General features: G+C 37.7%; 1 protein-coding gene across 9 annotated transcripts; it reads left to right on the forward strand.

The window, feature by feature from the left end:
- Window positions 1–2,445: 2,445 nt before the first annotated feature.
- Window positions 2,446–57,027, forward strand: EXOC1 (exocyst complex component 1). Of its 9 annotated transcripts, none has more exons than XM_027544540.1 (21): window positions 2,446–2,616; window positions 7,842–7,975; window positions 11,444–11,574; window positions 15,488–15,647; window positions 18,708–18,728; window positions 20,254–20,441; window positions 22,381–22,608; window positions 22,821–22,953; window positions 23,559–23,668; window positions 24,446–24,499; window positions 28,376–28,525; window positions 34,725–34,830; window positions 35,862–35,888; window positions 40,495–40,658; window positions 41,222–41,329; window positions 42,701–42,777; window positions 43,296–43,524; window positions 47,353–47,536; window positions 49,853–50,052; window positions 52,426–52,620; window positions 54,934–57,027. In XM_027544540.1, exons 2-21 carry the CDS (start codon window positions 7,852–7,854, stop codon window positions 55,084–55,086), a joined length of 2,742 nt encoding a protein of 913 aa, XP_027400341.1. In that variant the 5' UTR covers window positions 2,446–2,616; window positions 7,842–7,851; the 3' UTR covers window positions 55,087–57,027. The 9 variants fall into 9 exon arrangements, with proteins under 9 accessions (XP_027400341.1, XP_027400340.1, XP_027400344.1 ...); XM_027544539.1 differs by lacking the exon at window positions 35,862–35,888 and adding an exon at window positions 39,171–39,215; XM_027544543.1 differs by lacking the exon at window positions 35,862–35,888.
- The last annotated feature ends 15,062 nt before the right edge of the window (window positions 57,028–72,089 follow it).

Raw genomic sequence — 72,089 nt, forward strand, 5'->3', positions numbered from 1 at the left:
GCATTGGAGAAGGAAATGGCAACCCACTCCAGTGTTCTTGCCTGGAGAATCCCAGGGACGGGGGAGCCTGCTGCGCTGCCGTCTCTGGGGTCGCACAGAGTCGGACACGACTGAAGTGATTTAGCAGCAGCAGCATACGTATATCTTATTTGGCCCTACCATACCATGAACTTCTTCAGGGTAAGAGTCATATCAAGTCACCTCCACACCTCCATCAAAGTATCTGGCATAAAACAGGTGCTAAGAATATGGACTTAATAAATCACTTGCCTTGCAACCAACAACACTGGCATTATCTGTGCTTCCTAAATTTACACCTGCATAGGTGTCATCCTGTTAAGACATAGATCACCATTCAGTAGCTCTGAAGTAAGCCTGAGAGCTGCATTTTCTAAAGAACTTTCAGATGATCCTCAAGAAGCTGCTCTACAGAACAATTTTTAAACGTCAGTGTCACTACATCAGTGGACCTCTACAGCATATGAGACTCTTCCTGCTGCTGCTGCTGCTGCTAAGTTGCTTCAGTCGTGTCTGACTCTGTGTGACCCCATAGACGGCAGCCCATCAGGCTCCCCCATCCCTGGGATTCTCCAGGCAAGAACACTGGAGTGGGTTGCCATTTCCTTCTCCAATGCATGAAAGTGAAAAGTGAAAAGGAAGTCACTCAGTTGTGTCCGACTCTTAGTGACCCCATGGACTACAGCCTACCGGGCTCCTCCATCCATGGGATTTTCCAGGCAAGAGTACTGGAGTGGGGTGCCATTGCCTTCTCCGGAGACTCTTCCTGGAAGATATTAAATGTGCTGGTGGGGACTTCCCTGGTGATCCAGTGGTTAAGACTCCATGCTTCCACTCCAGGGGGTACAGGTTTCTTCCCTGATTGGAGAAGGAAGATTCTTCATACTGTGGGGCCTAAAAAAATTAAGAAAGAAAGAAGAAGAAAAAAGTGCTGTTATCTTGGCCCCAGCAAGATACCTCCTGCCCCCTCCCCCATTCTGATTTAACTCATTTAAACTCTCCATGCTACAACCTGTAAGTATCTAGATTTAGATTTAAAGCAAGAGAGTTTGAGAAAAATATCTACTTCTGCTTTATTGACTACAACAACACCTTTGACTGTGTGGATCACAAAAAACTGTGGAAAATTCTTTGAGAGATGTGAGTACCAGACCATGTTACCTGACTCCTGAGAAATCTGTATACAGGTCAAGAAGCAATAGTTAGAACCGGAAGTAGAACAACAGACTGTTTCCAAATTGGAAAAGGAGTATGTCAAGGCTGTATATTGTCACCCTGCTTGTTTAACTTATATGCAGAGTATATCATGTGAAATGCTGCGCTGGATGAAGCACAAGGTGGAATCAAGAGTGCCGGGAGAAATATCAATAACCTCAGACACGCAGATGACACCACCCTTATAACAGAAAGCGAAGAGGAACTAAAGAGCCTCTTGATGAATGTGAAAGAGGAGAATGAAAAAGCTGGCTTAAAGTTCAACACTCAGAAAACTAAGATCATGGCATCCGGTCCCATCACTTGATGGCAAATAGATGGGGAAACAGTGGAAACAGTGGCTGATTTTATTTTGGGGAGGCTCCAAAATCACTGCAGATGGTGATTGCAGCCATGAGATTAAAAGATGGTTACTCCTTGGAAGAAAAGTTATGACCAACCTAGATAGCATATTCAAAAGCAGAGACATTACTTTGCCAACAAAGGTTCATCTAGTCAAGGCTATGGTTTTTTCAGTGGTCTTGTATGGATGTGAGAGCTGGACTATAAATAAAACTGAGTGCCCAAGAATTGATGCTTTTGAACTGCGCTGTTGGAGAAGACTCTTGAGAGTACCTTGGACTACAAGGAGATCGCACCAGTCAATCCTAAAGGAAACCAGTGCTGAATGTTCAGTGGAAGGACTGATGTTGAAGCTGAAACTCCAGTACTTTGGCACCTGATACAAAGAACTGACTCACTGGAAAAGACCCTGATGCTGGGAAAGATTGAAGGTAGGAGGAGAAGGGGATGAGAGAGGATTAGATGGTTGGATGACATCACCGACTCGAAGTACATATGTTTGAGCAAGCTCATGGGGGTTGGTGATGGACAGGGAAGCCTGGCGAGCTGCAGTCCATGGGGTCGCCAAGTCCATAGGGACACGACTGAGCGACTGAACTGAACTGATCTAGATTTAACTGAACTTTAGGCGTGCAAAAAAGAAAACATTTGATCAGATCTCTTCGTAAGTGAACTGTTGAAAACAGCTGAATAAATAAGTCTTCTAGAGAAAGGAATACGCACACCAAATCCCCCAGGTCCGCAGTCAGTCTCCAGCGACAGGGGCCGCTCCTGCAAGTCCTAGACACGCCCCCTCCGGAGAGACCTGACCCCACCCCCTCACCAAGGCCAAAGCCGCGACTGCTTCCTTCTCAACCCAACAGACTTCCGGCGAGGAGGTGTGTCACGTGCCCGGATATAGGAAGTTGTGGCCGGACGGCTGCTTCCAGTTCACTGCTTAATTGAGCGGTTCATCCTAGTAACGGTGGCCGCCCCCAGGCCTGTCCGGTCTCCGTGTTGGAGGACCCGCCTCGGCACAGCCGGGCTCGGTCCGGCCTTGCGGTAAGCCTTCGGCCGCGGCTGCCGGGCGGTCCTGGCGGCAGCGGACAAATGAACGGAGGGGTGGACGCCAAGGTCTCAGGCGGCTCCTCAGTCCTGGTGCTGGTCCAGCGCCGGGGGTTGGGTACTGCTCCCTCCGCCGTCAAAGCCCCCTTCTCTTCCCAGCCTTTCTGGGTAAGGCGGAGAGGCCGGTGGGAGGATCCCGTTACCCCTTGTTATCCTGGGGGACTGGGAGGGCAGCCCAGACATCCTTTTCCGGTTCCGCCCATGAAAATCAGATTTCATCGTAAAAAACGGTCTTGAACAGTTTCTTCTTTGGCTTGGACCAGGAGGGGAGGGCGTGGCAGTACCTTTCCCTTCTTTGTCCAAATCCTCATTTTCTTCTAAATCTCATAAGTGCATTTCCCTGTTGCCATGCATGGCGTGTTCTCTTCAGTGCTGCATGCACTAAGGTGTCTGGATAGCAGACAGGGTACTTACCCACACGCACTCACTCTCATGACAGTACTGCTTACAAGTTATCTGTCACATCCTGTAGATCTGGCTGAATTTAAGGAAACAACGACCAACATAGAGTATTGTGGCTGACTGCCTCTGGAACGTGGTCAGACATGGGTTCTTATACCTGGAAAATAGTTTTAAAGAACCTCTAATGACTTATTCACTGATTTACCAAAAGAGTATTACAAACACTGGAGAGTTTCTCACGCCATGTTCATAAAGTAGATGCCGTTGGAGGCAAGAGTCTTCGTGGATATGTCTGTCATATTCACCATGATAACCTAAAATTTTGCCTGGCACTTAGTGGGCATCCGGAGAAGGCAGTGGCACCCCACTCCAGTACTCTTGCCTGGAAAATCCCATGGACGGAGGAGCCTGGTGGGCTGCAGTCCATGGAGTCGCTAAGAGTTGGACACGACTGAGCGACTTCACTTTCACTTTTCACTTTCATGCATTGGAGAAGGAAATGGCAACCCACTCAGTGTTCTTGCCTGGAGAATCCCAGGGACGGGGGAGCCTGTGGGCTGCCGCCTATGGGGTCACAGACTGAAGCGACTTAGTAACAGCAGCAGCAGCAGCAGTAGTAGGCATCAGTGTTTGCTGAATGTGTAGTGCTTTTCAAGCAAACTCCTTTATCAACTGTGCCTATTTCCTCTCTTGTTTTTACCACTTACCATATTGTCAGTCCGTGCTTTTGACCAAAGAGGGATTGGGTGAACCAGTTTTTATAATTCAGCTTAGATTTCCTCAAGAGGTATTTGTTTAGTACCTACAAAGACAGAATATGAAACTGCTAAAACACCTCCTCCCCCAGCCATCCCCCCTGCCCCTTGAAGAGAGTTCTTGAGATCCAGGAACTTGTGACTTAATGAACCAGTTGGATAGCAAGTACTGGATGTTTAACAAATACAGTAAGTGGTATAGCAGTTGAGAGGAGAAATCAATTTGGATTAAGGTCTGTATTGAATCAGTTCATTTTATTTGCTCAGTCATGTCCGACTCTGTGACCCCCATGGACTGCAGCATGCCAGGATTCCATGTCCATCACCAACTCCCAGAGCTTGCTCAAACTTATCTCCATCAAGTCAGTGATGCCATCTAACCATCTCATCCTCTGTCATCCGCTTCTCCCTTCAACCTTTCCCAGCATCAGGGTCTTTTTCAAGGAGTCAGTTCCTTGCATCAGATGGCCAAAGTATTGGAGTTTCAGCTTCAGCATCAGCCCTTGCACTGAACATTCAGGACTGATTTCCTTTAGGATTGACTGATGAATCAAGTTCATGTAAATTATGGAATGTAGTTAGGATTTGGGTAGATAATACCCTCTGCATGGAAAATCTCCTGAGCAAAGATTTAAAGGCTAGAATGATCAGAGGGCTTGGAGTGAAAGGTTTGTCTTTGGGAGCATTAGAAAAGTGTTGAGCAAGGGCATATTATGATGAAAGATATGTTTTAATATTATTTGTTGAGAGTTTTGGGGTTATGGAAGCTTGCAAAGAGGTAACCAGATGCTATGGTGTTAAATAGATGTAGTTGGTGTAAACCTGGATTGTACCTTGGCAGTAGGACCAGAAAGGATAAATTATGTGTAGATGAAGGAAAATTAGCAAAATGCTTTAGCTGTCAGGTTATTTGGTACCTTCATTTTGGTGAATTTATTAACTGTCTGCTATGTCTTTGCCAAGTTCTGGGAATATAAGGATGAATAAGACACAGGCCTTGCCTGCAAGGAAATACTCTTACTGGGAAAAGAATACAACTAGCTGGACAATATGGTTTGTAAGTGCTGTGTTAGCAGAATAGAGGGGAAATGTTAGAGAAGTAGGAAAGGAGTTTTGGGGTTTTTTTGGGTGTGTGACTATTTCACAAAAGAGGTCTTATTTTAGCAGATTGAATTGGAATTTCCCAGGGAGAAAAGAATTTGAGAAAAAAGAAATTACACGAACAAGAGCCTGGAGATAGAAAAGCAAACTGGCCAGTATCCAGGGTGGCTTCAGCAAAGGATAGAGTTGAGCTTTTAGCATAGTGTAGGATCTAGAACATATGAAGAGATAGTAACATAGACATTTTATAATGGGTGGAATGGAGGTTAAAATGGAATGTAGAAGGATGAAGAAAGCAGTTGGGGAAACTTGCTCTTCATGATTTTATATTCTTTCCAGGGTAGATGGTGAAGTCATTTGCAGAGAGGGAGTAGACAGAATTGGGGGTTGAAGGAGAGAAATAAGGATTTGCAACACCGATGGAGTAGGACGAGGGAATCAAAGAAGTGTTAAGGAATGGCTGAGCAACATTGAAAGTTTAGCATTGATTGGATTTAAAAGTTGTAATGAGTACAATGGACATGGATATGAGACCTTCTTAAGTGCCATATGGTAGCCCAGGAGAAGGAGAGAAAAAAAGACAGTTTATAGAGATTGATGAGCAGGGTGAACTGGTCTACACGTGGAACATATCATTGAAAGGAATGGTGTGGGTGTATGGAAATAAACACTGCCTCCAGGCTAGACTGGGAAAGAAATTAAGCTTGGAGAGGCCAGATGTTCTAAGAGAACAGGATGGAAGGGGAGGTCAGAAGACCGGAGGCTGAGATGAGGGGGAATAGGGATGGAAATGGGAAGATGTGGTTTTTCTGAGAAAAGCAATTTTTTTGAGTTGGAGCAGAGATAAAAATGTTACAGATTGAGTAAAATTGAGGAGTTTTCAAAAGAGTCATAGTTTTATAATACAATGTTGTATTATTGACTCTTTTGAAAACTCCTCAATTTTACTCAAAAGAGTCATTGTATTATAAAAATACATTAAAAGTCATTTATTTAAAACTCATAATTCCTTCATTTTCCCATAGAAACAGTATTAGGAGTATAAATTAATTTCCTAAACCAGCTCACATGTATTAAATACTATACACCTGCATTGGAAATAGTAATACACACACATACACACACACACAAATATGTATTCGGTATATTTAACAAATAAAATTGAAAAGAGATGTTTAAAAAATATTTAAGTTGATATTTGAAAAAAGACGTTGAATTAGATGAGAAAAGGAAGACGAGTGGAAAACTATTTTCTAATAACAGCTTTTTTGAGATATAATTAATATACCATAAAATTCACCCTTTTCAAATATATAATTCAGTGCTTTTCAATATATTCACAGGGTTATACACCCATCAATACTGTCTCATTGAAGGACATATTCATCATCCCCAGAAGAAGCCCCATACACATTAGCAGTCACTCCTCACACCTGCTTGCCCCCCACCCCTGGCAACCAGAAATCAGTCTGTCTGTGTGGATTTGTCTGCTCTGGACATTTCATATAAACGGAATCATGAAATATGTGGCCCATGGCAACTGACTTCTTTCACTTAACATAATGTCTTTAGGATTCATGTGTGTGTCAGTAGTATGTATCAGTACTTTGCTCCTTTTTATGGCCAAATAATATGCCACTGTATGGGTACATTTCATTTTGTTGTTCCCCAGGACATTTGAGATGTTTCCACTTTTGGCTATTGTGAATAATGCTGCAGTGGACGTTTATGGGCATGTTTTTGTGTGGACATACATTTTCAGTTTTCTTAAGTATATACCTAGGAATGGAATTGCTGGATCATGTGGTAAATTCACATTTAACTGTTTGAAACCACCAAATTATTTTCCAGAGCAGCCGCAGTATTTTACAATCATCAGGAGTATATGAGACTTCCCTTACCAACACTTGTCTTTCTAATTTTAGCCATCCTAGCAGGTGTAAAGTGGTGGGTATCTCATTATTTTAATTTATGATTCCCTAATGGCTAATGATGTTGAGCATCTTTCCATGTCATTTTTAACCATTCATATGTCTTCCTTGGAGAGATGTCTCCCAAATCCTTTTCTCAATTTTTAATTGGGTTATTTGTTTTTTTGTTGTTGAGTTGTAAAAGTTATTTATATAGAGATTTATATTTAAATATTGGTAATGGGCCTTTTAATTTTTCTTAAATCTTTTAAAAATATTTAGTATTTGGTGAGCACTTCAAAAGATCTTCAGTTCAGTTCAGTCAATCAGTCGTGTCCAACTCTTTGTGACCCCATGAATCGCAGTACGCCAGGCCTCCCTATCCATCGCCAACTCCCGGAGTTCACTTAGACTCACGTCCATCAAGTCAGTGATGCCATCCAGCCATCTCATCCTCTGTCGTCCCCTTCTCCTCCTGTCCCCAATCCCTCCCAGCAACAGAATCTTTTCCAATGAGTCAACTCTTTGCATGAGGTGGCCAAAGTACTGGAGTTTCAGCTTTAGCATCATTCCTTCCAAAGAACACCCAGGGCTGATCTCCTTTAGAATGGACTGGTTGGATCTCCTTGCAGTCCAAGGGACTCTCAAGAGTCTTCTCCAACACCACAGTTCAAAAGCATCAATTCTTTGGTGCTCAGCTTTCTTCACGGTCCAACTTTCACATCCATACATGACCACAGGAAAAACCATAGCCTTGACTAGACAGACCTTTGTTGGCAAAGTAACGTCTCTGATCTTAGAGTTTGATAATACTGGTTCTCTAATTTCTTTTCCAAACACACAGCTTTTTATCTTTATGATGTAGGTGTACAAATGTATGAAATTATTTCCCCATGCTTATTAACCATAAATAAGGTCTTTTCCTAATCCTAAATGGAACAATATAAGAAGAATGATTTTGACAAATGTAATATCTATACTCTGAATTTTTCAGCTGAGTAAAGATGACAGCAATCAAGCATGCATTACAAAGAGACATTTTTACTCCAAATGACGAACGCCTGCTGAGTATTGTCAATGTCTGCAAGGCAGGAAAAAAGAAAAAGAACTGTTTTTTGTGTGCCACAGGTGAGTATTTAATAAGGAAAGATTTCTTTTATTCCTTGGAGACATTTCCTGGTTGTTTATAAAATATTCTCATTGTCTCTATGATTGGAAAAACTGTTGGGCCAGCACATTCATTTTTTTCAGTTGTCTTTAATTAAATCTTAAAAAGATACAAAAGCACTTCCATAATATATAAAGGTATGAACACTTGTGTAGCCACCACCCAGGATAAAAGGAATATTACCATTACCTTTGAAGTCTCTTGTGTGCCCTGCCCTGCTCCCATTCCCTTCCCTCCCTCATTAAGAGGTAATGAGTATCCTGAGTTTTGATTTACTATTTCCTTGCTTTTCTTTATCATTTTGCCATATATGTTTGTAATCTCAAATAATGTATTGTTAGATTTGCTTTAAACTGAGCATAAATTGGATTGTAACACATGTATTCATTTGTGACTTCCACTCATCAGTAGGTTCATGTTAGTGAGTGTTACGTCTGTGTTTCTCCCATGCCTATTGAGTCTTTTATTTCCACTGCTCTGTAGTGTTCTGTTCTGAGAGTACAACTGTTTACTTACCCATCCTACTAGTGATGACCAGGAGATTTGTCTCCAGATTTTGCTATTCAGGCAACAAAACATGCTTGTCCTTGTCTGCCAGTGTATAGGCAAGAATTTTCTGGGGTAGATAGTTAAGTATGAGATTGCTGGGTCACAGGCATATGAATGATCAACACTATAATAACAAATTATTTTCAAAAGTAGTTGTATTGATTGCACTCCCACAGGCAGTGTGTATTTTGGGTTCTCCACATCTTAGTCTAAACTTGGTTTTGACGCTGGGTTTTGACAGACTATCAGTTGTTTCCAATCTGGCGAGTGTGAAATAGAATCTCATTGTGGTTTTAAACTGTATTTCCCTAAATAAAAATGAGACTAAGTCTCTGTTCATGATTTTATTAGCCATTTATTGCCTAAAGTTGCCTGTTTAAGCCTTCTATTCATTTTTCTACTGTGTTGCTCGTCCTTTTTGGTTGGTTGATTCTTTGAGGTCTTTATATAATGTGGGTGCTAATTTGTTGGTTATATGCATCCTGGTTTGTGGCTTGTGGTTTCACTTGTTATGATGCCTTTTGATGACATTTATGATTTAAATGAAATCAGATTAATCAGTCTGATCGTTTATCTGACCATTTATGGCCTTTTGTCTCTTGTTTAAGATGTCCTTCCCTACCCTGTCATGTGTCATGTCGTGTGTTAGTTGCTCAGTCGTGTCTCACTCTTTGTGACCCCATGCGTTGTAGCTCACTAGGCTCCTCTGTCCATGGAATTCTCCAGGCAAGAATACTAGAGTGGGTTGCCACTCCCTTCTCCAGTGGATCTTCCCTACTGAGGGATGAAACCCAGGTCACCTGCATTGCAGGCGGATTCTTTACTGTCTTAGCCACCAGGAAAGCCCTTAAAAGTATTCTCCTGTATTACCTTCTACAAGTTTTATAATTTTACCTTTCATATTTCAGTCTTTGATTTACCTGTATCTATGTTTGTAGTGATAAGTGTTTGTTTTTTTCTGGTCACTTTCTTATATCTGGTTTTTATGTTGTTTTGTGGGTATTTTGTTGTTTTATCTAAATTTTGTAATCAACCTGTCATGTTCCAAATTTTGTCAGGATTTTTATTGGAGTTGTTTTAAATCTATAGTTCACTTTGGAGAGAACGTGCATTTTTATATAAAATCTTGTTCATGCATATGGTGTGGTTTTCTTGGTCGTCTTTAATGCCTTTCAACAAGGATTATAGTTTTAAAGACTTTCAGTAAGTTTTATAATTTTAAAGGCTTTTGCACATGTGTTGTATTTACTCCTAGGTATTTATTTATTCCTAGATTTTTTATACCATCATAAATGATAATTCTTATTAGCATTAATACATTTTAAGACTTTATTATTTTTTAGAGCAGTTTTAGGTTTACAAGAATATTGAGAGGAAAGTACAGAGAATTCCCATATATATCTTTACCCTTACATGCATAGCCTTTCTCTACCACTCACCACAATGATACATTTGTTACCAAGAATAAATCTACATTAACAAATTGTAATCACCCCAAATCCATAGTTTACCTTAGGGTTCAATCTTGGTGTTGGTTTGGACAAATGGATAATGACATATATCTGTCATTATAATGTCATACAGTATTGTCACTGCCCTAAAAATTCTCTCTGCTCTGCATGTTCATCTCTTCCCCAATTCCTGGTGACCACTCATTTTTTTACTGTCCCCATAGTTTTGCCTTTTCCAGAAGACCAAATAGTAATTGGAATCAAATAGTATGTAGCCTTCTCAGATTGGTTTCTTTCATTTAGTAATATGCATTTAAGTTACCTCCAGTGGTTTTCATGGCTTACAGCTTACTTGTTTTTAGCATTACATAACATTCCATTGTCCAGATACACCACAATTTATTTATCCATTCACCTACTGAAGGACATCTTGGTTGCTTCCAAGTTGTCAGTTTTGAGTAAAGCAGCTATAAACATCTGTGTGCAGGTTTTTGTGTGGACATGTTTTCAGATTCTTTTAGTAAATACTGTGAGAACATGATTGCTAGACTGTATGGTATGAGTATATTTAGTTTTGTTAGGAAATTGCCAGACTGTCTTCCAAAGTGACTATACCATTTTTAGTTCCCACCATCAGTGAATGACAGTACATGTTGCTGTACATCCTCACATGTGTTTGGTATTGTCAGTGCTCTGGATTTTGGCCATTAAGAAGGAAATGACCACCCACTCCAGTATTCTTGCCTGGGAAATCCCATGGACAGAGGAGCCTGGCGGGCTACGGGCTGTGGGGTCACAAAAGAGTCAGACACGACTTAGTGACTAAGCAACAGTAGGTGTGTAGTGGCATCTCACTTGTTTTCATTTGCATTTTCCCCATGAGAAATGATGTGGAGCACTTTTCATATGTTTATGTACCATCTGTGTATTTTCTTTGGTTGGATGTCTGTCAAGGTCTTTGGCCCATTTTTTAATCAGAATATTTTGTCTTATTGTTGAGTTTTAAGAGTTTTACTTATTAAGGAATCTGCCTCTGACCCTCTAGTCTGATTTAGATTCTTCTTTTAGTAATCTGTGTATTCCTCAGTCATAGCATTTGTTATGAAATACTATTCCTGCTTTAGTATCGTGTGGTGGCAGTGAAGAATCTGCCTGCCAATGCAGGAGACACGCATTCAATCCCTGCATCAGGAAGATCCCCTGGAGAAAGAAATGGCAACCCACTCAAGTATTCTTGCCTAGGACATCCCATGGACAGAGGAGCCTGGCAGGCTACAGTCCATGAGAGTCAGAAACCGCTAAAAGGGTCAGAGACCACTTAGCAACTAAACAACAATAGGCATCTGACAGCTGTTTGCAGTGAATGAATGAATGAAGAATGAAGAAATGAATAATGTCTCTAATGAAAGTGTATGTTTTATTCAACAGTGACAACTGAACGCCCTGTACAGGTGAAGGTGGTCAAAGTCAAGAAATCTGATAAAGGAGATTTCTACAAAAGGCAGATTGCTTGGGCCCTTCGAGACCTGGCTGTGGTAGATGCCAAGGATGCTATTAAAGTATGTTTTTCTTTTTTTCTTTGACGTGTCTTTCATTTTATAACATAGTATGTTGACTTCTAAGATGATCTAAATTTATTTTGTGACCCAGTGGTTCACCACCTAACCTTGAATTAGTCTACAGTGTATTGTCCAGCCTTCCATTCTCCCACTTCTCAGTCTTAGGCTACTAAAAATAAGTAAATATGTAAGCTTGTTTCATTGTTGGTGGGTTTTTTTGAGCTGCAATTACGTTTGTTCACAAGCTACATAATTAGAGCAAAATAACCTTGACTGTACATTTCTTGTTTAGATTAGGTATACTTAGTATAGAATCCATGAATTAGTATGGATTTTAAGGTGGTTTGTAGTGTGAGTTTTTAAAAAAATCATTGTTTTGGTAAAACCTCATTCAAAATCACATAAAATATAATAAAAGTGAATCTTCCTCAGGTAGCCCTCACAAATTAATGCAGAATCATCAGCTGAGGCAGCTGAGCTGGCCCTGTGAAGCCATGGTTTGAATATTGTGGCTCAAGTGATGGCACTGAGTTACACCCCTTATTCTAAGGACTTTAAAGAATACGATTGTTGTTGTTAAGTCACTAAGTCGTGCCCAACTCTTCTGCGACCCCACGGACTGTAGCCCACCAGGCTCCTCTGTCCATGGGATTTTCCAGGCAACAATACTGAAGTGGGCTGCCATTTCCTTCTCCAGAAAGAATAAAATATAAGATATTAAAGAATAAGATATCACACCTTCTGCTTAAGTCACTCTCAAATTCCAAGAAGGTTGAATAATATGATAATCGTGATAAAGGGGCACCTTTATTCCTGACAGTTCAAGGCTTTTCACAGCAGTACCCCTTAAATAAAAAAAAGGAAATCAAGTAGAGCTCTTCAGGTTAAAGCATGTGCCTCCTCCTCCTCAGCCTCTCTAACCCTGCCCTCATCTTCCTTCATAGCCCAGGGGCCCTTCCAGAGCTCTCGGGGGTGCTTTGCAGCATATCCTCTATACTGTGGATGGGGCTGTAAGCAAGGCTTATAGTACTGTAACTGCAGGTGCCCTATGAGTGAGCTCTTCAAGTCTTTACACTGATTCAAAAGGCACAGAGAAGTGAAAATTACCTTTGTAGAGCAGTCTGATAAAATAAAAGTCTGGTTTTAGGCTGACCCTGATTCAGACCTCTGAGGATCTAAAAGCTGTTCAGAATGACAAGCAGTTGAGTCAGGTGCAAACAGAAATTTTTTAAAGAAACAAAAACAAGTTTAGGAGAGTTCTGCGTATCTGTAGAGTTGTGATTTCTTTCAAAGTGGAGAGAATGCCTTTTCTGTAAGTATTTTAGGGAAAACTGGGCCTTTGTTGATTTCTACAAAGCACCCAATTTTTAGAAAAATGTGGAATGTGGAAAACGGGGTCTAACAGGTGCTTTGAGTGTGGGTGCATGTGTATGTATTTGAAAAGAACACAAAAATGAGATTTTAAAAAACACTTTGCATTATATAATAATTTCTGTTATTCTGGGAAGGATCAAGAGGAAAGATTTTCTGTTTAAGACAAAATACTTTAAGGCCTTTTTAGAAACTCGCCTTTATTAAAAAGCTTTCTTCTCTTCAGTAGTTTTACATTTCATAAGCCCATTGACTTGTGTAATTCACTAACATTGCTAAATGCTTATTTGAATGCATTCCTCAGCTGACACCTCATTGCTGACTTGCTTAATGGATTTTTTTTTCATTTTATGCAAGCACCTTGGTGTGTGTATGCTATATATGGATATAAAACATAAAATTTTTATACATAGTCTAACAGCCATTTAGCATCACACATTGATTTGTGTGAGTGTTGCTGCTGGAGCACTCAGCTTCTTTTATGGCATTATGGGAAATATTCCCAAGGAAGAGATCATTTCCCATCAAGTTTCATGTTGGTTGCCAAGACTGTTAGATTTCTTTATAGATACTAATGCAATTACCTTTTTTTTAAGTGTATTTTACTGAAGTACAGTTGATTTACAATGTTGTGTTAATTTCTGCTGTACAGCAAAGGGATTCAGTTAGACATATATATACATTCTTTTTCATTTTCTTTTCCACTATAGTTAAGCACAGGATATTGAATATAGCTCCCTGTGCATACAGTTGGACCTTGTTTATTCATTCTCTCTCTCTATATATATAGTTTGCATCTGCTAGTCCCAGACTCCCAACATATCCCTCCTCCCCTTTTCCTCCCCCTTGGCAGCCCCAAGTTTGTTCTCTGCGTCTGTGAGTCTGTTTCTCTTTTGCAGATAAGTTCATTTGTGTCATGTTTTATAGTCCATATATAAGTGCTATACGGTATTTGTCCTTCTCTTTCTTCACTTAGTGTGATAATCTCTAGTTGCATCCGTTTGTTGTAAATAGCATTATTTCATTCTTTTTATGGCTGAGTAGTATTTCAATCAGAGAAGGCAGTGGCACCCCACTCCAGTACTCTTGCCTGGAAAATCCCACGGACAGAGGAGCCTGGAAGGCTGCAGTCCATGGGGTCGCTGAGGGTCAGACACAACTGGGCGACTTCACTTTCACTTTTCACTTTCATGCATTGGAGAAGGAAATGGCAACCCACTCCAGTGTTCTTGCCTGGAGAATCCCAGGGACGGGGGAGCCTGGTGGGCTGCAGTCTATGGGGTCACACAGAGTCAGACATGACTGAAGTGACTTAGCAGTATTTCAGTGTATATATGTACCGTATCATCTTTATCCATTCATTTGTTGGTGGACGTTTAGGTTGTTTCTATGTCTTGACTATTGAAATAGTGCTGCAGTGAACATCGGGGTGCATGTATCTTTTCATACTATAGTTTTGTCCAGTACATGCCCAGGAATGAGATTGCTAGATCATATAGCAACTCTGTTTTTAGTCTTTTGAGGAACCTCCTTACTGTTTTTCATAGTGACTGCAGCAATTTAATGCAACTACTTTTTCATTGTAAATGAAAGTTTTTAATCGCTTGTCATTTTAGTTCTGTTTATTGAGCTATAAATTAATTAATACAACCATCCTAGTGTAATATGTCAAGTCTTAATCCTTAAATTATCTCAGATCTTCATAATAAAAGTCTGGTATCACTTTTCTTCCATGTTTGTGGTCTTTATTTACATTTTATCCCCCTAAACAACACTTTAAACTAATTGAATGTATGATTAGCCTTCTATAGAACATTAAAAACATTTGAGACTATTTTTTAATTCCTTAGATGTAAAGAAAAGTGTACATCTATATGTTTTCATTTTTTATATAGTAATCAAGTAGTTCTGCATTCAAGGGAGAATATCAAGGCATGAAATTATTGCTGTAATTTGACTTAAGAGACATGTAGAGAGCATACTGCAGTTCTCTCACATCAGTTGAACTTCTTTTTCATTAAAATAAGGCCACCAGTATTTTCTACTTTTGAAACACTCTTAATTATTCTGTGTTTTCAGAATTGAAAACAGGAGCAGTCCCTGCTTTCCACCTCATGTATTCTTAGAAACCACACTCGGGTATAGGTTGTATTTTTTCTCATATGTTATAAGGAATTAGTGTCAAATCACAGTTATGAATAACAGCACATTATTAAAGAAAAAGTGTAACTCTGAAACCCCCAAAGGCAATTTAAAAAGAAAAATCAAAACTCAAGACCACTGTCATCTTACAAAGTAGGAAGCTGAAACACATGCCGTTAAGTAGACATCCTGTACTTTCACGTATAGACCTAACGGATATAGAAGGGAAATTGCCAACTATGTTGTTTTTAATCCAGCTTCTTTTGGGAAGCAAATAAATTTTTGCTATAAATTGAATTTTCTGAACCATTTTCTACAAGTCACTTAGTTGATTTTTAATGGTGATTTTAGCTTTTTGTTTTATTGAAATATAGATATCTATTATGTGTTTTTATTGCAGGAAAATCCTGAATTTGATTTACATTTTGAAAAAATATATAAATGGGTTGCCAGCAGCACTGCTGAAAAGAATGCATTTATTTCATGCATTTGGAAATTGAATCAGCGATATCTTCGGAAGAAAATTGATTTTGTCAATGTCAGCTCACAACTTTTGGAAGGTAAAGTTAAATAAAAGTGTATATGTAAAATAAAATATATCTGTAAGTGAATATATAATTTGGCATTCTTCAAAGTAATTAAAACTCTGAAAGATCTTTTTTAAAAAATAATTTTCCTTATTGCAGCAGTGATGCTTATTTGTTATAGAAAATTGATTCAGTCACTTAATAAACTTAATCCTGAAATATAACTACTGTTAACATTTTGTTAGATGTTCTTCTGGTCTTTTTTTCTATGCATATTTAAATACTTGTTTTTAAATAAATTTATGTTGTTACCTCCCATTCTTTTTCATATAATGTATCGTGAACATTTTCCTTATTAAACATTTACTCAATAGTATTTTTAATGGCACCATAGTATTCCATTGTATTAGATATTTTTTAAGTAGTCACTTTTTAAAAGTTTTCCAGTCTTTGCTTGTTTTAAACAACTCTGAGATGAATATCTTTATAGCTGTATTTTTGTGTAGTGTATTGGTATAGTATTTAAGAATACAAGTCTGGAGTCAGACTGCCTGGATTCAAATCTTGGTTTTGTCCCTTACTATAGTTTTGTGACCTTGGTTTACTCTTTGTTTCAATTTCTCTTATCTCAGAAACAGAGATAATAGTATCAACTCCATAAGATTATTGTAAGGATTAAATATATGAACATGATGAGAACAATGCCAAAGCTGTAGTAAGTACTGTTGTATATTAGCGATTATTATTCTTTTATCCAGGGTAAAGTCCTTAGACATGAAGTAAATTAAGGTATTTTAGATCATACATCTTCAGGAATATTACTAGGGATTATTTTCTGTTATAAGACAAAAAATCTACTGTTATTGAAAATGTACAATGAGGTTTTTTTTAACTTGAAAATTTCTTTTATAAGGGCACACATGTTGTGAGAAGATGGTTCTGTGTGCCTTGCAGATAGAATTTGTTGTATTCCTCATCTCAAAGAAAGTAATTGAAGTGGCAGCAGATGGACAGAGTTGTAGCCCCTCTTTACTAAGGGGAAAAAAAATAAGTAGATTTGTCCTAAGTTGTATATTAGCATTTAAAAATAGAATCTTCTGTTCTGTCAAGTTGAAATATCTGAAATTGCCAATATTCAACCGTTTTGACCTATAAAAATGTCAACTTCAGGTGCTTCAGACTGTTCTTTGGCTTAGCTACTGGCCTCTGTCCTTTCTCCATTTTGTTTTACTTAATTCCTTTGCTGTTCGGCCGCCTGTCTTTCTCTCCTTAAATGTAGTGTTCTTGTCCATCACTTATTAATTAGTGAGCCCGTTACTGGTTTCAGGCTTGATGCTTGGAACTGGCAGGGGCATCTCTCAGGCCCTGTGCTCCTCCCTACAGTGGGGCTGGCCTTGTGTCTGAGGCCTCAGGGCTTCCATCTCGCCAACATTCACCTCCGATGACCGTTAAGAAATTTATGGTAATTTTCCGTGCCTTGAATATTAGCTTAATGTGCTCTGACTGAAAGTGAAAGTCATTTAGTTGTGTCCAACTCTTTGCAACCCCATGGACTATACAGTCCAGAATTCTCCAGGCCAGAATACTGAAGTGGTTAGCCGTTCACTTCTCCAGGGGATCTTGCCAACCCAGGGATTGAACCCAGGTCTCCCGCATTGCAGGTAGATTTTTTACTAGCTGAGCCACCAAGAAAGCCCAAGAATACTTAAGTGGGTAGCCTATCCCTTCTCCAGTGGATCTTGCTGACCCAGGAATCAAACTGGGGTCTCTGGCATTGCAGGCAGATTCTTTACCAGCTGAGCTATTTAATTTTTTTTTTTTTCAGCATTTCAGGATTGAACATTCTGGTCAGTGAATGATTAATAAGCTTTCTGTTCCGTTTTCAAATATTATATATATTTCAAGATGTTATTTATTGCCTAAAATATATTTTAAACCAGTATATTTTGTTCAGTCAACAATATGGGAAAATACATACCCTACCTGTATTTCTCTCATTGAGGAATAGCACCAAAATCAATAAGAGTATTGCTGTTTTTTGAGAATAAGGTGACTAGCTTTAAAAAAAGAAAAGACATTTAATTTTTTAGAGCCTTAAGCAAAGGTGTAGACATTTTTATAAACATTAACCTAATTGAGATCAATTTTAAGAATACTAAGATCCTTAAGGATCTCATTTTGAAAATCACTTTCTATAAATCAGTAACTATTGCTTTGATTTAATGGAGTTTATATAGTAGCTTTATTAATAATTATAAACTAGTTTAATGTCTTACTGGACTTTAAAATCATGGCCACTAATTGGTTTTTTTTTTTAAGTCTCTAAGCTTTGGGTTATGTTAGAAAACAAATGCGAAATTATCACCATTTCCTTTTAAGAGCTAAATAATCATTCAAGTAAGACTGTTCATTGCAGTAACAGCTTTAGTAGTTTTCGTTGGTGACAACTGAATGTTCATGCTAGTAACTGGGGCTTCTTGGTAGAATAATATTTTTAAAAGAGCTTTGTTAACAGGTTAAGTCAGAAAATTTTGTTTGGCCTTTTCTTTTTCATTCTTACAGCCTGATTTTTTTTTTTTTTTAATCTTTGACTTGAATTCTTAAAAGCCAACTTGAACTGATATCTTGTGTGTGTTTTAAATTGGTTCCATCTTGTCCTTTCTAACAATTTTTATGACTAATCCATTGTGAGGGAGTGTCTGGGTAAAAGTTTTGGGTCTTGAGAGAAAATAACTAGACTAAATGCATGAGTCACAACTGACCTAAAAATAATCCCCAGGAAGTAATCTGTTTTCCAGTTTTCTCCTCCAAGGTCTCAGCAGTACTGTATGTTACTAAGAGAAAATAGAAAGATAAATGTATTTTTAGTCACTGTCAGAAAATGAATAAGAAAAATGAACTCTGGAAATTTAGCTTCTTATGAATATTTCCAGTTGGTAGTTGTATTTGCCATTGTCTTTTAAGCTTTAATTTAGCATGAAGTTCAAATGAGATGTGGGTAGTATTTTTAATATTTAAACCTGTGTACATTTCTACCCAGCTAATATTCTTTGCTTACTTTCCTCTGCTTTTTTCATACCTTTTACTCTCCAGAACTGCCTAAAGTTACAGAAGGTGCGTAACACCTTTTCTTCTTATTCTATTCCATATATTATATTCCATAATATTTTATTACTTGCCATTGTTCTTTACTATTGGTTGCATATTTTATGAAATTGTGTGCAGGGAAAGATGTATTACAACAAAATCCATATGGTAATAAAAATTAATGATAGTATTCATTATTGACTTCCAAAGAACTGTTTATGGAAGAGAAAATACTTCTGAAATAATTACGATCGTTTAAAATATTTATTTATTTAAAATATTTACTTGTGTAAGGAGTGTATAGAATGATTTGGGCGTTCCCTGCCCCTAGTGGCTAAAAGGCTGCACACAGGACACTAACATTTCCAGAGGGACTGTTTCGAAGGGCCAGGAGCTTGGTGATGCTATCTAAGGAGCTTGTATTTGTGTACTGCAATCTGTAATTTCCTGTACCAAAAGTTTCAGCCCCTCCTTTTTTTTCTGGTACGTTATCTAAACCTGCCTAATTAACATTCTTAAGAGTAAATCATTTTTACTTTGAATTAGGTGTATTTTGTTCAAGGACAAGTTAACATATGTCAAGTCATGCTGAATGAAGATTCTCATTTTCATACAAAATAATGAATATTTAAAACACTTGGAATTTGTGTTTTAAATGGTGTCCCATGAATTATTGAAAATCAGTAACTTTGTTTCGAGGTTTATTTAAGGGTAAAATTATTTTTTTCATTTTATGTCTCTTAACCTCAAGATTTATATAAAATCCCGTATGCTGAGTGTTCTTTCCAGAAAATGAACTGAGACATTTATCTAGAAAACATCTCAGTTCTGACCTCATGGTCTTTTGTTTTGAAGCAGGAAGACAGTTGAAATTTTTGTAGTCTTACATGGCCATGTTGTTGTTCTTACTATAGAGATATTGAGAAAGTTTCTATTAGCTGATCCTTAGAAATTTTATAAATGCATGTGAAAATTTTTTAAAGAAAGAAATGGAAAGTTCAGTTAATATTTTCATTGCCCAAAATAAATTATGAATTGTAGATACATTTTTAAAATTTCAATTGAAAGTTATTTGGAGGAAAACACAAAACATAACAAAGACAAAAAGAACAAAAATAACGGAAGAAGATGTTACCTGGGAAAAAAAGGAAAGCAAATTGTTTCTCATGTGTCCTGAATTCATAAGCATTATTGTATTAGAGCAACAGTTACCTCAGGTAGGAAAAAAAAAAGCTAGGTTTGTGCATGTGTTTCGTTTCTGGTTTTATATTTGTTTTATAGTTTAATTATGTTTTGGGAAAGTGTGACTAAGGCCTGTTTTAACACAAGTCAATAAATTAGACTGCATGCTTTTGTTATACTAGACATTATGTTAACGTAAGCAGTTCTTCATAAAAATAAGTCTTTTTTTCATATACTTTGAATCATTTTTTTCCTATTTTTCAGCCACTAAATGTGACCTGTGCTTATAACTGACCTTATGTAGAAGTACAATGCTGTTACCCTTCCTAGTTTTTTACTACTTTATTTTTAATTTTTACCCTCTTTTAAGAATCTGTTCCAAGTGGAGAAAATCAGAGTGTGACAGGAGGTGATGAAGAGGCAGTCGATGAATACCAAGAGTTAAATGCAAGAGAAGAGCAGGATATTGAAATAATGATGGAAGGCTGTGAATATGCAATTTCCAATGCCGAGGCCTTTGCAGAAAGGTTGTCCAGAGAGCTGCAGGTGCTAGATGGGGTAAGCCTCTGTTGTAACGTGTGACTAGTGATGTGTGGTGAACTGAGACTGGTGATGTTCATATTCTACGGCCTCTGCGCTTAAGCCTGGATAGTGTGATTACTGCTGTCTTTCCCTAGAAGCGCATTACCAGCTGCCCTCCCTCCATCTTTCATTGTTCTTGTTCCAAAGACAGAACCATTTCTATTAGGCCAGTGAAGGCAGTTGGCTGAGGTTCTGAATTTGGGGAGGTTCTTGATATGAAGTGATGGAAATAGAAAGTAGCCAACCTGAAACCACCCTGGGGGTTGAATCCCCTGCCTCTGAAACACTTCAGAATAGTTCAGGACAAGAGAAAAGCATTTTTGTGGTTTGGGGGGAAAAAATAGGTAAAAGTTAGAAAGAGAGAGAGTGAGCTGAAAGAAGTGAATCCTTTACCCAAAGAGAGCAAAATAGTGTAGTGAAAACAGGAGAACCAGGGCAAGAGGATGTTTGACTCCTCTGAACTACTTTGGAATAGATCCTGTTCATTTGTGTGCAGGTATATGAGCTTGTATCTAAATGTACATCTTTAGGAAGTAAAAAGCTACAAGTGGCACCTCTCCTGAGAAAAATCTAAAATGAGAATGTTTTGGTGGGGGGTGGAGTGTGGTTTTGTTAGGCAAAGTATGCATTTAAGAAGAACTCTCAGAAAATAAGGAATGTTTTAAAGACTTTAAAGAGTGTTGGCATTTTATACAAGAAAGGTACAGAAGTTGTAAGGTTGAACTGAGGTCCAGAGATTACAATAGTCCAAGCTTACAAATTTGTAAAACTCTCAGGAAGTAAAGCCTAGAAGAGACTTCAAGATGTTGAAGTGAAAATTGTCCTGAATCAGTTCAAGTTCCAGCTCTGCTGCTTAAGATGTCAGTGGGTCTGAGCTCTGCTGCCTTTACAGTTGGGCTGCACCTACAAGTGAGTTATTATGAATAGTATATAAAATAACATGTGACATTTTAGCATCACTCATACAATGACATTATTTTAATTCTTTATCCAAATTTTTTCCCCATATCATGTTATATGCCTTCTTAATGTGGCTTTGTGGTTTGTGTTTTCTAGTTAATGTTGCATCTGTGTTCCAAGTCATCATATTACTTTGCAGTTTAATTTTGGATTTGAAAGCTTCCATATTTCAGGGAATTCAGAATCAATAGTCAGAATCTTTAGAAAATATTAATAAGGGGTTGGTGGTTTGTTGCTGCTTTGGGGAAAGAAAGTAGTTGCAAATGAAAGAGAAAAGAAAGAATACTGTAAAAGGATCTATCTTATGGCAATAGGCTCTTCCACATCCTATTAGTACAAATCATGCTACAGTTATAAATTAGTTCTATGTATCCATTAAAGACTGGCATGCTTCTGCTACCCTCTTAACTAAGGTAGTAAGACAGATGATTATTATGCTTTTGTTTACCCACTCCAGTGTTCTTGCCTGGAGAATCCCAGGGACGGAAGCCTGGTGGGCTGCCGTCTATGGGATCGCACAGAGTCGGACACAACTGAAGCGACTTAGCAGCAACAGCAGCAGCATGCTTTTGTTTAGGGTTTTACGTAAATAGTGCAGATTATAGAAAATGTTTATAGTTGATAGAGCTAAAAGAAGTGTCAGAGATGGTATAACCTAATGCCAGTTAGTTTACAGAAATGAGAGTACACCATTACTGATGATACATCATGGGGCATACCCTAAATAGGCAGTATTGAGGTCTGGTCCCTAACCTCCATGTAAGGGAAAGTGTGCTTCCCTGAAATACTATGTACAAAAGTGGAATGCAAACACAAAGTAGCAAATTAAAGTAGAGGTGTAGGTGTGTATGTCAACCTTTGTGGCTGCTGCTGCTAAATCACTCTGCTGTCAAAGAGATTAATGGATATTTCATTTAAAGCATATGAAGTATTACTTCTCTTTTTAACTTTGTAGGCCAACATCCAGTCAATCATGGCCTCCGAAAAGCAAGTCAACATCTTAATGAAGTTACTGGATGAGGCTCTCAAGGAGGTGGATCAGATTGAATTGAAACTGAGCAGTTATGAGGAAATGCTCCAAAGTGTAAAAGAACAAATGGATCAGATCTCGGAAAGCAACCACCTAATTCATCTTAGTAACACTAATAATGTAAAACTCCTATCTGAGATAGAGTTCCTTGTGGTAAGCATGATTATAAACTATTAACAACAATTAAAAAAAAAAAAACAACTAATGATCTCTAAAGCCCATTTGTAAATATTTTCTAATTTCCTTAGGAGAGCAAGATTTAAGAATACTGAAGTTTCAAAGACCCAGTAATAGGATTGAGTAGCATCTTACCTGTAAACTTCCTAAGAGTAAACAGACAAATGGTGTGTTTATTTACATTCCAGAACCACATGGACCTGGCCAAAGGTCATATAAAGGCACTTCAGGAAGGAGATCTTTCTTCTTCCAGGGGCATTGAGGCCTGCACCAACGCCGCAGATGCCCTACTGCAGTGCATGAATGTGGCTCTTCGACCAGGTATGACCATAAAATCTGCCCAAGAACCTGGAACTAAGCTTCTGCCTTAGTGTAAAGCTGTTGACAAGAAGTCCACAAGGCAAGTGGTTTAGGGTTAGATTGTTAGCTATTGAAACAAGTTTCACTTACTATCAAACATAATTTATATTGGCATGAAGAACTTTTTAGTTTCAGTACCTTCTGATTGACCATCAGTGACTAAGTTAACACCAGGATTTTTCTTCAGTGCTGTTCACAGGACCTAGGACAAGGTAGATGCCATAAGGCTTTGCTAGACCAGTGGTTCCTAAACTTGAGCTTGCATCAGGATCACCTAGAGGGCTTTTTAAAACACAAATTGCCAGGTGCCACCACAGAATCAGTAGGTCTGGTCTGAGGCCTTAGAATCTATGTTTCTGACCGTTCCCAAGTGATACTGAGGCAAGACCACAGTGTGAGGATCGCTGAGTTATACTGTTTTTCCCCCTTACTTTTCTTTTATAAACACATGAATAAACCAGTAAAACTTTGAGTTCTTCAAAACTGAAATATGGCTTCTGTTATAAATGTACTCATTAGACATCCAGGAGCTCTTTAACCCATTAAATAAGTTGTTACAATTTCAGGCCATGACATGCTTCTGGCAGTTGAACAGCAGCAGCAGCGTTTCAGTGATTTGCGAGAGAATTTTGCCCGGAGACTGGCCAGTCACCTCAACAATGTTTTTGTTCAACAGGTAATTTTATTTTATTATATTACTGTCATGTTCCTGTAGCTTAAAATGAAATTGTCACAGAAAAAATTTTAATGTATTTAATTGGGAGCACAGTATGTTCCTTTATATATTTATTTGATTTTAATATTTTTAGATATATATGTATTTGCTCACAGATGTATTTGGAGCCTCAGTGGTCTCCTATGAAGACAGTTCCTTTTAGCTAAAATTCCCTAAGTTTTAAATAATTATGCTTACATATTACATATACCCCATTTAGACAATCTTGTTTACAAAAATAAGTCCAAACTTGTTATGTGTTTAATGTTTGGCCTGTTTTATTTTTCAATATTTTCAAGTGAGAACAGGGACTTGATTCCATGTTTTAAGTGTTTCATTGGCTTCATGTACTTATAAATATGAAAAAATGACTAACTCAATTATAAATTCTAGTTGATTTAATCTTATATAAAACCTTTGTCTCTATTTTTATGTGGAAAGGGTGTTATAATTAAGGTTGTGGCAATGCTATAAATGTTACTATTAAGTATACCTTAGAGGGATTTGAATAGAAGGTGTTTTATTTAATAAATAATAAATTATACAATATTTATCAAATAAATTAGGTGTAATAAATTAGATTTTGTGTATTTATCATCTCTTTAATAGGGATTTGGGGCAAAAAAAAAAGTTGAGTGAAATTTTGTTCATCAGAAATTCTGTCTGAAATTCTAGGTTCTTATTTGTTTTCACTTTGTAGTATTCTGAAACAATTGTGTTTATTTTATCTCTGACTAGTTTACTCAGGCCCTCCTTCAGCTCTATAACAGGTCCTACTTTCTTTCGGTGCCTGTGAGTACATCAACTTTGGCTCCAGCTTCTCTGATTCTTTTTTTTTTTTTTCCTGTAAAGTTTACTAAGCTTAATAGCAGCAGAATCTTTATAGTTATAATTTACTGATTTAAGCTACCTGTTAACCATATTTGTGGCAGTTTTTTTAATGTCCCATAACAGAAAGTTTATTTAGATCCAAAAGGCATTTAATCTCATTCTGCTTGCCTTTCTTTCTGTCGTTCTTTTATTCACTCTCTCATTCCTTTATTTGGAAGTCATTTGCCCAGTGATTAAAAATGCATTCCAGACATTTCACTGGAACAGATGAGAGGCTGATTCTTCCCTCTAGTTGCTCACGGTCTAGAGAAGGGACACAAACAGACTGAGGGAGGGTATATGTTATGGTGGTACCATGGGAGCATAAAGGAAGATCAGCTAACTAAGCATGCAAGGGGGAAACGGGAAGACTCTCTTAACATTCCACTTGACTTAAAAAGCATGAGGAAAAAAGTAAAGCTAGGAATCACATAGGAAATACTAACGCACATTTTTATTACACTATTATTTCAATAATATCTATTTCTACACAACTCCCTAGTTTTTAAAAATAATCCTGTTGGCAGGGGTGTAGTCCACATTTGTAGATGGTACTGAAAATACCAGTCAGCAAGTGATAATCTTTTCTCCACCCTTAATTGTTATAACATGCTATTATTTGTGATTTTGCTTCCTTGCCTTATAAACTAATGGCTTTGTTTAAAATGAATGCTTCCCAGTTCTGAAAATCTAATATGCATTGTTACATGTGAGTAATGCATGTTAAAAACCAGAATGTTGCAACAATTTGGAATGTGCTGAAGAAGATGAAAGATGATGTCCCAAGTACAGAAAAGAGATTTTGTTTGTGTTAAATTTAATACTTTGTGTCACCTAGCAAAGAGTTGGGAAACAAGGGTATTTCTATTCCTGGTTGTGGGGCACACTGTCCGGGAAGATTTGATTACCTCATTGTGTCACATGTCTTTGTCTGTCATCAAATTCTGATTGTGTGTCTGACTTGTGTGGCACATTGTGTGACAGTACTCACTGTCCTCCATATGTAATAATAAGAAATGGCTCCTACCCTCAAGATGCTTGTGTGGATGTGTTAAAAGGAAGGTACTTAAAACTCTACAGCAGTGTGTACGGGATACCTTGGAGACACCACAGTAAAGCGAATATGTCAGTAAAGCAAGTCACCAAAATTTGTTGGTTTCCCAGTGTGTAGAAGAGTTATGTTTACACAGTATTGTAGCCTGTTGTGTGCAATATCATTATGTCTAACAAAAGAATGTACACACTTATTTAAAAAATACTTTATACTAAAAATTGCTAACCACCATCTGAGTCATAATCTTTTTGCTGGTGTAGGGTCTTTCCTCAATGTTGATGGTGCTGGGGGACCAAGGGAGTAATTACTGAAGATTGGGGTGGCTATGGCAATTTTTAAAAATAAGACAACAGTGAAGTTTGCTGTAATGATCAACTTTTCCTTTCTCAGACAGTTTCTCTGTAGTATGCAATGCTGTTTGATAGCATTTTACCCACAGTAGAACTTCTTTCAGAATTGGCGTCAGTCTTCTCAAATCCTGCCACTTGCTTTATCAACTAAGTTTATATATTACTTACAGACTAAATCCTTTGTTGTCATTTCAGTAGCCTTCACAGCATCTTCACCAGGAGTAGATTCTATTTCAAGAGACCAGTTTCTTTGTTCATCCATAAGAAGCTACTTCTCATCCATTAAAAAATCTGTTAAATGAGATTATAACAGTTCAGTCACATCTTTAGACTCCACTTCTAATTGGAGTCTCCAATTAGAGAACTCCACTGGTTCTCCTGCTTTCTACCACATCTATAGTTACTTCCTGTACTGAAGTCTTAAACCTCAAAGTCATTCATGAGGGTTGGAATCAGCTTCTTCCAAAACTCCTGTTAATGTTCATATTTTGACCTCTTCTCATGAATCACAGTGTTCTTAATGGCATCTAGAATGGCCAGTCCTTTTCAAAAGGTTTTCAGTTATCGTTACTAATTTATTTATCTATAATAAGAAATTTTAAACAATGTCTTAATTTTTAAAGTATATAAAGAGTCAAATTCTTAGCACAACTGAGTTCTAGATATGATAGTTATCTATATTATTGATTGAATTAAGCAATTTATGTATTTGATTTTCCTTCTTCCTATATATATTTTGGAACCAGTTTCTCTAAAATCTTTCTGTTAACACTATTTAATATATCTTAATAGTCTGAAGGTAATGATGTTCTTTATATCAGTGAATTTTCAGATGATGGTGATCTGAAAATGCTACTTGAAGTAGAAAGCTTCGAATAATAATATATGTAAAAGAGCTTTGTTAAACTGTAAAATTCTTTATAAATGTTGATTCTTCCATTTTGCAGAAGAGGTGAAGGTTTTTAATTGAAGAGCTTTCCTGACATTAAATAATATAACTTAACATGCAGTGACCTGAGTAAACAACTATTGAAGAACATAAACCATGATTTTGAGTCTTGAATCATTGAAAAAATTAATGAGGAAGAGTGGGATAATGGAAATATATCTAATATTATTATTAATAAGGGCAAAATATTTGAAAAACATTTATCAGCAATAATAAGTTTGTCAAATACTCCTTCCTTTTAGTCAGTGTAACTTAGTTAAGACACAATTTGGAGACATTAGCAGACTTAAAACTAATCTCTATCTGTGTACAGTATCTAATATCTGTGATTCAATGGAATCTCAGTCATCCTGATGTGGCAAACATTTCTGAAATGTAATGTTTGTATTGACCTTCAGCAATTTTTGAGTCTGGTTAAAATGATTTTGTTTGGCATGTTTTTAAAAGAAAACAAGTGAGACTCACATGACTAAGGTTCAGATTCTAGCCTTCCTCCTGTGTGACCTGTGTAAATCACTTAACTCTTTGAATTTCAGTTTGTTCTATTGGATAAACTGATCTACTGGATCCATATACTCTAAAACAAAGTCAGGATGCATCGTCTGTCTCAGGCTGTTTGAAAACTTACTAATTTATATAAGTCATGTCAAGGATTAAAAACAAAATTATATAGTTGCTTGTTTAGCAAATTAATGGAAAAATTAAAATTACATTAATATTAGGGATTATCCTGGAAAGGGCTTCCCAGGTGGCTCAGTGGTAAAGAGTCCACCTGCAGTGCAGAAGACATAGGTTCAGTCCCTGGGTGGGGAAGATCCCCTGGAGGAGGAAATGGCAACCTACACCAGTATTCTTGCTGGGAAATCCCATGGACAGAGGAGCCTGGCAGGCTTACAGTCTATAGGGTTCTCAAAGAATAGGACATGACCCAGCAACTGAGCACCAAGTGCTATCCTGGAAGGCCCAGGAAACAGTCATCTATAGTCCTTCCTAGTTCTGAAATTCTGTATCCTGTGTATTTTCATCTGCTGTTTTAAATATTGTAGACTCTAATGAAAATATCATAGATGTAGACAATTTGTTCTGAATGACTTCCCCTGTTTGGTGTGTGTTTCTTAGTAACAGTTTATATCATGATATTTATTTGCTTAGTAAATTGTAAAATGATAGGGGAGAGGTAAACTTAATTAAAACATTCATTCTCAGCTACTTTAAAAGATAAAATGAGTCGATTTATCAGAGAGTCATTCTTGTGTGTTTATGACTGTTTTATGGTGGTGATGTTCAGTTTGTATACACACATGATAAAGACAAGTAAGTACTCAGTTCTTATATTTCTATGTTGTTTTTGCTTGGCCATGCTTGATGATTATTAAGGATGTTTAGTTACAACAATGTTTCTTTATACTGTCAGTGATATTTATGTACTTATTTATTCACTCTAGGGTCATGATCAGAGTTCAACTCTTGCTCAGCACTCTGTTGAACTGACTTTACCTAATCATCATCCATTTCATAGAGACTTACTGCGATATGCCAAGCTGATGGAGTGGCTAAAGAGTACCGATTATCGAAAATATGAGGGACTAACAAAGGTATGGATTTGACGTCAGTTACTCACTGAGTATAGAGCATTATCTTTTAGAATCGAGGGGTCATGTGTTCAGTTCCGCAAGTGACATGAAACACTGTTGTATATTCTTAGAAAAGCAGCAAGTAGTTGAATTTCTGAGTGCTCATTAGCTAGGGAGAACATTTATTTTATTTACTTGGATGGAGAATAGCTATATTTTGAACTTCAGTATAGTATTAGGCCATACTGCAGCTTGAAGCATCATTCAGTTTAAATAATTATTTCCTGAGTTTCTTTATGTGCAATATAAAAACTAGAGAGTATGAAGATATTTTCAGTGAGGCATTTGCTTTCTAAGAATCTGTAATTTATTCTTTTAAGCACATGCAGTATGCCTCTTTATTAAACAAACACTCCACTGTTCCAGGCACATAGAAACATAGGTATTTCTGTTCCTGACTGTGGAACACACTAGCTGGAAAAATTGGATTATCATATTATGGTACATCTCTTTGTCAGTCACCAGATTTTCACTGTGTGCCTCTTTTGTACTCACTGTAATCCATATGTAAGAATAAGAAGTGGCTCCCACATATGCTCCTACTTCCAGAGAGCATCAGGTCTGCCAGGGAAGAACAATTATACTTAAAACAGCTGGCCATAGTTAAGTGCTAAACTGGAAATGAGTTTAAATGTATGGCAGTTTAGAGAAAGGAAATTCATGACCTGAAGCCACAGGAGAAAACTTCATAGAAAACATTGGATTTGACCCTTTTCCCAGGACTTTAAGAAGGCCAGGCTGACTGAAGCTGAAATTCCATATTCTAGAAGAATGAGAAGTTAGGTTAAAAAATCTGAGCTGTGAGTCCTAATAGCATTCTTCACACATAGGAAAAGACTTGATAGGGGAAACTAATTAAGAACCTAATATAATAATGAACTGAAATGAAATCTTGAATGAGGAAGATGATAATAGGAATAGAGATTATAAATCACAAGAGAGAATCCAAAAACAAGGGACAGGACGGTGCCAGACTTGTGAGACGTAGAGGTTAGAACAGTGATAAATACCACTTGGGCTTCCCAGGTGGCGCAATGATTAAAAAAAATCCACCTGTCAATGTAGGAGATGCAGGTTTGATCCCTGGGTTGGAAAGATCCCCTGGAGAAGGAAATGGCAACCGACTCCAGTATTCTTCCCTGGAGAATCCCATGGACGGAGGAGCCTGGTGGCCACAGTCCACTGGGTCACAAAGAGTTGGACATGACTGAGTGACTGAGCACACACGTACACACAGATGTCTGCAGTTGGACAAGAGAAGAGTCATTCATACATTCACTTAGCAAATGAATTGAGCATCTATTGTGTGCTAACACTGTTGTATGCGCTAAAGATAACAGCACTGAAGAAAATAGGCGAACGCTTGACTGTTGAGAGTACGTATTCTAGTGGAGAAGGGTCAACACAAAAGGCAGTTTGTAGTCTGCTGGAAGGTACTGCTGAGAGCTCTAGAGAAAATAAAGCAGGGAATGCTGGGACATCAGAAAGGTTGCAGTTTCAAAAAGGATGGTCAGAGAAGGCAACATTTGAGGACACATTTTAAAGGTAAGCAGGGGTGAGCAGTGGGAATTACTGAGGAAAGCTTTCCCAGCACAGCACAAGTGCCCCAAGGCAAGAGCAACCTGGAGCACTGGAGGAGCAACCAGGAGGCCGTTGTGGAGGGAGCACAGTGAGCCAAGTTCAGGATTAGAAGGGCGGGCAGGTGAGGTGAGAGGTGAGGTGGGCAGGGCAGATCTGGAAGGCACTGTGCACCATTGTTAAGAATTTGGTTTTTACTTTCAGAGAGATGAGGGGGGGAGGGTGTTGATGGGCTTTGAGTAGCAGAATGACATGATCTCACTCATTTATATAAATGGCCATTGTAGCAGGAACCCATGGGTTCAGTACTCTACTGTTGTGTTGTATTCTGATTTGTTTTGAGTCAGCAGAATTCTGATTTGGAGATAGCTTACAGAATAATATTTGTGTGACTGGAATCTTTGCCTTCTGAAGTTTTAAGGATTAATACTGTATTTTGAATAATTAAATATTGTTACATCTTAAGAGTTTTGTGCCAACAAGCGCTTTGTCCCCTAGTGAATATTCAAATGAGTAAAATAATCAATAAGCTTTTTGCCTGATTGTGTTCTCAGTGAATATTATTGCCCTATCTTTATATATATATGTATCATTCATGAATGTAATATAAAGTGAAGAAGCAAGACAGTAGCCAATCTAGCACTGAATTATGGAATCATTCTCTGCTCACAGTATATTTTAAATTGACAATATTGATGTGCTTTTTTAAATGAAATTATCTTATTTCCAAGGAATCTTAATTTATCTTGTGTTTGATCTTGTGACAGACCATGCAGTTTTATGCCTGATACTCTAATTTGGTTGCTCAAGTGTTTTCAAAAATAGGAATTTTATTAATATGACAAAGAAAGGAATGAAAGGAAATGGAAAGAAAGGAATGAAAAAAGGAACCTGACAAATCAGTGTTTCTTTGGTAAGAAATAGTAATTAAATCCAGATACTGTTTATACGTCATACTTCCCAGGTAGTGTGCTAGTGGTAAATAACTCACCTGCCCGCACAGGAGACATAGGAGACCCAGGTTCAGTCCCTGGTTCGGGACGGTCCCCCTGAGAAGGAAATGGCAACCCACTCCAATATTCTTGCCCGGAGAATTCCATGGACAGAGGAGCCTGGTGAGCTATATAGTCCATAGGGTTGCAGAGAGTTGAACCCAGTTGAAGTGACTTACACTCACCTTTGTACTTGGTTAGTTGTACCCAGCTCACACTTTTTGGCAGGACCAGGAAAAGCTTGTCTTCATTTCTTTAGGGATAAGAATAACTAGGCTCTGCCCCAACTCTACTTATGGCTGAATCTAAGCAAACCCCTGATCTGGGGTATATGTAATTAGAGCCTAAGGAAAATACAGGTGCGTTGGACATGTAATGAGCTTGGCTGCCCAGAATCCCTTCTCCCTAGCTGGGGCTCTGAGTTATGCATGTAGAGCGGTTGATCAGGTCCATCCATGTTTAGGTAGGAACGATCTTTCCTCTCCTAATAGTCCCCTGCGGCCAACAGTCTTGAAGACTGCTCAGACATCGTCTCTCAGCCTCAGTCCTATATTTGTAAATATAGAAAATAAAACATGGTGTTATCCGTAAGACTCTACAGTGAGCACAAAGTAAAGTTGGAAATACTGCCTGAGATAACAGTATTTAAACTCAAGATAGTTGGATTTTAAGTTAGGTGCTGTATACAGGGTGCTAAGAAAAATACGTACAGTGAGAAACATCTTTCTGAATTTAGTAAATGAACTGAGAGTCACACCTGTCTGTGGCCTTTCCCACCCCTGAGTTCTGTTGAGAACCTGGGGGAAGGTATTCAGTCATTTGAATTGTATTGAAAAAGAAGGTGATTTTCGGTAGTCTGCTCAAATCACTGTTTTCAAAATAGCAAAATAGCTGTTTTGAGACTGTTTAAATTGCTTGGATAGTAGTGTGCACTTAATTTGGGTATTGGAATGCAGTCTGTTATATTGAGTGAGTTGAGTAGAAATCTAATGATTTTATGAATTATAGGTTGATCAGTCATTTACATTGATTTCCAGTGATCAGTGTTTTTGTGAGAATTTAAAATTCAAAGAATGAGATGCAGAAAAAGTGAAATAGGAATAATTTTAGGGTCTGTTTAACTTTAGATTTGCTTTTGAAGTTACACACAAAGAACACAGGAAAAAATTTCCTATTTAACTTTACTTACGGAGAATCTGTGGGAAATGTATGTGGCATACAAATTGGAATAAGCAGGCTTTATATTATGTTTCATCCAAAAATTTTTTATAAGGACATGTCTATCTATAAAATATCTAAATATATCTAATATCTAATATATATTTATATATTTATAAAATATCTTAAAAAATCAATGATGAACTATGAATCAGTATACAGATAATTTAAATGATATACCTTTGAAAGTTACATCTGATGTTTAAAGCAAAGTAAACTGTTCTAAAACTGGATGTGTTTGAAATTGAAGTGTAGATTCCGTGATAAATTTAAAAGAATAACTAGGCATAGAAGTTTTTCTGCTGTGGATTTATTTAAATTTAGTGAAACTCTACATAAGGCATTTAACATAGGATTTGGAAAAATACATGGTCTCCCACTGTTGAATCTTTTGTAAGGGTATAAAATATTTTTGTATGACAGTAAGCATATATGATGAGGGAATGAGTTTGCCTATTAAATAATAGATGTTTTCATTTGAACTAGAATAAATTTTGTTTTTTAAAAATACATTATTTGATTATGAAAACTGTAAGATGTAGTAATTAAATTCTTATGAAAGTAACCTATTTTGGGTTAATTTAATACCCCATGCTGGCAAGGTATGGTAAAACTCAGTGTACTGCTTCAATGTCATTGATACTGTCTGTTGGTATAATAATTTTTAAAACAGCATGGCAACATGGAGGAAGAGTTAAAAGATCCCTTACTCTTTGGCACTGTAATTTTACCCTTAGGAAATTATTCCAAGGAAGCAGTTCATTAGAGATGAAAAGCTTATTGTAACATTGTCCATCACAGCAAAACATCGAAACCACTTAAGTAGTCTGTATTAGGAGGATGGTTTACTAAATTGAAAACATCAACAGAGCGTAATACTGTGCAGTCATTAGTGTATGACACTGGAAAAGCCTGATTGTGCTGACCCAAATACCCTATATAGTATGAATGCAGCTATATTTAAAATACATGAAAGGTAATGTGTAAATTACCATTGGATCATTGAAAAAACAAGAGAGTTCAGAAAAACGTCTAATGCTGCTTTATTGACTACACCAAAGCCTTTGACTGTGTGGCTCACCACAAACTGTGGAAAATTCTTCAAGAGATAGGAATAGCAGACCACCTTATTTGCCTCCTGAGAAATCTGTATGCAGGTCAAGAAGCAACAGTTAGAACTGGACATGGAACGACAGACTGGTTCCAAATCAGGAAAGGAGTATGTCAAGGTTGTATATTGTCACCCAGCTTATTTAACTTATATGCAGAGTACATCATGTAAAATGCCGGGCTGGATGAAACACAAGCTGGAATCAGGATTGCTGGGAGAAATATCAATAACCTCAGATATGCAGATGACACCATCCTTATGGCAGAAAGCAAAGAAAAACTAAAGAGCCTCTTGATGAACGTGAAAGAAGAGAGTGAAAAATTTGGCTTAAAACTCAATATTCAGAAAACTAAGATCGTGGCATCCAGTCCCATCACTTCATGGCAAATAGATGGGGAGACAGTGGAAACAGTGAGAGACTTTATTTTTGGGGGGGCTCTAAAATCACTCCAGATGGTGACTGCAGCCATGAAATTAAAAGAGGCTTGCTCCTTGAGAGAAAAGCTATGACCAACCTAGACAGCCTATTAAAAAACTGAGACATTACTTTGCCAACAAAGGTCCATCTAGTCAAAGCTTATGGTTTTTCCAATAGTCGTGTACAGATGTGAGAATTGGACTATAAAGAAAGCTGATCACCAAAGAATTGATGCTTTTGAAGTGTGGTGTTGGAGAAGACTCTTGAGAGTCCCTTGGACAGCAAGTAGATCCAACTAGTCAATCCTAAAGGAAATCAGTCCTGAATATTCATCAGAAGGACTGATGCTAAAACTGAAACTCCCAATATTTTGGCCACCTGATGCGAAGAAGTGACTCACTGGAAAAGACCCTGATGCTGGGAAAGATTGAAGGTGGGAGGAGAAGGGGACGACGGAAGATGAGATGGTTGGATGGCCTCACCAACTCAATGGACATGAATTTGAGCAGGCTTTGGGAGTTGGTGATGGACAGGGAAGCCTGGCGTGCTGCAGTCCATGGGGTTGCAAAGAGTTGGACATGACTGAGCAATTGAACTGAACTGAATGTATAAAAGTGAAAATGTGAGTTTGATTATTCAACTTCATATTTTTATAAATTGTTAATATTATGATGCCAGTTCAGTTTTTTAAAAGATGGAAAATAGCCTTCTTATGTCCTCTGAAATGCATCAAATATTTTAAGACCACAAATTCAAAATAAGCACAAAGGATATGGGGGGATTGAGAAATGGAAATTGTCATATTTGTTTTATTAATGAGTATGTGTTGTTTTCACTTTTAAGAATTACATGGATTATTTATCACGACTCTATGAGAGAGAAATTAAAGATTTCTTTGAAGTTGCAAAGATCAAGATGACTGGCACAACTAAAGAAAGCAAGAAGTTTGGTAAGCTTAAGCATCTCAGTCCCCTTGTTTGTTTTCTATTCTATTAAAAATTGGTTTATTTGTGACAAATAATTTTAAGACTTTTTAGACAAGATGGAAGGAGATACAATAGAATTAGTAAAAGAATAAATCTAATGCATTGGTTTATAGGTTTTTCATGGAAAAAGTATGTCTCTAAATAGTTACTTTTACTGATTAAAATTCTGCAGTATGTGAATTTGACAGCAATTGTAAATACATGCCATGTCTCATAAAAGTACAGTGCACCTCATATCCGCAGATGCGGAACCCGTAAATGTGGAGGACCACCTATGGGACTTGAGCGTCCATGGATCTTGATATCCACGACAGGTGCTGGAACCAACCCTGCACAGATACCAGGGACAACTGTATATAGTCACAGAAGAAGCAGTTGGCCAGAAAATGAAGTGCAGTCTGGTAGAGAAAGTACTAGATTAAGAGACATATGTTGAAAGTTCAGTTTCTGATTTCCTAAAAGACCTTTTATAACAGTTGGAGGCAAGTCTGTGATCTCTTAAGTCATTGCACTCCACAAGGAGGTGAAAGTGATTCCTAGCTTCTTACTTCTCACTGGCTATTTTGAATCAAAAAGAAAGTTTCTAAGTGTTTTCTCCCCTGTGAAGGGGCTATACAGATGTCACCAAAGTTTCTCCTGTAATTATACTTTATTTTTCTGAAGAGTTATTTTTGAAACAAGAAGTTTTTTTGTTGCTTCTAAATATGTTAAATAAACAAAAAACTTGATTTAAAAGGATAACCAGTGAAAGTATCAAGTTGCAAGGAAATGATTTGCCGAGGCCACATTCTGCTCTTGCATGTACCCATCTCTGGACTTCTTTTTGGATGGAGTTCTGTGCCTATTGGAGTCAAAACCTGGCCTTAAAGGGCTACAGTGTGTCCTCTGTGTCTGCATAGTTCCCCTTTAGAACCATGAGTTTAGCATTTGCTTGTTGAAAGGAGCCTGTGCCCTGATTGAAATTGATAGTTCATCTTTCCATTCTTTTCTTTAGGACAAAGAAGACTATCTTTAGTAGTGGGTAATTATTTTGTGATTCACTGGTTTGTGTTTTTTTTTTTTAATACAACACTAATATATTGGTGATACTAGTTCAGATTTTTTAAATGGTTTGAATCTGTGTATTATACTTTGGTAAAGATACTGATAAAAATATTGGGACAATAGGCTTTTGGAAACAGAAATGCTAACTCATCCTAAAGGTTAATTGTTCTTAAACAGTGTGTTTATATCCTTGTTAATGTTTCACCATGGATATGTTAAATCAATTTTTCTTTTTAGTAAACAACATATTAATACAGTTACGTGTTTAATGTTTTCATTTAGTATATTTGTCATCACTTGTTACTGCAATAAAAGGGAAATCTTTCTAAAACTACCTCCTTGGGAGGTTATTAATGCCACTATCATAATATTAATTTATCAAGCCTAAGATTCTCATTGAGATAAATGACATAATTGAAATATAATTTAAATCAAGTACAATAGTATCTTAATGGTATCATTGCATTAACCTAAAACCTTGATTTTTTTTCTTATCCCTTGAAGTTCTTAAATTATCTTGTTAAAAAAATTTTAATTAACCTAAGACAAGTTTAGAAGATACTTTTAAAACAGGGTTAAAATTACATCTCTTGTATGTATCTATTAAGCAATAAGGAATAGGAGAGTAACCAAAAAATTACAGTTTCTATTACTTTGATGTTATCAGTTACAAGAAAAGAAAAACTAAATAATAAACAGAATTCAGAGGATAAAAACTATTTTGTTCATCTTTGAAAATGTAACTTGTTGGTCAACATTTAAAAATAAATTTCAAGTAAATACAAATGACTTCAGAAGTTCTAAATAGGTAGAATGTAAACTTTTTAAAGATACCTTTTCAAGGATTCAAATTATGTTTAAATCAGTTCTTAATAGTAATTACAATTAAAAGAGAAACCTAAAATTTGGGGAAGATAACTTTTCAGTGGATCAAAATTAAGTAATTATGAATAAAATTTAAATTTGTTTTGTTTTTTCCTTGCTCTGAAAATGCTGCGTCGTAGATACTAATAAGAATAGAAAGTCAGATTGAATGTGTTTTACAAAAGGAAATTGTGTAGACAAAATATAATCGTAGAGATTTAGGGGAATTCTCTCTTTTTGAACCATTCTTTACTCAAGTCTTTAACATTTACTTAGTTCAGATAATTTAAAATAATGTTAAAATGCCAGTAAACTACTTTTTCTTTGTGGTAAGGTTTTTATAAAGTCTTTGCCTTTTTTAGATCTGAAGGTTTACCCTGATATCTTCAGAGGTGTGGGATTGTCCCCCCAAGATTGATACTTTGGTGTTTTTTCTTTTGTGCTCCTCAGATGTACTTAATGAAAAGACAGGCAAAGGATATTTAGTAATAATTTTTTAAATCGCTCATTTTTTTCTTTCTACTACTAAGATAAGACACACATGTGTTAGTTGAGCCCATTTACATAATAACTTCCTTATCTTTATTAACCCAAAACTTAAAAAATGATATGCCAGAAACTTTTTTTTTCAGTGTTTCTCCACTAAATTAAGAAATCTTGTTGATTCCAAAGAGAGTCTTGAACACAAGACTAAATTCAGTCCTGACTGGAAGATTCATTCAGTAAATATTTATTAATTACCTATTATATGATAAGCCGGAGAAGGCAATGGCACCCCACTCCAGTATTCTTGCCTGGAAAATCCCATGGATGGAGGAGCCTGGTAGGCTGCAGTCCATGGGGTCTCTACGAGTCGGACACGACTGAGCGACTTCACTTTCACTTTTCACTTTCATGCATTGGAGAGGAAAATGGCAACCCACTCCAGTGTTCTTGCCTGGAGAATCCCAGGGACGGGGGAGCCTGGTGGGCTGCTGTCTATGGGGTCACACAGAGTCGGACACAACTGAAGTGACTTAGCATAGCATAGCATTATATGATAAGCACTGCTCGGTACTGAGAATGCAGCATAAGCAAAGACCCTACCCTCTTGATGCTTATACTCTAGCAGAAATTGTTTAAGGATATTTAAAATTTATCGGAATATTGTTACTTCTTGCTGATAAATAATACAGACTTTTTTATGAGTCCAAATAGGGCGCTAGTAGTATTTATTAACTACTTTAAAAAAGAAAAATATATGCAGCATTAGGCTTTGCTCTGAAACTGGTGAGCTTAGTAGAGTGACACCTTAAGGCCACCAGAAGGTACTGTTCAGATTGACCAGCTAGTGGCTCCAGCGCATCCCTCCCTACTGGTCGCTGTAATGTCCAGCCTTATCATTTCATATTCCTTTAAACTTCAGGCAGACAAGGCTGGGAAGATTTACATGTTCTTGCTGTGGCAGATTAGTAGTTTATACTCGAGCTTTTGCCTAGCGATAGCAGCTATCACTATCCCTGTTTGGCAGGAGTTGACACATTGTTTTCTATTTCTTAAATATTTCTAGAGTTATATTCATTAATTTTCTGTTTTATTCTGTAATTTCTTTCTTTGCCTTTCAAATTAGCTTCTCATTTGGGTTTAGAATGTTTCACAAGACGATCTCTACAATTGATCTAACAAATACTAAAGAGAGGTTTTAGATAAAGGAAATACCAGATGACTCTGAAAGAGCTCCAGTTCCCACATTAGACCTGTTCGCTCAGCTTTACCCTTCTACCTACCCATCTCCCAATAATTAGTATTTTGATACATATGTTTTATTCTGTGTTCACAGAGCCAGTTAAGTTACTAAATAGTTTAGCTTATTATTCTAAAATGGTTTTAAAACCCCACTCATAATTTTTTTATCAGAGGGAGTATAAAATTATTTAGTACAGTGGAGATTCCTTCCAAGAGCTTTCAGTGAATACAGGATTGTTAATGCATTTAATGTTTAAATGTGCAACTTCATTCTACTAAATTTTCACTGTATTAAATTATTTACTTGAACTCTGTTTTCTTCAGAAATCAGAACTTGCAAGTATAGTCTTTAAATTTAAGTACATCAGCTTAGGAGACTTAAAAACATCATTTAAAAGTGTGGGGGAGGTTTACAAATGTAGATATTTTTACCTGAATATTTGCATAAAATAGTACATTAAAAGACTAGTAAAGTCTTTTCTCTCATGTAATTTCTCAAGCAGTAGCTGACCAACTAAACATACGTTGCATCTCTCGTTACTTGATGCTCATGGTTCTTTGCATGTGTCTTTTAAACTAGAGCTTTAACTTCCTCTTGTGCATGGTTTGTGCAAATTGCAGTTTATTAACTTGTCTTTGTCTTTGATGCTTGCAACCTAATCCATCACAGCTACACTGCCTCGAAAAGAAAGTGCTGTCAAACAGGAAACAGAGAGTGAGTATGCTTAGTGTATTAGTAGGTATTCTCAATGCATGTTTGTTTAATGTCTAGAAATTAGTTACTTATCTTGAAAAAAGTTACACCAGAAATATTGATTGCTCTGGGTTGCCAGGTATTGATGAAAGAAAACCAACAGAAAGGAAGTGGTATGACTACATCCAAGAACTATGTAATATGGTTAAACATGTATGGTGGGTAGTCAGAAATTTATATAAAGTCTTAACCATTATACTTTTGTTTTCAGGCTGTGTTTAGAAACTATAAAATTTCTTGTATGTGTGGTCAGATTTTGCATAATGAAGCCAAAGTTTGTCTCTAACTAACTATATATCATATTTTTTATCACTTATTTTATTATTTGTCCCTTCTGACCATTAGCAAATAATACAGGTTAGCTGAGAAATAGTCAAGAAGAATAAAAATGTTTTACTGTTTAAATTTAATTCTGAATAAAAATATCACATTTGCTTGTAAAAATAAAATCCTTTAATTATTTGATGTATGTAGGATATTGTCCAGACATATTGTTCTCATTTTTCCTCATGGCTATTATGGATACCTGTGTTTATACCTAAACTCAGATGTCCCTTATTAATATAGTTAATACCGTATGTGTTATATTTTAGTTGTATTTTAAATACAACAAATATTCAGGGTTTGTTTTTTTTTTTTCTTTTCATTTTGTTTAGTTTTTAAAAGAACTTTAATCAGTTCACTTGCTGAAAAAACAAGTGTCTGAGTTCAGGAATGTATTGAGTCATGTGTAATTGACATTTTTAGTAGGGCAAAAATAATTGAGTGTTGGTAGTTTCATATGGTTCAGCCTAATATGTTGATTTAATGTAGAGGCAAATAACATTGGAATATGGCGGTTTTTTTCTAGAAATACAATCATCATGTTAGCTAGTATTCTAGGGGATCAGTGACTTTCATCCATAGTCATATCTTCTGAGTGGAAAAGAAATCCTCATCTACTTTAGAAAAATCATCAGGCAACTGTAATGAGACTGGGCAGGGTACAGTGTGATCTTTAAGATCCCTTTCAGTCTTATTCTGTGATTCTGTATGATTTCACCTATCTTTACATATGCTCAGAAGTAGAACACAAATCTTAATGAAAGAGAAAGACACTCTACATCCTTTTCATATGGTAGAGTTGTGCCCTAACTAATATGAGCCCTGGAAGACCAGGACAGTAGAAGAGAGCCCTGATTTATGCCATGGATCTTTTATTCATGAAGGTCACAACTTTTAAAGTTTTATCATTTCTTAGGTCTTCATGGAAGTTCCGGGAAATTAACTGGATCTACTTCTAGTCTAAATAAACTCAGTGTTCAGAGTTCAGGGAATCGCAGATCGCAGTCATCTTCCTTGTTGGATATGGGAAACATGTCAGCCTCTGATCTCGATGTTGCAGACAGAACCAAATTTGATAAGGTAAAATAAAATAACACATGTTTCTTAAACATTACTGTCAGTTTTCTAGCACCAGTTTGTTATTGCTTTCATTGTGTTCAAAGATTTGGGCTATATTGACTCTTTTAATTATCCATGTCTTACTTTCCATTTCTGAATCTAAAAAAAAAAAAAAATACTGGTCAAATGGCAACTGAAATGTGATTCATCAATTAAATGACATAACAGCTTTATTAAAATTTGTTATAAATCATAAAGAGCTTGCATTGTCAATCCAGTTATTTGAGTGACTACAAAGAGGAAACAACTTTTATGAAGCTAAATTGCTTATAAATAGTTTTATCTCTATGTTCCTCTTTTCAGATTCCAAGTGAATAATTGTTGTCAGTTTTGTTTTAGGTATGTTCTGACCCTGTTATGCCTCATTAATACTGCATTGTCCTGTCAATCTTGGAAGTATTTGTTTGGGGGATTCCATTAAGATTATAGATAAAGCTTCCCTGGTTGCTGGAGAAAAGTAAATGGGGAATGTTATTTTAAGCATTTTGTTCAGTTCTTTGTAGGATCATTTTGGTTTTCTTCAGATCTTTGAACAGGTACTGAGTGAACTGGAGCCCCTGTGTCTGGCAGAACAAGACTTCATAAGTAAATTTTTCAAACTACAGCAACATCAGAGTATGCCTGGAACTGTGGTATGGGTGACATTTATTTATTAGCTCATATTTATGCTCTGTATCATAATTAGCTTAATCAATATGTTGTCATAATTTCAGTATCAGAACAGAAAACATTTACATTGTAAGGATATTTAAAATAATTTTTATCATACAAGACAATAAAAAAAGGGATAGGGTTTGGGCATCTAATCTAATATTCTAGACTATCTTAGGCCTAAACATTCTCCAAATTGATGAATGGGGGAAATGTCTAAGTTTACTTGGCAAAATATATTTTTAAAGAGCGAATGTATTGTTTTAGTGATCAAGAAAAAGTAAATAGAATTAAAAAAATTATGTTTTAATGTATATTTGTTGTTATTTAGTCGCTAAGTTGTGTCCGACTGTTTGCGACCCCGTGGACTATATAGCCCACCAGGTTTCTCTATCCATGGGATTTCCCAGGCAAGAATACTAGAGTGGATTGCCAGTTCCTTCACCAGGGGATCTTCCCAACCCAGGAATTGAACCCGTGGCTCCTGCATTGGCAGGCAGATTTCTTTACTGCTGAGCCACCAGGGAAGCCCCCGTGGTCTTAAAAAAATAAATGAAAGCAAGAAAGAAAAAAATGGTGAGGCCTCAAATCAGAATCTTTCTTACGGCTTTCTTACTCTGAGACCTTAAACTAATTATTTAATCCCTATTTTTCCTCATCTGTGTAATGGGTATAATAATGCCTATTGAACATGGCTCTCTGGTAGCATAATGTAAGAAAATAAAATGAGACATTTGCTAGAGTATTTTAAAGAACTTAAAAGCACAATGCAAATCGAGTGGTTTTTTAAAAATTAAGATGATCTTTAAAAGAACCAACATATAAAAACAGTCCTCAAATGACTGAGAAATTAAGTCTTTCAAATGGTTAAGGGATTTGTTCTTATAGATGGTATTGCTAGTAAATTTGTTAGTTTCTATAAGAACTTCTGGCAGCATTTTTTATGCTCGAGTTTTATTAGAATGATTTTAATTTTCAAAATTCTCCCTTGAACACGTTCCTAGATGTTTTCAGCTCTTTATTAAGTTGCCCTCTCATTCCTACACTCCCTCTGAGTCTCCTCTACCTTTCTCTCCCACCCCCCCCACCCCCCCCACGAAATGTGCTCACACACAAACACAACTTCTCATTCTCGGGTAAAATCTAAAAACAAAGCTTTTCCTGAATATTCTGAAACAACATATTAAATTATATAATTTCATTGATAATACTACCTTTAAAAATCATTATTTCTCATAATATATTCTCTCCTAAGAATTTTAAGACTGAGCAGGCTATTGCTATATAAACTAAACTAAACTCGTCAATTTGTTAGTCTTTTATTATGTAAAGTACCTGAATAATTTTTGCAGACTGAAGCAGAGGACACAGATGGAGGAACTTTGTCACGGCAACATAATGCTGGCACACCACTGCCTGTTTCATCTGAGTATGTGTTTGTTACTATCTGTTATTTATTGTAAAAAAAAACAAACTTTCAATTGAGCAGAAAGGAATACTGCCCAGTGAGGAGTCCAGATTTCTGTCCATAACTGACAACACTCAGAGCACCGATCTGTGTGCCCAGTGTCTTACAGAACATCTCAGTGAAGTAAAATTGGTGCTATTTATGGCTCTTCGGCTTTTCTTTGCTCTTGTAATCACACAAATGCAGTCAATTTTGATGTTTGCTGGTAGGAAGTAGCATTTGAATTGTAGTATATTTCTCAGAAATCACAAAGCACGTTTCAGGACCCAGTTCTACAAAGGACAACGTTATTTTGAGTGATAAAATGCAACCTCAAAAAAATATGTTTATATTGGAAACCATTCTAGAATAATTAACTATTTGGACAGTGTTAGTTGAAATATCAAATTTTAGTCATTTGTGTATACTGAGGGGATTAAAGTTAAAGGTGAATACACCTGAAGCTTGTAATAACTTTTCTGTTTTGTATTTCTGAACAGGAAAGATATGATCCGCCAAATGATGATTAAAATATTTCGCTGCATTGAGCCAGAACTGAACAACTTGATTGCATTAGGAGACAAAATTGATAGCTTTAACTCCCTTTACATGCTAGTCAAAATGAGTCATCATGTGTGGACTGCACAAAACGTGGACCCTGCTTCTTTTCTGAGTACTACATTGGGAAATGTTTTGGTGACTGTCAAAAGGAACTTTGACAAATGTATTGTAAGTTGAGTTTTTTTTTTTTTTTCCCCAATAACTTAGAACTCTTAACCATTGTAAAATATCTGTGTGTGTGTGTGTGTGTGTGCGCGCGCGTATGTGTGTATATATATATATATATATTTAAAAGATTTCCAGGTTTCCACCAGGGGATCTACTGTTCATATCCCCCAAGCCTTGAAGCAGGTATTGGCTGCAATATACAGGAGCAGGGTTAGTTGGATGGTGCTGTGCCAAGTAGTGTCCCGTCTACACTGTGAATCATGGCACGTTCTGGAGTAGCTGGCATAGAGGCAGCAGTTATTACACTTGAGATCCACTAAGTAACTGAAATCCCAGTTGACTGAATAGTGACCATAGATTTAATGAAACAACTGAAACTTGAATTTATTGTTTTTCTTCTTTTAACATATTACAATAGGATAATTAATATTTGGATTATTTAAGTTGATTAAAGTATTTTTTTTAGTTTAATAGCTTTAGTCATATTGCTTTAAGAATAAATTGTTCTTATGACAACTTTTGGCAGTTATCATTTTTCTCCTTCTAATAGGAAAAAAATCATTAACTTTATTTTTTCTGTTAGGTTTTGGTAAGCTCATAGATATGAACAGGATTGGGCCAGGTTCTAAAAAGAGTTTCATTTTACTAATATATTTAGTATTAATATGTAAAAGTAGGTATTTATCATCTGAATTATTCTACTATGTAACCTCTAAATTAAATCCAGTGCTTGAATAGCCATAGAATAATGAGTGAGTGAAAGTCGCTTAGTCATGTTTGAGTCTTTGTGACTCCATGGTCTGTAGCTTGCCAAACTCCTCTGTCCATGGAATTAACCAGGCAAGAATACTGGAGTGGGTAGCCATTCCCTCCAGGGGATCTTCCCAACCCAGGGATCGAACCCAGGTCTCTCTCTTTGCAGGCGGATTCTTTACCAGCTGAGCCACCAGGGAAGCCCATAGAATAATGAGAGAATAATAAAAATATTAAGGGTAATTAAAATCCACATCATCTTTTATACTTTTTAAAAATAATATTTACTGATTTCTGAAAGTTTAAAAGCCATCCGTAGAAACTTAAATGTCACCTCAACAGACTTGTTAACCCTCCTTCCCCTCCAAATGATTACACTGGCATTTGAAATATTATGAAATTTGGCCACTTATCCTCTTCCCTACTCAGATTTCTTCAGAAGTGATGATAAACCTGTAAGGTCTGATTGTAAGCTGATAGCCAAAAGGAACATAAAGAATTACTAAAGTCTAAGATACTGAGTCCCATGTGACATAGAATAAGAATAGCTAGGACACTAATCATGAGAACACTATACATTTTTAGACTATGAAGATTTTGTTGCTCTTATCGGTGAAATAAAACTATTATATGAAACTTTAATGTAATATCTCTCAATCCAGTTGAATGTAATTATTAAAAGTGTAAGATGTAATAATGTCAGGTAGATGTAGACATGGGTTCAGATGAAGTGCTTAGCACATTGCCTGGTACAGAACAAGAGCTCGTAACTGACCAATTGTAATGGTGATGATGGTGACAGTAGTGAAAGTGAGGTCGCTCAGTCGTGTCTGACTCTTTGCGACCCTATAGACTGTAGCCTACCACGGTCCTCCATCCATGGGATTTTCCAGGCAACAGTACTGGAGTGGGGTGCCATTTCCTTCTCCAAAGGATCATCCCGACCCAGGGATCGAACCCAGGTTTCCCACATTGTAGGCAGATGCTTTACCATCTGAGTTACCAGGGAATAACAGTAGTAATTATAGTTTGCTGAAGAATATTCATGTTACTCTCAAAACTGGGAAGTGAAGAAATTTAGTAAAATTAACCTAGACAAAGGTATAAAGTCATCTTTTTTCCCTAAATTGCATGTATTTCTGAAAGATTTTGGAGAAGGCAATGGCACCCCACTCTAGTACTCTTGCCTGGAAAATCCCATGGACGGAGGAGCCTGGTAGGCTGCAGTCCATGGGGTTGCTAAGAGTCAGATACGACTGAACGACTTCACTTTCACTTTTCACTTTCATGCATTGGAGAAGGAAATGGCAACCCACTCCAGGGTTCTTGCCTGGAGAATCCCAGAAACGGGAGAGCCTGGTGGGCTGTCGTCTATGGGGTTGCACAGAGTCGGACTCGACTGAAGTGACAGCAGCTGAAAGATTTACCTTTTGTCACTAAAGGGAGAAGGATGGTTCCTTCTGTTGGTTGTCATCAATCTGTTTCTTATTTTAACTCAAGTCTTTTCACAGTGTCCAGTCAGTTGTGTGTGCTCAGTAAGTGTTACATGTTTTGGTACTTGGGACAAGATCTGGACCTGAGGCATACGTTGAAAAAGTAGTGAATGGTTCTGTGTGTATTGAGCCAAAGAATGAATGTCAGACAACTGCAGAAAGTGGAATAGATAGCATCTGAATTTAGTACTTTCATCTGGTGGCCAAGCCCAAAGTGTTCTTCAAGGAACAGGGCTAAAAAGATTAGCCTACCAAGAACTAGAGATAAAATTAGAAACATATCAAGTAATACCAGGCTGGACACTGCACTCCAGTACATTTCTTACCTGCATTTACTTTGCTTTTTAGGATTCCTCACACTATAGTGATGTGGTTTTGTACTCTTTAACCTTTGTAAATGATATGATGTGGGTGTCTCTTCCTTATTGTATATTCTTGCCTTTTTTGTCATAGATTAATTAACCATAGAAGGATGGGTTTATTTCTGGGCACTCTGTTCCATTGATCTACATGTCTGTTTTTGTACCAGTACCATATTGTTTGATGACTATAACTTTGTAGTATAGTTTGAAATCAGGGAGCATAATACCTCTGATTTTGTTCTTCTTTCCTGAGCTTGCTTTGGCTATTATGATCTTTTGTGTTTCCGTACAGGTTTTAGAATTATTTGTCCAACTTGGATTCCTTTTATTTATTTTTCCTGTCTGATTGTTCTGTCTAGGACTTCCAATACCATATTGAACAAAAGAACAATTACTTTTCTAATCTCTACATGTCATATGGTTTTCAGGTTATACCCCCAGAATCTCAGCACAATGAAATTTTAGGTAGGAGTTGAAAATGATTCAACACTTTGGCAATGTACTTCTTACTGGGGATAGAACTAGATCCCCTGGAAGTACACAGAATCGTAATTGATTATTTTGAACCAAAGTGTCTATTCTGTCTATGTGTCTATTTGTAATTTGTATCCATCTTACACAAGTACTTTGCTATACAGATTTAGAGTAAACAACTAATAGATACATGGAAAACTATATAATGCAAATCCACAGTAGAAATACCTATTCTCCTTCTCTGTTCTCATACCCCCAAAATATAGAACTTCTCTATCCAAACGAATTTTAGGCTGTTGAGATTTGGAAATGGTTGTGGTTCTCAACTTGACTTATATAGCCACCAACCAGAAATAATCTTGAGAGATCTTGTGTGTGCTCTGGTATCTGCTCTGCCCCAAAATGGGCAATCACTATATACTTACCTTTTATAAATGGTAGAAGTGTTCATTGGTTGTTTTTACTTTAAACAAAGACCTGATGTTCACAAGCTTTGAGTGCATTTTGTTTTGAAGAATTTGGATTTTTTTCCTTGATTTTAGTTTCTTAAATAATATATATGTACTTCTTAATCTCTAGAAATAGTTTTTCTTAGTTATCCATATTGTATTAATCTTTGATTAGTAAATGTCCAAAATGTTCTAGGTATTACATTATGCCTTTGTGGTATATATATTTGCTTTTAATTGTATGTTCTTTCTAGGTTGCTTAGCTATTTTTCTCCCTTGTTTTCTGCCTAACTTTAGAGTAACCAAATAAGGCAAATGGAAGAAGTAAAGATCTCAAAGAAGAGTAAAGTAGGAATTCTCCCATTTGTTGCTGAATTTGAAGAATTTGCTGGACTTGCAGAATCAATCTTTAAAAATGCTGAGCGTCGTGGAGATCTAGATAAAGCATATACTAAACTTATCAGAGGAGTATTTGTTAATGGTAAGCTTTTGTTATATTATGAAGAAGTTTTTGGTGGTGGTTTTCTTTATTTCTGGTATTTTTGGTTGGTTGTTTTCATTATTTCTGATTAAGTTAGAAGTTGGGGGACAGATGTGTTCATTATTTTCCATAGTCTATAGTCTTTTTTGTTTTCTGAAATTAAAGATTTCTTAAATTTGAAAATCAAACAGTATGTAAAACCCATTTGTATTTACCAGGAACTACTCATATTTTAGGGTTCATATGGGCTATCACTATGTAAATTTTAAATTCATTTTTTAAACACAAAAATGACCTCGTGGATTACATTTGCATTTTAGCAAGAGTCTTCTCGAGATGATCAACAGTGATGTCTGTATGTGTGTGTGCTTAGTCACTCAGTCATGTCTGACTCTTTGCAACACCATGGACTATAGCCCACCAGGCTCCTCTGTCCATGGGATTTTCCAGTCGAGAATATTGGAATGGGTTGCAATGCAATCTGCCAGGGGATCTTCCCAACCCCAGGATCAAACCCAGGTCTCCCACATTGCAGGTGGATTCTTTACCATCTGAGCCACCAGGGAAGCTCAAGAATACTGGAATGGGTAGCCTATCTCTTTTCCAGGGCATCTTTCCGAGCCAGTAATTGAATCTGGGTCTCCTGCGTTGCAGGCCAATTCCTTACCAGTCACTTCAGTCGTGTCCGACTCTGTGTGACCCCATAGACGGCAGCCCACCAGGCTCCCCCATCCCTGGGATTCTCCAGGCAAGAACACCGGAGTGGGTTGCCATTTCCCTCTCCAATGCATGAAAGTGAAAAGTGAAAGTGAAGTCGCTCAGTCTTGTCCGACCCTCAGCGACCCCATGAACTGCAGCCCACCAGGCTCCTCTGTCCATGGGATTTTCCAGGCAGAAGTACTGGAGTGGGGTGCCATTGCCTTCTCTGAGCTGAGCTACCAGGGAAGCCCAAATTAATGCTAAAATAGTGTAATTCATCATCTATGTCACATCATACAGTTAAGTTACAGAAACAGTGTGGATGTGTTTAATTTGAAATAAATGATCTGACTGCATCAATTCAGGAATTTTTAAAGCTAAAAAAAATGACAAAAATAGAATTATCTCAACAGTTACAGATAATACATTTTTGGTGGAAACAGATTTAGGGGAAAGATGATAAATTATATGACTGAATGTTTATATAGTTGATATTTCTTTTAAAATTCAAAGTAGCTTTGCTTTGTCTGATTATAAAGTAGTATATGCTCATTACATACCCCCCCAAATCAGCAAACTGACTTTAAAAATCAAGAAGAAAGTAAAGGTAATTTGTAATCTCATCATACAAAGGTAACATTTAATTTTTACCTGTCTAAACTTTTCAGTATATCTCTCTCCCTGGTATATATGCACATATGGTGTGTTCTCTAATTTTAAAATGTTTTATCATACCTTACACACTGTTTTGGAACCTGCTAGACTCTATGATTCTAGTGTCTTTCCTTGTCTACTAATGTAGATAACCATAATCACTTTTAATGATTACATAGAGTTACATCTTTCATTATTTACTTAGCAGATCTTCTGTTACCAGGCATTTGGTTTGTTTCCAGTTTTCTGTGTATTTCTGTATATTGTCCAATAATTTCCCTAGGATCAATTACTAGAAATAATTACTGGGTCGAAAGTTTTGTGTCTGTTGAGTTTCTGCCAAATAACCACACAGGAAGATTATACCTGTTTAGTCCTTTGAGCATTTGGTGAAAGTTTCTATCACATCTGCCTCGATACCCAGTATTTCTCGGTATTATCAGTCTTGTTATCCTTCATTAACCTAGAAGGATATAAATCAGTTTTGCTTATGGTATGTTTTACTGTGTAAGAGCTTCCAAATTATATGTCAAGTTTATTCATCTTTCTCTTTATGACTTCTAAGTTTTGGGCCATTCTTAGAGAGTTCATACTGTCACAGAATTATTTTTTTAATTAGGTTCATTTTTCTTAGTACTTAAGATTGCATTCATTTATTTGCTTTTAACATTTTAAGCACCTGAACCATTTAGAATTTGTTTGGCTAAAAGATGTGAAATAGGAATCCAAATTTATACATATATATATATATATATATATATATATATATATATGACTGTTTTAGAATGATATTTTATTTCGGTTTAGGTTGATCCTTCAATACAGTATGTTTTATTTGATTAAGTCCAGAAATGTGCTTACTTCTTAAACTTACAAATGAAAAAAATCATGTAATTTTTCCATAGCTAAATGTGGTCATATTCATACCAGGGTATTGTTATATTTTTTCCATTTTTGTTTTAGTGGAGAAAGTAGCAAACGAAAGCCAGAAGACCCCTAGGGATGTAGTCATGATGGAAAACTTCCACCATATTTTTGCAACACTTTCACGTTTGAAAATCTCATGTCTAGAAGCTGAAAAAAAAGAAGCCAAACAAAAATACACAGATCACCTTCAGTCTTATGTCATATACTCTTTAGGACAACCTCTTGAAAAACTAAATGTAAGCATATTTTCATTCAGTATATTTTTCCTGGTTTTGAACCTGTGTTTACATGTGAGTAACACAACAGACATTTGTTTTAAGTTTGCTCATTCATTGGTGCAGGAGGATAAGGAAGGATGGACTGAGATACTGAAGTTGCTCAGACACTGCTAGATGTTTTATATACATTATTTCTTTTAATTCTTGTAAACCATGATGTGGGGTAAGATATCATTATCCTTGTTTTACAGATGAAGAAACTGAAAGTAAATAAAAGGTTAGCAAAGCAGGGGGATTAACCATAGATTTAGCCTTTTCCATTATACCAGTCTTCCATTTCTTACCTCATAAATAGCTAACCTTTATCCCTAGCTCAGATGAAGATTTTGAAAACTCTATCAAGATATAAAGAAAATAAAAAATTGTTTTATTCATTGCCTTTTCTTTATCCTTCCTTTCTTGATTTGTCATTTCCCAGAGCAAATCTGATCTTTAAACATGAGAAATGGTAGTTTTAGAGAACTTTGCAACATAGTAGAAGCTTAAATGGACCCTTCTAACAAATTATGTCCACAGTGTGATTAGTCACCTTCTATGTTTTGAAATTAGAGGCAAATAAAAATTGTCTATCTGTTGTCAAGCAATTCAAATGCAGAACCAGTGCCTTATAAACTGAAGAACAGACAGATATTCCTTTAGGGTAAAGGGTCTGTTTCAGACCTAAAGCCTGCATGATAATGTAACTGCAACATAAAGGAATTTCCTTTGAAATCAAATTTAAAGCAGAAACATTGATAAATCCTTTATTATTTAATATTGTTATAGAAGCTCTAGCCAATGCAGTAAGACCGAAACATAAAGATATGTAAAAAGAGAATCATACTGGGATGGATTGCCATTTCCTCCTCCAGGGAATCTTACCAACCCAGGGATCGAATCCGTGTCTTTTGTGTCTCCTGCATCTGCAGGCAGAGTCTTTGTGACTGCGCCACCTGGGAGGTCCTCAGGGTTATAATTACCTGAATATAATATGTTGAGGTTATTTTATCTGGTAAAGTAAAATAGGTTTTTTAACCTAGTCAAGATATATATATATATCAAAAAACAATTTGTTTCCTATATGTTATAATAACCAATTAAAAATCTGTATAGAAAAATAAATAAAAAAATAAAAATCTGTGTAGAAAAAAATTTTTAAATATCCAGAACAGATTTGTCTAAAAAATTATTATTAAAAATGTAATAATTTAAGAAGAATAAATAAATAATTGCGTAAGAAAATTTTAGAGAATAGTAGTGAGGGGATTTGACTTGTATTAAATCCTGTTGTACTCAAGTAAAGACTTGCCAATCAATATGCATGTTAAAAAACAAATTACACTTAAAAGGCAACCTGAGAAGAATATAACAGCACAATAGTCAGTATACTTAATATAAAAGACCTTTTTAAAATCAATCAGGAAAGCACTAAGATCCCAATATAGAAATGGTAAGAGTTCTGAATGTACTTACTGAGCATATGAAAAGCAGATAAACTTCATTTCTAGCTGAAGAATATTGAAATAAAATGACAAACCTTTCTTACTTTTTTTTTGGCTACACCACTTGGCATGTGGGATCTTAGTTCCCCTTCCCATCTCTCCACCGGGGATCCAACTCATGCTGTCTGCATTGGAAGGGCAGAGTCTTAACCACTGGACTGCCAGGAAAGTCCTACTTTTCAAAATGATAAAGATTTTTTTTAATTATGATAATGCTGATGATGGTATGATAAGATAAAATAGTCTCATACACTGCTGACAGAAGTATAAAGTGATTGAAGTTTCCTGGGAAGCAATTTGTGTATATGAAGAATCTCCAGAATACTTAACAATTACACTCCTCAACTGAGGAATTATAGTCCTAGAAATGTATGCTGGACAGTCATCAATAATGTGGGTAAATACCTATGTATGAAAGTTATTTGTAACTGTATTTATAATAGATTTTGTTTTTGATGAATAGATTTTGCCAACTTCAAGAAAAAAAGTAAAAAATATTAATACTGGAGGAATGAGTAAACATAGTATAGTCATTGGATGGAACATGATGCAGCCATTGAAATATATATTTTGGGGAAAACATAAAATATTAAATGAAAAATGTAGCATACAAAATTATAATCTCATTTTCATACTCACACATCAAAAGACTAGAGGGAAATCTAGTCTTTTGACAGTGCTTATCTCTGAGTAGTTTGATAAAAGCTGATGATTATTTTATCCTTTATATTTTCACACACTGTCTGATTTTTACACAGTGGATATATAGTATTTTGTAATCAGATTTTTTTTTAATTTAAGTGGTAATGAGAGCCGTTCTTAGCCATTGTTACTTTTCATTTCCTTGAAGCATTTCTTTGAAGGTGTTGAAGCTCGGGTAGCACAGGGTATAAGAGAGGAGGAAGTGAGCTATCAACTTGCGTTTAACAAGCAAGAACTCCGAAAAGTTATTAAAGAGTATCCTGGAAAAGAAGTGAAAAAAGGTCTCGATAATCTCTACAAGAAGGTTGATAAACATTTATGTGAAGAGGAGAACTTACTTCAGGTATGCTTTAGTTCTTTTAACCTACCTAGATTGCACATCCTTATATATATCTATTTCCCCCAAAATATTCGTCTAGAAATGCTATACATTTTCTAATTGTAGTGCAGGAGAAAAGCGCCATATAAAATGCAGACAAGATTAATAAATTGTGAGGAAGAAAGGAATATTTATACAAGTTTATATGGCTATCTGTGTATTTTATATTTCTGTTGTATCGTTTTGAGACATTAAGTTGTTTTGCTTTTGTTTGGGGATGGGTTTTTCATTAACTTTTTGTGTTTTGTTTTAGTTTGGAGGGTAGTAAGGGAATGGAATGGTGTATGGTACGGTGGAGTGATTCTGAGCATAGGAGCCTAGATATGGGTTCATAATCTGCCTCCAGGTAAAGCTACCTGGTTTGGAGCAAGTTAGTTAACCTCTCTGAGCCTCAGTTTCCTTATTTGAAAAGCAGAAATAATACCTCTACTCTGTAGGTGGGCACTAATATTATTTCCATTGCCATTTTATACATGTGAAAATCAGAGCTTAGAGAGGTAGAGTAATGTGACCATGATCCCATACTTAATGTATGATAGAGTCAGATTTAAACCTCAGTTAGAAATGAGTAAGAATTACTCTGACTTTAGCATCATGGAAGGCTTCCTGAAGGAAAGCATTTATGTTAGTCTCTGGAAGTCAGATACTAACTTAACAGATAAAGTAGAAGTGGCATTCCCAGTGGAAGAAATACTGTGAGCTAAAAGAAGATAAGCAAAAAGTGTAAGTAAAGCTGTTTAGTAAAATAGTCTTAAGCTGACTATTAGGAATTTAAGATTTGTGACATTTAAGATTTACAAGGAAAAATCCTAGAAGGCACTCTTTGAACTGGCAGATAGAAATGGTGTTCGTTCATAGTACCCACCCTCACCAGGTTGTCATGAGACTTAATAGAATAATACATACATAAAGCACTTTGTACTGTGCTGATATGAAATAAGTCGAATAAATGTAAACTATTGATATTACTAATATGTCAGTGTGTGTGTGTCAAATTCTGTCTTGATAGTTGTCTAAAATTTATTTTTTTATGGGACTGTTCATTCATTTGCTTTTTTTGACTGAAATATTTTTGATTTACAGTGTTGTTGATTTCTGTTTATATCTGTCGGCATTTTAGTTTCCACTTCCCGATTATAGAATCCTTTGATTGCTCATGATTAGTCTGACTCATCTTGGTGTCCTCCATGTCATCAAGAAGTGTTTTGCATCGTTAATTTTAGATAAAGAAATTAAACCTTCATCTGATGTGAAATTTCATTTAATCCTTAGTCTTATTTCATACATAGTTGTACATAGCCACATCTGTGTTGGATATTGGAACAGATACAATAACAGCTAAAATGTAATAAACATTACTGTGTCGAACACTATTCTGAGCACTTTACATACATTCACTCATTTAATCTCATTTGAACCTGTGAGGAAGGTATTATTATCACTACCCAGTTTATAGATAAGGGGCTTGAGGCACAGAAGAGTGGTGTAATATACTCAAGGTCACTTGAGGAGTTAGGAATCTCGCTTCAGAATGTACATTCTTAACAGTTGTTGTTCAGTCGCTTAGTCCTGACTCTGTGACCCTATGGACTGCAGCACACCAGGCTTCCCTGTCCTTCACTCTCTCCCAGTTCAGTTCAACTCAGTCATATCTGACTCTTTGCGACCCCTTGGACTGCCCAGAGTTTGCTCAAATTCATGTCCATTGACTCAGTGATGTTACCTAACCATCTTATCCTCTGCCACCGTCTGTCTTCTCTTCCCACCCTTAATCTTTCCCAGCATCAGGGTCTTTTCCAGTGAGTCAGCTCTTCGCATCAGGTGGCCAAAATATTGGAGCTTCACCTTCAGCATCAATCCTTCCAATGAATATTCAGGGTTGATTTCCTTTAGGACTGACTGGTTGGATCTCCTTACAGTCCAAGGAACTCAAGAATCTTCTCTAGCAGTTCAAAAGCATCAATTTTTTGGCACTCAGCCCTCTCTATGGTCCAAGTCTCACATATGTACATGACTACTGGAAAAACCATAGTTTGACTCTACAGACTTTTGTCAGTGAAGTGAAGTTTTTGCTTTTTAATATGCTTTCTGGGTTTGTCATAGCTTTTCTTCTAAGGAGCAAGCATCTTTTAATTTCATGGCTGCAGTCACCGTCCACAGTGATTAACTATTATGCTATCCTAAATGCTTAGAATATGTCTTGACAATATTTCTACATTCTTGTTTACGTATTATTTCCATTTGTAGTTTAGTGACTCTTACTTTCATTGTTTATAGGTGGTGTGGCACTCCATGCAGGATGAATTTATTCGCCAGTACAAGCATTTTGAAGGTTTGATAGCTCGCTGTTACCCTGGATCTGGTGTTACAATGGAATTCACTATTCAGGACATTCTGGACTATTGCTCCAGCATTGCACAGTCCCACTAAACCTTATAAAAGAAGAAAAGATAAACAAAAAGTAACACTCTGAGTACACCAGACACTATTCAGAAATACCAAGCAACCATTTTGAGAACTCAGACTTGAAGTTTTACGTATCACTTAATGTCAAACAAATGGGTAATGTGTGCATGCTCAGTGTGTCTGACTCTTTGCAACCCCATGGACTGGAGCCCACCAGGTTCCTCTGTTCATGAAATTTTCCAGGCAAGAATACTGGAGTAGGTTGTCATTTTCTTCTCCAAAATGAGTAATACCATACCACGGATATTCAAGAGCAAAACTACCAACCTATGTGGCAGTTTTATTCGCCCAGTAGGTTGTGTACTAACAAAGCATTTATCTCATCATAAATGCCTTCATCATTTTTCTATGACTGAACAGAAAATTTTCCTTTATTGTCTTGCTTCTTGTATTTGGGAGTGGTCATCCTATGTAATTCATTGAGAGTTCTTCAGCTTTCAGTAATTCAGTATTGGTTACAAATCATGTAACTACTAAAATACTGTATCGAATTTTTCCTTCTGAATAACTAATGTTTATATGGATAAGGCTCTTGTGAAGATCAGTTGTAAACTTGAATTTTGAGGATCACGTGATTCTGTGTAACAGTCCGAAATACATTTTCCAAAAAGTTGAAATGTGGTAATATTATTCTTAAATTTATCATGTGCTTCATTTGTATGAAAGCAAGTTCTTAAAATCAATATATAAGAATTATTACATGTCATTTACCGTAAAACATAGTCAGTGGTACTCAGGACTGAGAATCACTGCTATAAAGAGACTCATGTCCTTAATGCATAAACACAAAGACCCTATCAATACATTGGCTTCATTTTTTTTTTTTAACATTTATTTTTGGTTACATCAGGATCTTCATTGTAGCCTGTGGGCTTCTCTCTAGTTATGGCGCTCAGGCTTAGTTGTCCCATGGCATATGGGATCCCAGTTCCTGGACCAGGGATCAACCCACATTCCCTGCATTGGAAGGCGGATTCTTAACCACTGGGCCACTAGGAAAGTCCCTCAGTACAGTTTTAATAGCAAAAAGTTGCAAATAATCCAACTTCCCATTAATAGTAGATGGATAAATTAAGGTATATTCATTATTTGCCAGTACAGTAGTGAAAATTAGTGAATTTTGTCTACAAAAAATAGTGCAGATAAATACCACGAAAATAATGTCAGGTTTAAAAAAAAAGTCAATCACGGAATGTATACCATATGATTCTATTAATATAAAAGTTCAAAATAAGTAGTATTTAGAGTTACAAGTGTGGTATAACTGAGAAAAAGCAAGGAAATGATCATAAAATTCTGGAGTGATTAGAGACCAGAAAGGGAAGATTATGGTATCTAGCAGGGGCAGGATTTTAAAGGTATATTATTTTACTTAAACTGGGCAGTGGCTACATAGATTTCATTGTACTATGATACTTTATACCTTACACATACCTTATAAATCTTATTTTATGTTAGCTCAACATTCAATTTAAAAGCAAAATCAAACTCATATATGTGTGTATATATTCTTTATTGACATAGGAAAAAACCTTAACATTTGTAGATGATCTGGAGCCAAAGAAGATCCAAGGTTGGTTGGATTGCTCAAGGTTCAAGCCAAGTATTATCAGAGCTGATATTCCACACAATGGTAACCTCCCTCTCAAGAATGTTACAGATATAAATATATTTAAACATCTAAAGACCAAACATTGTCTAATATTTCTGTTAACAGGCCAAGGTTAATTTTACCTGACGTGGTATGGCTCTTATTTAAAGAAAAGGCAGATAGCAAAATACTTCTTAGAAAAGAATCCAAAAAAGTAAGCACCTCAAATAACAAAATTATCTAAATAACTGGATAGAAATTTGAGAAAGTAAGATATACATGATTCCTATTAAAGATATACATTGGTTAATTAATATGTCTCAGTTCATATTTGTGTTAGTATCTGTTTATTCTAAGGAATTAGAAACTAACAAAGTTTAATACATACAGCTTTTCAAAATTAAATAATAAGATGAATGAAAAAAGAAAAGGCAGTGGATGACTCTAATCAGCTACAATTTTCTAGATCTTAGAGATCTATAATATTGTATGCTACAGATGGGATAGGAAAAGAGCAACATATGATAACTTAGAGAATATAAAGAAATGAAAAAGTGCTGAGAAAGCAAAAATGGCTATGCCAAGAAGGTTAACTATACAGTGGTGTCTAAGAAGTAAGATTGTTAATTCTCATAACCCTAATGCTGGGAAAGATTGAGGGCAGGAGGAGAAGGGGATGTCGGAGGATGAGATGGTTAGATGGCATCACCAACTCAATGGACATGAGTTTGGGTGGACTCCGGGAGTTGGTGATGGACAGGGAGGCCTGGCGTGCTGCGGTTCATGGGGTCGCAAAGAGTCAGACATGACTGAGCAACCGAACTGAACTCTGTTCTGGGATCTTCTGCATCTGCAAGTCCCCAACTTTAATGTACATATGAAACAACGAGGAATCTTGTTGAAATACAGGTTTTGTGTGATCTAAGACTCTGCATTTTTAGCAAGATCCCAGGTAATATCACTGCTACAGGTCTACAATTCACAGCTGAAGTTGCAAAGTTTTACAGTGGTGTCAGTTCAATTCAGTTGCTCAGTCATGTCAAACTTTTTGCAACCCCATGGACTGCAGCACACCAGGCCTCCCTGTCCATTGCCAACTGCTGGAGTTTACTCAAACTCATGTCCATTGAGTTGGTGATGCCATCCAACCATCTCATCCTCTGTTGTCCCCTTCTCCTCCTGCCTTCAATCTTTCCCAGCATCAGGGTCTTTTCAAATGAGTCAGCTTTTCGCATCAGATGGCCAAAGTACTGGAGTTTCAGTTTCAACATCAGTCCTTACAATGAACACTCAGGACTGATCTCCTTTAGGAGGGACTGGTTGGATCTCCTTGCAGTCCAATGGACTCTCAAAAGTCTTCTCCAATAACACAGTTCAAAAGCATCAATTATTCGGCACTCAGCTTTCTTTAGAGTCCAAATCTCACATCCATACATGACCACTGGAAAAACCATAGCCTTGACTAGACAGACCTTTGTTGGCAAAGTAATGTCTCTGCTTTTTAATATGCTGTCTAGATTAGTCATAACTTTCCTTCCAAGGAGTAAGCGTCTTTTAATTTCATGGCTGCAATCACGATCTGCAGTGATTTTGGAGCCCCAAAAAATAAAGTCTGACACTGTTTCCCCATCTATTTCCCATGAAGTGATGGGACTGGATGCCATGATCTTTGTTTTCTGAATGCTGAGCTTTAAGCCAACTTTTTCACTCTTCCACTTCCATCAAGAGGCTCTTTAGTTCTTCTTCACTTTCTGCCATAAGAGTGGTGTCATCTGCATATCTGAGGTTATTGATATTTCTCCCAGCAATCTTGATTCCAGCTTGTGCTTCTTCCAGCCCAGTGTTTCTCATGATGTACTCTGCATATAAGTTAAATAAGCAGGGTAACAATATACAGCCTTGACGTACTCCTTTTCCTATTTGGAACCAGTCTGTTGTTCCATGTCCAGTTCTAACTGTTGCTTCCTGATCTGCATACAGGTTTCTCAAGAGGCAGGTCAGGTGGTCTGGTATTCCCATCTCTTTCAGAATTTTCCACAGTTTATTGTTAGCCACACAGTCAAAGGCTTTGGCATAGTCAATTACAGTGGTGTAGGCGACATCATTCATACCTCTGAACAAATTAGTATAATTTGGGGTTTTGTTTTTGTTGTTGTTTTGTTTTTTTTATTTTTTTGGTCATTTGGAAGACAGCATGTGTGCTTGTGGTTTTGAGTTCTCAGTTTTTAATATTTGGCAGCATCATGATATGATATGCTGGTATGCACAGGTGCTTAGTTGTGTCCATCTCTTTGCAACCCCACGGGCTGTAGCCTACCAGACTTCTCTGTCCATGGGATTTTCTAGGCAAGAATACTAGAGTGGGTTTCCATTTCCTTCTCCAAGCATGGTATAATGCTAACTTAATTTCTGAGTGAGTATAGGACTAAGTGCATTTAGGAGTAATTCATATTTTGAAAAAAGGAAGACAAAAGATAATAGAGCAGATGTAAAGGGGGAGAGGAATATATGAAGAGAAGGGAAATCAGGTGATAAGAAAAAATGGAGAATATAGCAAGCAAGACAAAGAAACATCAGTCTATGAGCACATGTCTTGCCCAAAAATCTTGAGAAAGCAGCTTCTCTGAGATAACATCTCGATCAATTTCACTTGCAAGATGGTGAGTCTTTCAGGAAGTTCCATCATAGTCAGCTGGAGGAGAAGGTAGTGGAAAAGAAATTAAGAAATTGAAGGAATGTGCTTTAATCTGAATTTTATATTTGTCTCCATCTCACATTAAACAGTTAGTCTTTTGGATCTCCTTTGATTTCAATTATATTGCCCTGTAACTCTCTCATAAGAGCCTATTCTTTTCCTTCATGGCACTTAGTATAACATGAAATATGTTTATCTTTCAACTTCTTTAGTATATCTCCCCTATATCTAAGCCTGCAGTCTTTATGACTAGAATCATTTTGTTTAACAGTATCTGTCTAAAACATGTATGTACTTAACAAATGTTGAGTTTAAAAAGTGGAACGTGAACAGGCAGACTTGAATTGTTAATTCATGGAAGGAGGAAACCATCACATGTATTTCTTTACAATTCTCTTCAATGTTTAGAGCACAGCTGTATTCTTGAAAGTAAGTTGCATTAGGGCAGAGGCTCTGTTCTCTGCTTGAACCTAGCGCCTAATGTAACTAGATGTGGATCTCATTCCAGGTGCTGAGTGAAGGTTGTTACAAGGAGATTGGACTTACAAGATAAAGTGTGCTCTACTCCCAGCTTTTACCTTATACATATACAGGGTCTTCACAGTGGTATACATTCTATAAAGACTGATGAATTAAATTCATGGAAGGCCTAAATGAACAATGTCTTCTGTAGATTTCAGATATGCTGTCTTAGGGAGGTGGGTTTACTTGATCTACTATCAGTTCCTCTGGTAGACACTGTGAGCTGTGGGGTCTGCCTGCTCCTCCTTGCTAACAGAGCTCTGCTTTTTACAGAGTAGGAACAGGCCAGACAAAAGTGAAAAATCAAAGCTGGCATAGACCCTTGGATCCCAACCTGCTGCATATTAGAGGAGTTGGGGAAAGGTTTAAAAATCTTGATATCTGCACCCTACTCTAGCCAAATAAATATGAATCTCTGAAGATGGGGCCCAGGTTTTTACAAACCTCCCAAATCATAATGGGCAGCATGCTTGCCCTGGTCTCAGCTGGCCATGATAGTCCAGCTCTCCTTTGCCTGTGTTTGATTGAGGAGTACATATTTGTGTAAACCCAGCTCTAGTCAGTGAGATCTAGGAGGAAGTCTGCTAAGAGATCCCCAAAGAGATTGTCCATCCTGAAAAAAACAGAAAGTTCATAAGACATACAGGGTCTTTAGCCTCTATATCTTCTTTCTTCTTGGTATGTTGTGATAGGAGATAATGAGAGCCATGGCTGCTGTGATCATGACGTAGGAGGATTATCTGAGTCATAAAAGAAAAAGATTAAACATGGAATGATATATGTGTATTAAAACATGCAAACGTCAAAAAATAATATGTATATAAACAGTAGGTGCAATTGTATGAAAATTTAGGTTATTGAATGTAATTTCTTTAATGATTATCCATATGTTACTATTAATCTTTAGAGGTTTCTATTTTCATTACACAATCATGATCATTATAGTTTTGCAGATGATTTAAAAATATGTGCAGAAAGGTCTGAGAATTGCTTGGCAGAAATTTTATATTGTTTTGTTAGAATATAATATATCCTGCATTTGCTATAGTTTAAAAGAACCCTTTATCTTGGGTTGTTTTTCTGGACCAACAGCTCTTATCTTACCTCCCAGTCTTTGCCAAGCTGTAACTAAGCCAACATCGATCCTCTACAACTACTTTGAGGTCAGGTTGACCAGTCAATACTGTAGCACTTAGGGAAAGAGAACTTTCTAAAAGGATTTCTAAGTAGTGGAATAATACAAAATTTAATCCAAAACACCACCTGCTTTCCTAAGACAGTTTGTAGGCCCTAAATTTAATTTGGAAAAAAAAAATCTTAAAGTGGTATGTATTAAAATTCACTCATTATAATTTTACTTAGCTTTTTAAAAGCCAAGTTTATTTAACTACAGCTATAAATGAAATGAACTACATATAACGTTCATAAAAATTCATTTCCATATTTGTTTATTCAGGAGGAGTAATCTGCTGTAAGATTGTTCAAACCATAAAATTTATCACAGGGAATAGTTCTCTAGAAGAGAGCAGAGGAACAGCCAAGAGAGTGCAATAGATGAATACTTTAACTTTTACTGATGGAGGCTGAAATTATGTCCTCTTCCTAGGGCATCATCATCCTAAGAATTGTGATTTCTCTGCTTATTCTCTGGGTCCCTTGCCTTAATAATTTCCTGCCTCTTAGCCTTGTCTTTGTACCATAGATTGTCTTTTCTGCCTGATAAATTATAATATTGCATCAGGGGATATAAAATAATCACAATAATCTAGACATAGATTGTGTCTCTTCCTATATCACAGTAGGATAATTTGGATCCTGTAAGGTTATCCATCAGAGTCCCCATGCTCTACAAAGATTAGGCAGATGATTGGACTAGCTGGGCCAATCAGACTGTCCATCTCTGCCAGGAGTGTGAATCTGGGCAGGTGACACTGCTTGAATGAAAGTACTTAAGAGTTAAATCATGTCCATTTCACACCAAAAGAGAACACCCATAAAAGTCTTCTATAAAGATCTCCAAAGTTGCCCTTGTTTTTGATCTTCCCAAGATCAAGTGGTTCTCTTCTGATTCTGTGAATCACCCAATATTCTTCCCATATTACAGTCAGAGAGTAGTAGGGAGCCCTTAAGTTAGTTGAAGTTAGTTTCTATAGCTTGCCACCAAAGATCCCCAATTAGTGCAGACAATAAACTGTGGAAAATTCTGAAAGAGATGGGAATACCAGACCACCTGACCTGCCTCTTGAGAAACCTGTATGCAGATCAGGAAGCAACAGTTAGAACTGGACATGGAACAACAGACTGGTTCCAAATAGGAAAAGGAGTACGTCAAGGCTGTATATTGTTACCCTGCTTATTTAACTTATATGCAGAGTACATCATGAGAAACACTGGGCTGGAAGAAGCACAAGCTGGAATCAAGATTGCTGGGAGAAATACCAATAACCTCAGCTTTGCAGATGACACCACCCTTATGGCAGAAAGTGAAGAGGAACTAAAAAGCCTCTTGATGATAGTGAAAGAGAAGAGTGAAAAGTTGGCTTGAAACTCAACATTCAGAAAACTACGATCATGGCATCTGGTCCCATCACTTCGTGGGAAATAAATGGGGCAACAGTGGAAACAGTGTCAGATTTTATTTTGGGGGGCTCCAAAATCACTGCAGATGGTGATTGCAGCCATGAAATTAAAAGACGCTTACTCCTTGGAAGGAAAGTTATGACCAACCTAGATAGCATATTCAAAAGCAGAGACATTACTTCACCAACAAAGGTCTGTCTAGTCAAGGCTATGGTTTTTCCAGGGGTCATGTGTGGATGTGAAAGTTGGACTGTGAAGAAAGCTGAGTGCCGAAGAATTGATGCTTTTGAACTGTGTTGTTGGAGAAGACTCTTGAGAGTCCCTTGGACTGCAAGGAGATCCAACCAGTCCATCCTAAAGGAGATCAGTCCTGGGTGTTCATTGGAAGGACTGATGCTGAAGCTAAAACTCCAATACTTTGACCACCTGATGTGAAGAGTTGACTCATTGGAAAAGACCCTGATGCTGGGCAGGATTGGGGGCAGGAGGAGAAGGAGACAACAGAGGATGAGATGGTTGGATGGCATCACCAACTTGATGGACATGAATTTGGGTAAACTCCGGGAGTTGGTGATGGACAGGGAGGCCTGGCATGCTGTGATTCATGGGGTCACAAAGAGTTGGACATGACTGAGCAACTGAACTGAACTGAACTGAAAATATGTTTATATGCAGAGTCAAATAAACTGTATAAGACAATAAATTATATTTGCCAAATAAATGATACAGTGTTGTAATAGCTCAGAGGAGTTAGATGTATCTGCGGTCTGATAAAGGAATTGAGACATGCATGAGGAGTTACTGCCACCCACCCATTGGGCAGCACCCATGAAGATCAGTTAATAGTGTAACACTGAGCTAAGAGTTCAGACTCTGAAGTTAGAACAGGGCTCAAACCCTGCCTCTCTCAGGCTATCTGATCTTGTTCAGTTAGGTTAGCTTTTGTGCTTCAGGTCCTAATTTGTAAAAAGGAAAGAGTAGTGCTTCTCTCATAGGTTCATCATAAGGACTAAATCAGATGATGTAAAATGTTTAGCACGGTGCTAATAAGCATTCAATTTTAAGAAGTGAGTCAACAATGCATTTCTTAGCAATGGTCGAGCAATCAGACTCAGATCTCCAGGGTGAGTGGATGAAATGGAGCAACATGATTGGGCCACAAGGTGACAACACCTGACACGGATCCGTTCCTCACCAGGACCCAGTCACCCACCAGGCATGCACACACACATTTTCTCAGGATAGAGGAAGTCTATCAAGGCCTTTGTGAAGCCATTACCCACAAAGTCCTTAGTAACTTGCTAATGTTGTTTCATTAGCCTTTCAAAATCCTGTGAGGCAAAGCAGAGATGTCTTCTAGCCTCAACCACGGAGAAGGCAATGGCACCCCACTCCAGTACTCTTGCCTGGAAAATTCCATGGATGGAGGAGCCTGGTGGGCTATAGTCCATGAGGTCGCTAAGAGTCGGACACGACTGAGCGGCTTCACTTTCACTTTTCACTTTCATGCATTGGAGAAGGAAATGGCAACCCACTCCAGTGTTCTTGCCTGGAGAATCCCAGGGACGGTGGAGCCTGGTGGGCTGTCGGCTGTGGGGAGTTGGACACGACTGAAGTGACTTAGCAGCAGCAGCAGCAGCAGCCTCAACCAGCCTTCTAAGAAATGTTAATAAGGTTAATATCTTAGACATTATCAACAAATTCTGCTAAATGACCTGGGAAAGAATCTCATTCACTGATCCTGGAAACTAGATATGAACTGGGTCCTGTTTCTTACTCATAAGACCAGTAGTCTGTTCACCAGATTGGTATGTCTCTTCCTTCATTTTAATCACACTGCCAAAGTTATGTCTTTTTTAATTTAGAATTCTATTACTACTTTTTAGAACACTGACAAATCCAAATGATCAATCATCACAGTTCATTTTACTTGAGCATATTAGATAACAGAGTATGCATTGGCTATGCTTTATAACACATCAAAAATAAAATAAGCCATGAAAGCTCTGGGCATTACTGCTACGAGATCAGATAGTCACATAAAAACACAAAAGCCTTAATGAATTGCCTTGTCATCATCCAAACTTCTCATTCTGTTGGGGGAAGCACACTGATTGAAACTGCCCACCCTGGCCAGGCACCATAGTAACTGGTTTGCATGAGTTGTTTTATGACAGGAGATCCTCGTAAGGAATATGGAACTGATAAGCCACCACCAATCAGAAGAGTTGGGGAAAGGTCGAAAGGAGACACCGTATGTCCGTCCACTTCCCAGAATCCCTCTCACTAGCACTCATCTTGGCTGAGCAATGCCTGTGCCACCAGAAAAGACTCTGAATTAGAATGATTGGCCAAAGACCACCCGGAAACTAATCCTATCACCATAAAATCCGAGACATCGAGCCACGCGGCAGAGCAGTTCTCCTGGGTTCCCTTACCCTACTGCTCTCCACCGGGGTGTCAGCACATGTGTCTCCTCGGACAATTCATTTCTGAGTGTTAGACAAGAGCCCAGTTTCGGGCCCTGGAAGGGGCCCCCCTTCCTGCAACAATTCTATTACTCAGTATAAGGTTCCTGAAGCATCATGGGAAGCATTTAAAAGAAAACTGTATGCAAAGCATCATAATTAAATCGCTGTTGTATTTGAATCACATGTAATCCTATGAAGAAAGTCCAAAAAGTAACTAAAGTAGCATTTTAACAAATTTACATAACAATACATTTTAAAGATATTTCATTTACTTATATGATAATTCTTTATTCAATCATTTATTCATTCATCAAACACTAATGACCTGTGAGGCTACAAAGACAAGATCAAAAACTCAGTGTAATGGTAGAGATGGGCAAGTAAAAATATCCAACCAAAATGCTTACAGTCATTGTTTTTAGAGAAAAGTGTAAAATAGCAGAACAGAATAAAAGAAATTTTAAAATTTTATTGGGACTTTTGTAATCTCCTATATATTTTGAATTCCTCTACAAGCATATACTAGTTGATAATTTTGAAATATGGTAAAATGAAATGTTAATAAGGTTAATATCTTAGATATTACTAACATAATTTTTCTCTCTCGCTTTTCCTAGCACATATTCTTCTATGTGTTGGCCAAAGACATCAACCAGTCTCAGGATACTAAAAGATCTATTACAGAATGAGAATATTGATTGCTTACCAGGCACCAGGCACTGCTGTAAGCAATTTACATGTAATGCAAAGAGAAAGACATAATTAACACTCAGTTTCTGACCTTAAGGGGAGTCCCAGGTGGGACTAGTGACAAAGAACCCACTAGCCAATGCAGGAGACGTAAGAGACGCATGTTCGATCCCTGGAGAAGGAAATGGCAACCCACTCCAATATTCTTGCCTGGAGAATCCCACAGACAAAAGAGCACAGGGTCGCAAAGAGTCGGACACAACTGAAGCGACTTCGCATGCATGACAACCTTCAAAATAAGATTGTGCAGCTAAACAATAGTTTAAAAGCCAGGCTATTACATTGAGAGGGGATTTTCTAAATTCTTTTATCTGCCTTCATCCTCCATTCATTTGATACTAAGCCTAGATGACATGGCTCAGTCATTTCTCTGCTGGAGTGGAAGTGAGGTGTGTTACAAAAGAAGAGAGAGGGAAGCCATTACTCTTCAGCCCCAGGACTGTGGGAGAAAAGAGCAACAGAGGAACAGTGCTTCCAGACACAGCCTGGGCACGTGGTATGAAATTGGGGAAGGTATCTAAGGTGGAAGGAAGTTCTTATCTCCACTCCTCATTTGAGACTGAGAAGAGGCCTCATTTCAGGCTGCTTCATATCAACCCTAGAGGGTCCAGCATGACCAGACAGAGGGAGGTCATAAGGTTTAACTTTAGAATTGGCTAGTCTCTCCTAACTGGGTCCTGTGACTGAGACTCTCTGAGAATCTGGTGGGGATCCCCAGTGCCAGTGAGGTAGGTGGAGGCCTGCAGGATGGGCTGGGATGAGGCGGGAGTCACAGCCGAAAGTCAAAGGAACAGGTTGTTTTGGGAGAAGCCCTGAGGAGGCAGAGAGAGTCAGAGAGGGCCAACTAGGAACAGAAAGAGACCCAGACACAGGCATCAGCTGCAATGCCAAAGACACCAAGAACAACCAGGCAGACCTAGCAGAGGTTCCCATGGACCACAGTCTTCCTCAGCTACAGGGTCAGGCAGCCTTCCACCCCCACATGCACACCCCTGTTCACATCTTAGAGCCCAGAGGGTGAGAAATCTGGTGGACTGTGCTCTTATCTTCCTAGACATTCAAACATCCCTCATGAATGTACTTCAATTACTCAGTTAGATTTAGTTAATTGTTTTTACTCCTTACCAGCAGGTAGGGACAGGGGAAGAAGGCTGGACTAGTTAACAAGGGACCACACTCGCTCCAAACTTCTGAGATGTGATGTAAGTTAAATGCACAGTCCTGCTAAGTAAGTCTAAAAATCAATTAAGATTCAGCTCCCTGTGGGAGCTCTGTGCACAGAAATAATTACTGTATCAGATCAGACCCACAGAATACCCCCAGGATTTGGTCCTCCCAGTGAAATCAACCCACATGTGCTGAGGGGCTGGGAGAGAGAGCATAGTTGATTTTGAAATGACTGGGCATGCCATCAACTGGAAACTTAAAGGGTATTCCTTAAAATATCACTGGTTTGGCCTCCACTGATTTGTAAAACTCTCCTTGAGCATTTTTTTCCCTTGAACATTTTTATACATCAAAAGAAATCTGAGCACTGATGCTTTCTGAGAACTGATGCTTTCAAACTGTGGTGCTAAAGAAGACTCTTGAGAGTCCCTTGGACGGCAAGGAGATTCAGTCAATCTTAAAGGAAATAAACCCTGAATATTCATTGGAAAGACTGATGCTGAAGCTGAAACTCCAATACTTTAGCCACCTAATGCAAAGAACCAACTCATTGGAAAAGACCTTGATGCTGGGAAAGAATGAGGACAGGAGGAAAAGGAGAAGGGGGCAAAGAGGATGAGAGGGTTGGATGGCATCATTAAGTCAATGGACGTGAAAGTGAAAGTTGCTCAGTCGTGTCTGACTCTTTGCAACCCTGTGGACTATATAGTCCATGGGATGCTCCAGATCAGAATACTGGAGTGGGTAGCCATTCCCCTCTCTAGGGGATCTTCCCAACCCAGGGCTCAAACCCAGATCTCCAGCATTGCAGGTTGATTCTTTTCCATCTGAGCCACCAGGGAAGCCCAAGGTTACTGGAGCAGGTAGCCTATCCCTCTCCAGAGGATCTTCTCGACCCAAGAATTGAACTGTGGTCTCCTGCATTGCAAGTGGATTCTTTATCATCTGAGTTACCAGGAAAGCCATGAGTTTGAGTAAACTCCAAGAGAGAGTGAAGGACAGGAAAACCTGGCATGCTGCAGTCCATGGGGCCGCAAAGAGTTGGATGGGACTTAGCGACTGAACAACAACAGTAACGCTTCTTTGAGACCATAAATCTCTGTAGAGGATATTCCTGAAAGTTCTATTCTCTATCACCCAATTTCGGTGAGTTAGGAAGAGTGAGGTAAGGCAGATTTTCTGTGTATCAGACACTTCCTCTTCACATGATTTTTCCTGACTTTGAGGGGAAAAAAAGCCAAAAGAAGTCACCATGCTTATTTATATCAGAGGTTTAGATAAGAAGTATATAGTTTGCTCAGAAGGGCTCAAAATATAAGTTTTATTTCCTCACATCCAGTTCTTCTTCTTGCCCCTGGATAATAACTGGGGCAGAACCCATGATTTTTTTGGTGTCTGTGAAGTGGAATAAGTCCTTGGTCAGTCATTGAAATGCCTATGGCAGTTCCCTGTCATAAGCAGAACTTGAAACATGGCTCAGTAGTCAATGTTCTCACCCTTTGCCAGCTTGGGCTCAACTTGGGCAGAGAAAGAAGGGGAAGGGACCCTTGCTTTCTCTTTCCGCAGGCCTACTTCAATTCCTCCTCTATTCAAACTGCTAAAGTGGGGAGAGGAGCAGAGAGGCTGGAAAGTTCTTATTTGACCAGCATTTCTGGGCACCAGCTTCTGCTCTCAGGTGTTTAAACCTGACTCTTTCTTTGTTGTTCCGAATGCTTTGGAGACACTCCTCCCTTCCCTGAGTGTCTGTCACCTGCAGCTCACCTGCCAGGAGTCAATGCATCTCATTGGTCTCTTACTCCTTCCTCTGGCCCCAGACAGGCAGCAGCCCCAGCTTCCCTCAGCACAAGACTCCTAGTCTTCCTGCACACCTTCCTAGATGGGACCTTTTTCTGTTAGGGTTTAGTTTTAGGCCAGGGAAACCCCTCTATATCCCATTTCAATGGAAATGGACTTAAAACCAGGTTGTTAGAGACTTACAAAATTGTATGCAAAGGTTGGAAGAACAGGCTCTAGGAAAAGCTAGAAACAGCTCCCACTCCCAAGATCACATCTCCTTTGTGGTCAGGCAGTCCTAAAGGAAATCAATCCTGAATATTCATTGGAAGGACTGATGCTAAAGCTGAATCTCCAATACTTTGGCCACCTGATGCAAACATTTGACTCATTGGAAAAGGCCCTGATGCTGGGAAAGATTGAAGACAGGAGGAGAAGGGGATGACATGGTTGGATGGCATCACTGACGCAATGGACATAAGTTAGAGCAAACTCTAGGAGATGCTGAAGGACAGGGAAGCCCGGTGTGCTGCGGTTCATGGGGTCGCACAGAGTTGAACATTACTGAGCAACTGAACAACAGTGCTGCCAGCAGTGTCTGAAGCTGCCTCCTCCACCACCCACGCAGCCAAGTGGATGCCTCCATCCCATGCTCTCCCTCCTCCATCTGGTTCCTAAGGCAAGTGTCACATAGCTGCAGGTGACGGTGGGACCCCTACTGAAGGCAGTCCTGGAAACACGACCCTCAGCTTTCTAGCCTCTCAGACATGTCAGGAGCCTGGAGTGGATGCCAAGCAACCCAATCCACAGGATCTGGTACAGGAACCAAGATCTCACATCTTGTGTGGAAAAGGTACCACGAAGTCTGAGAGGGCACCCTTTACTGAGGATTCTCTCCTCTGTTCTGCTGCTGCTGCTAAGTCGCTTCAGTCATGTCCGACTCTGTGCGACCCCACAGACGGCAGCCCACCAGGCTCCTCCATCCCTGGGATTCTCCAGACAAGAATACTGGAATGGGTTGCCATTTCCTTCTCCTTTGTTCAGGGGGGCACAAATTTATGTCTCCACTCTCTTGATTTGAGATGAAGAGAGAAGTTCTCCAAAAATTCATGGATCACTTCTAACACTTGTTAATAGAACCCTAGCTTGGTGTGAGACCACGTCATAACCGATTCATGTTTCTTTGCCAGCGACTGCTCTAGGGTTGGGCCTGGAACCTGGTTCTGGCCCATAAAGGAAACTCCACCAGTTGCTGCTGGGAGACATTTCTCTTTGATGAGAAAGAGGCCTATGAGGAAAAAACCTTGTCATGAAATCCCTGTTGCCTGCCCTCACTTCTTGTTTTGGGTGCTGATACATGCAGACCTGTTTCTTAGACTTGTGGCAGCTGTCTTGTGACCAAGGGGCAAAAGGTTCGAGGATGAAATTCACCTACTGAGAAGAAAGAATGGAAGCATGACAGCTGTCAGGTCCTTGATGGCTCCATTGAACTGCAAACCAAAGCAGGGCTGGCTACTGTATTAAGCTATACTCGCTACTGTATAAAATACTGGAGGTATTTTGTCAAGTGGGCTTCCCTGATGGCTCAGTTGGTAAAGCATCTGCCTGCATTGCAGGAGACCTGGGTTTGATCCCTGGGTTGGGAAGATCCCCTGGAGAAGGAAATGGCAACCCACTCCAGTACTCTTGCCTGGAAAATTCCATGGACAGAGGAGCCTTGTAGGCTACAGTTCATGGGGTCGCAAAGAGTCAGACACAAATGAGCAACTTCACTTCACTTCTTCATTTTGTCAAGTGTCAAGCATTTTGTGTCATTATGTCAAGCATTTTAACCACAAAATGCTTTTATTACCTAACCACTAATAAGTATCAGGCATTCTGATACTTATTAGTCAAATGCATGTTGACTAGTGAAAAGTGAAAGTGTTAGTCACTCAGTCGTGTTTGACTCTTTGTGACCCCACAAACTAATAGCCCACCAGTCTCCCCTGTCCATGGAATTTCCCAGCCAAGAATCCTAGAGTGGGTTGCCATTCCATTCTCCAGAAGATCTTCCTAACCCAGGGGTCAAACCCTGGTCCCCTGCACTGAAGGCAGATTCGTTACTGTCTGAGCCACTGGGGAAGCCCATATTGATTGGTACTCAGGCTGAATCCCTGGAAGCCATGAGAGGTGAGAGAGTGACAAAGAGACAGGGAGAGACAGGCAGATTTGGAGTCCAAGTCAGCAAGTATTTTCACATTTCTGCACAGTTAGGACTTTCCAAGCAAGTCTTACCAGAACCTAGCTTAACAAGCATTGGAAGTTAAATTATGACTATGACAGAATAGTTAGTGAGACGACTCTGGAAAGATTTACCTCTCTGGAGGTATATGTTTACATTTCAAATGGGGGCAAAATCTGGAATCAGGACCTGTAAACCAGAGGAAGACAAATCACTTGTCTTCCTTCCCCCAGAGACATCTATTTATATTCCAGAAGGTAAGAGCACCGGAACTTTCCCTTATCTTCCCAAGGGAAATTAGTGTTAATTAGGCAGAAGAGCTTTCCCTCCCTTTCTCTCCCTTTCCTCTCATCCCTGAGATTCTTATTGGGGTATGGTGTTACTCTCCTGCAGTACAGAGTCGGGTACGTACAGGGGAGCATCTGACTCCATTCATCTTAACCTGGGCAAAGATAGTTATTGATGTAATAAAAACTTATCTCTGCTCCAGAAACCCCATATTTGCATTCAGGATAATGTACATAAATATAGATATTAAAAACCGATCAGCTGTAGAAAGAGGCTCATGCATGGTTCTTCACTGGAGAATGTGACTCAGTGATACTGGCACATTGGAACAGGTTGAAAGCCCTAATCTGATTCAATCATTTCTGGGTAAGAAAACCGAGAAACTAGAGTATTTCTGATCTTAAGGAGATAGCTGGAGAAGTGATGGGCTTGGAAACCATATCATATGAGCAAAGGTGGAAGAATCTGAGTACTCTGGTAGGTCATCCTACAGATAAGGGGAAAGATACACTTTCTTTTGATTTCTCACATGCAAGAAGAGGCATATTTTAGCATCGTATAAAGAAGACTTTTTCTAACAGAGATTTCAGCAACACAATGAGCTGCCTTGAAAAGTCGTGAGTCCTCTTGTCTTTGGAAATAGTCAGGTGGCAGCTGCGATGGCCATCTGTTGGAGGATTTGCAGAAGAAATTTGCATTTGATTTAGAAAGTTGGTCTGTTTGAGATTTTAGGACCCTGACAATTCTATATCTCCACCAAGTTTAATTGATCACCATCTGAATATTCTCTTTCTAGCCATTATCCTGTAGAGTTCTCTTCCTTGATAGTCTGCCAAATTCAGAGTTGTTTTAACTTCTGGAATTGAAGTCAAGACTTTATCACTTACATTGTGATTTCTAGTAAAT

This window comes from Bos indicus x Bos taurus, chromosome 6 (assembly GCF_003369695.1).
Source record: "Bos indicus x Bos taurus breed Angus x Brahman F1 hybrid chromosome 6, Bos_hybrid_MaternalHap_v2.0, whole genome shotgun sequence".
Lineage (NCBI taxonomy): Eukaryota > Metazoa > Chordata > Mammalia > Artiodactyla > Bovidae > Bos > Bos indicus x Bos taurus.

What these genes read in the sequence shown, in the direction of transcription:
- EXOC1 (XM_027544539.1), top strand. Translation starts at nt 7,852, where the DNA reads ATGACAGCAATCAAGCATGCATTACAAAGAGACATTTTTACTCCAAAT. An exon ending in CCTACTTTCTTTCGGTGCCT is followed by an intron (nt 24,500 to 28,375) that starts GTGAGTACATCA and finishes TATTCACTCTAG; the next exon opens with GGTCATGATCAGAGTTCAAC. An exon ending in AATATGAGGGACTAACAAAG is followed by an intron (nt 28,526 to 34,724) that starts GTATGGATTTGA and finishes TTCACTTTTAAG; the next exon opens with AATTACATGGATTATTTATC.